Below are 72,089 nucleotides of genomic sequence, written 5' to 3'. Positions count from 1 at the left end.
TTGTTTTGTTCGAGGAATTTGTGTTCTTGACATTTTGCATACGAAATAGGAAAGTGCATTGGAAAGAATTTCTTGACCAAAATACACAAGTATAGCTCCCACGAGCGTGGAGCTCGAGGGCGATTCCGAGTTTAACGGTAAGAAAAGGTTCAAGCAGATGGCGGGAGCAGTGGAATGGGAGCATTTAACTCGTTTAAGCGGACCTTCTTCATGTTTATTGTCGGAGTATCTAAAATAAGGCCACAGAAATCAGACATGGGTGGAGCATTACGTGTAAGAGGCATTTACGGGTCAGAGGTGGCAGAAGACTCGTCTTTCAACGGCATTTGCATCGAAGTGAGCAGATCGGAAGCCCATTTGTTTATCTTTGCTTTTATCTCACACATGATAGAAGCTGCCGACGCCATTTTTCATTTTTTTTGTAATTTTTAATACCAAACATTTCTCTTGGGTTCTAAGAATACATACATTCCGAACTAGTTTGTACAGGAGGTCTGCTGAGAACACCTCTTTCATTGTGCTATAACACCCGTATACTACGCCACAAATTTGCGGAAGACTATAACTTTGTAACTACCTAGGGCAATGCTGATTGCGTGGTGTTCGAGCGCGCCCATTTTTCGTTGTACTAAGGCTGTTTTTTTACGTTAATGGTGGGCTGAGGGAAACGGTAGTAGAGCAATATACTCAGCCTGAGTCTCCTTCCGTAATATTGAGATGATACGTTTCTTGTTTGAGTTGACCGTGTGCTGTGTGCTGAAAAAAAAATTTATTTTTTCGGTGAAGTGCACTGATGTTTGGAGAGTTGGCGGCCTTGTCGCCCCGACTGATATGTGTTCTTGGAACTGCGGCATGTGTTGTGCATTGTGTGTCGTATCTGTAGTCAAGGAATTCTCCTTTGTCGTGACGACAGGCTGTCCTCGGGCACAGCCACCGAATCTCTCTCCACTACTTGACTGCACGTCAACCCGAAATGTGGTCACGATGCCTCTTTTTCCGACAGGTGGTTCAGTGGAAGGACAGACGCTTGGGAACCAAGAGCGTCTGCCGGGGAGGAAGTGGATCTGTTTTTGATGACGTAAATGTGTGTCGTCGGTCAAAGTCTGACCAAACCAACATGTTTTTCTGTCGTCACCACAGAATGTTTTGCGGTGTGACAGGAATTCTTGCAGGCTTAGTTTTGTACTCCGGTGGGTACTTTCCACCGGGAAGCCCCCAACCCACGAAAGGCAAAACCATTCACAAGCAAAGTATATCCCAGCAGTAGCACAAATATTGGCATAAAGGGTGTTCCAACTTAAGAGCCCGCATTCAAAATGCGGCTTTTTTGTCAATAAGCGACTACTGCCCGAAGGAAGGAGTGGACGAGTTGGAGAGCAACGCTTTAAGTACCGAAAATACAGAATATGAAGTCTACGCACTGCCTAGGGTTGTCAATTTGGTAACCTTTACTGATATTGATGCAAATTTGTGTGCATTTCTCAGCGTACCCAATTTTGAAAACCCATTGCTGTGTTGCGCCGTCGTGACACTGATGTCACGACAGATCTCGCGCTGTAGTGGCGAGATATCAGGTGTTTTCGTACGGGAACGATTTCATTGTTGGGGGAGAAATACGTGCGTGATGCTTGCCAGTTTAGCGTTCACATCTGGTCCCAGGAACGCCTTCTCGAGCTGTACACTGCATCGCATCAATTGTCGGTCGCCGCGGCTGCATTGTACCTTGTTGTGAACCTGGTGCAGCATATTTGGTTTTGTCATATTACCGGTAACCATGCATCGGGCTTGTTTATTTGTGTTTTTCTTTTGCCGCCCGGCTGCGCCGGTCTGTGTTATTGGCGTTGTCTGTGTACAAAGGGAGGCGTGTGTTCCGCTTCTTTCTGTGCCGCATGGTTTATCTCTTCTGATAGGGGGAGCGTTCCGAACTGACGTGAACAGCATAGAATAACCTTCGTTGATCTACAGTGTTCTGGATACAATTCGGCTATTCGAGAAACCCTCGCGCCGAGTGATAAATTCCCGCAGACCACATTCCGAGGCATTCGAATCGTCGACGCTCGCCTTCGCACGTCACTTTGTCGACTGCTACTTCACCGCCTGTATTCTTTGAGTTGTTAGGGGATGGCTAAGCCGTTGCGCTGCTGAGCACGAGGGCGCGGGTAATATTCCCGGCCGCGGCGGCCGCTTTTCTGATGGAGGCGAAAAGCAAAAACGCCCATGTGTACGAGATTTCGGCGCAGGAAAAAATCCCCAGGTGGTCAAAATTAATCCGGAGCCCTCCACTACGGCCGCCTCATCGCCTGCGTTGCGTCGGCGCGTTAAACCCTACAATCAATCGAGTTGTTAGGGGAGCACAAGTTCGCTCCAATAAACTTGTTTTCCTTGAAGACAACTGCGTCGTCTTTGGCTTCGTGACAATATGTACTTCTCGAGGCTCCTCTTCGTCCTCGCGCTTAGCTGTGTCGTCCACAGCTCTCTCATTGAAGTAGGCGTCGGATAGCATTCCGGCAACGAGAACATGGGCCTTGTACAGCGTAACTGTGAGGTTCACGACCGTGTTCGACACGTAGTTGGGGCTAAGCGTTAGAACGAAGTCCTGATCAGCTGACTGTATCGCACTTTGCTATGTGTACTCTCCGTGAACTGTGATTTGTGTTCTCTCCGTTCTCCGTGAGATATCCGGGTTCCCCGAAACAACATTTCGAGATAAGGGGGGGGGCAAATAAAGAACGTCGCCGATAAGAGGTACGTGCAAGGCGAGAAAAAGAGTCGGCTGTAACGGTTTTTCTAAATATGCAAGGTTCAGTTAAAAAAACTACTGTATATATATATATATATATATATATATATATATATATATATATATATATATATATATATATATATATATATATATTGTAACGTGGCGGCAGATGACACGAACCATGTAGCAATAAATAGATGTATTTACATGATCGTGAAGAACTAATTACATTAAGAAATAACCGAGCAAGGCCTGGCTGCGCCGCCCACACAGCTCTACTTCGTCGTCATCCTTTTAACGGAAAAAAGAAATATTGTTTGCTGGTCCCCGAGAAGACGGTTCGATCATCCTGTTATTTATCACGGATGGTCAGTGTCGACCATTAGGGGCTTTTTTGTTTCACGCGCCATCAACTTCGCAATTTCTCGCACACTTTTCCTTCCCAGGTGGATCAAAACGCCGGAACACTCTCATCCCGGTCACAGCATGGTCAAACTTTGTTTCTTTATTTATTGTGTGGTTTTAACGCGCCGCCGCACCACAGGTGATGAGGTGCGTCAAATTCCAGGGCTCAGGAGGAATTATGGGCGCGTAATGGGGATCCATTACGCGCCCATTATGGGGATCCATAATGGGCGCGTAATCTCGCACGCACGGCGGTTTTTGTTTTTCCTATCTATCAGTAACGCGGTCTCCGTGGTAGGGAATACAGCCCGCGTCATTCTATTCAGCAGCACAACACCCTAGCCACTGAGCCACCGCGTTGGATGGGATAAACGAAGAAATGTGTAACTGCGAAATTTCGAGTGTCAATTTCAACTCCCAGAGATTGTGTTCTTTCGAATTTAGGTGTCTGCAAAGCGTTGGGTTGGACGTTTGGTTTCGCTGATTTCCACCAGCGGCTTTGGTAATCTCTTTGGTTCGAAATCGAAATGCGTGGGTTCGGTCCCCACTCTGGGTGCGTGTTTGTTTCTCTCTTTCCTACATATAATTAATAAATATTAACCTCACCAACCGCAGTAAAAAAAGAGCCTAACAACACCCATATGCCTTTGGCATTCTAGACTGCCGACCTATCTTCTTTCTATATATATATATATATATATAAGTAAACAGTCGGATACACAGTAAGAACAATAACAAAGAAGGTTTACTTCCATAGCGGCAACGGGACGTGCCTTCATTAGAGTACAGTTACATGATTTTGCTGTCACAAACATTCGGAACCCATTTCTTATATAGATTTGCAGAAAACTGTGAGAAGGATCGGGAGATGTTTCGAAAACGGAGACTATGCATGCAGTCGGGTTAAGCCTGTGCTACAACAACAACAAATAAGAGAGAAAGGAGAGAGGGAGAGAGAGAGGACAGGTATTAGTAAGGTATTAACAAGGCAGCTGTCAAGGTTGCTCCACGACGGGGCAACGTACCTGGCATGGGCTCCAAGTTTAGACAGTGCGGAAGCCTAGACAATCGCGGTTTCAAAAGGGAGGGAAAAGTATACAATAAGGTATTTAGTGGGTGGGGAGACTGGTTCGGACGGATCCACACAGGCATGAACAAAGAATGTGTTTTGGGTATGCCCCCCGCGAATGGACAGAATAGATACATTACTCAAAGGAACATTGCACGAGAGCTAGCAACTCATTAGGTAGTTAGGTAGGGTCCATAGATTACACAGGGTTAAACGCTTCTAAGTGGGGGGGGGGGGGCGGCCTATTTCCCAAGGACAAATCGCATTGTTGAGTCGCATGAGGCTAATAAAGCTGCTGTATTTGGGGGGTTTCTGCTAATTCTGATGGGAAACTCAAGGGTAGGATTAATGAACAATGTCATGACGATTATGAAGTCGTCAATTTTCATCGAGGGATAAGCACGTTAGTTTTCCGTAACTTTCATTAATACCAAGCGTCGCTGAACCTAACTCATAATTAGATAAAATTTCCGAACCCCGCGGTCGTGGTGGCTTTTGAAAGTGGATTCTAAAATTCTTGCTTTAATACGTTCAAATGCATGAACTGGACCGTTCACATGTCTTGACAGGGGCAAATAAGGAAAACTTTTTGCATGAGAGCCGTGATTAATGAATCGTATTAGGAAGGACGTTTCAGTTTGGCCGATATATTGCTGCCTACAAACAGTGCACTCTAGAAGCTATACGACATTAGCGAAGTCACAGTTAAAGTTACCCTTTATATTTACGTAGTAGTCTGAAGCCGTGGTGGTGGCACGCTGTGTAGTGGTCTTGTTCTCAGTCTTGCTCTTGTTCTCAGTCTTGTTCTCAGTCTTTCATTCCTCGCACAGCATATGACTGGAACCACCTTCCCGGACCAATCGCCATCAATAAAAACCATCAACGATTTCGCGTAACTTTAGCTAACCATCTTACTTTAGGAACCACATAGACGTATTATACACTACCTTTGTGATGCGTTGTATGATCTGTTCTTTTGCGTTTGTAACCCACTCCTCTCTGTAATGCCTCTGGCCTTCAAGGTGAAATAAATGAAATGAAATGAAATGAAATGATATGGCTGTACGCATACCCTTCGTTTCCGAAACATCTTCCGTTCCTTTTTACTGTTTTCCGCGAAGGTATAGCAGAAATGTGCTCCAAATGTTGTGTCAGCAAAATGATATAACTGCCCTCTGATGTAGGCAAGTCCCATTGCCAATACGTGAGTAAACCTTTTTTTGTTCTTGCTGTGTATCCCACTATGTACTTATATATAAATAAATACAGTAGAATCTGGATAAACGGAAATCGCTTAAACAGAATTGCGGCTTAAACGGAACAGTTGCCTGGAATTTGGTTGGTTTTGTATTCAGATAACGTAAAAAAACTCTCAGTAATCGGAACAAAAATTTCGTCATCACCGTGTAAACGGAACCAGAAATGGAACTTCTTGTGAAATCCACTGGCACGAGAATCAACTTTTTACGGTTCCGGCTGTTTCGTTCTTGTTTTTTTTTCTTCTTCCATGCTTTTTTAGCCTTGTTGCCCTCGTAAGCCTCGTCTCGTAAGTGGTTAGCCGTGTTAGCGCAACGAAAGCAACATCGCAGTTCTTGTTCCAGTCGTTCGGTCTCGATTCTAGACGCCGAGGCTACAGGGCTCACCTCCTGTCGCCTCGTTCGTGCCATCGTTGTGTATTCGTCCGTCATAACCACGTTGCCGTCTTCTAAATTCGGTGTCTCGTAAGCACTCGCGAAGTTGAGGCCTCTAGCCTCCATGAAGATGCAGTTGCAAGGACTAAAACAAAAATAATAGACGCAGTTTTAGTGCACAGCGACTCACAGTTGCCAAATCAACTTTGTGAATGCTGTGCCTACGCTTCTTGCAGTTTTCTTGCTTTCTGAAAACTATCAGCTACAGTCACTTTCTAGTGGTTAGAGTTCTATGAAATGCCCTTAAGAGTGTGTACGCACATAAATTTGCACCTTAGAACATCTCTCTCAGTAAACGGAACTCCTGTTAAACGAAACTAATTTTTCCGGTCCCTTGAAGTTCCTGTTCTCGAACGTCTACTGCGTATAAGCCTATAACTAAATAAATTATACATACATACATACGTACATACGTACATACATACATACATATATATACATACATAAATAAATACATACATACATACATACATACATACATACATACATACATACATACATACATACATACATACATACATACATACATACATACATACATACATACATACATACATACATACATACCTACATACTTCGTAGTTACTCGATTGTAGTCCTCGCGTCAAGCAGAAACACCACAAAACGCACTGCCGAAGTACACAAGTACAGCGGAAGCATTGAAAAGCACATTTATTTTTTAAATACTGTGACTAGACGCCCACCTGTGACGCCTTGAACTTCGTTCGCGTGATGCCCATCTCCCGAGGGACATCGCTTGCTATGAGCTATATCAGTTCAAAACTAACCACCATTACGAGGTTGCGCTGTTTTGTGAAGCAATCAGCAATACGCCTTCTTAATTCGATGTGGCGGCTGTGGCGAGGTCACGGAAACCGTTTGGGCCAGGTTTCCTTTTTAAGAGGCGCTCCCACTTGAGCCGCCATCCGCAGGTGGTCGATTCATTTATGTCAAATTTCAAAATCGCGTGTCTCTTGAAACGGCTGTCGTACTTAGCGCAACACGTTGTCATTGCAAGGGCAGCCGAACAGGAAGAGAAATACTTGAGGGTGACGAAGCCACTGAAGGCTCCTATACTGCGATGTAAGAACGAAGGACGCATTTCATATGATTTAACTATTTCTGTGCTAAGAGGGGATGTCAAGCACCGGCATAACATTTAAACACGAAAGTTTTTTATGCCCGCCTTCGAGATCTCACTCGCGTCATATTTGTCGCCGAAGTGACGTCACCGGAAAAAGTGCCATTGACGTTGGGGCGCTCAAATTCGAGCCCATTCTCGAGCCCTGGAGGCGCAACGGGAGGTACGTGACACTCTACAGACTGCGTTATGAGCACAGACTTGAGAAACTCCACAAACGCGCATTATGTCCTTACCTATGACTCATTCAGATGGTGCTGCCGCCTAGGAGAGGACATTCGAAGTAGCGAATCATGACGCTAATAAGCACCTACAGTTGGCGTCTTCGTGTATGGGGTAGAGGGGACATGTGTGAATTCAGGCACCCTCTGCTGTGGGGTTGTTCACATGACCGTTGTGTTTCAAGCTGCTGTTTCTGCGCATGTCATTTGTGGTTTTGTTGTTCCGGAATAAACTTATTTTTTGTTTGTTGCGTGTCGGCACCACTTCATCTGGCATGGTCAGGCTCGCGAACCCTTCGCACATGAAAAAGGTTCCTTAAACATTCAACTTACCCTGCGAAGGAAGCTTTCACTTTCGTGTTTTACCGAATTCTATGAAATAGTGATGAGCCACAATGTCTCGCTTTGCTCTTAGTTTACTGACAATATAACAAATTTTCCATCCCATCACCAAGATACGGCACGACGAAATTCTTCACTTTGAAGGATGCTCTCCACGAACTGTTTTGCACTTTTTGTGGCTTTGGGTGAAGGTCAGTGCAAATTTAGCACAGGAGTTTGATGCTTCACAAGATTACCCAAACTGTCGTACTCACGTGTGTCATGTTCGTTTTCAGACAAAAAGCCCCCAGCTCACCCTGCATGGGCTGTTGCGCATCTCGAGGAACTGATGTTTTTTCCTAAAATGAGTGGTACCACCATCCCTTGTGTACATCTTTAAAGCGTATATTGATGCATACTCTCCAAGCAGTGCTTTGATTTTGCCTAACCCTACGCATGCGTGGGCCGAGTGAGGACTGTGGAAGCGAAGAAAGTGGCCACAGTCTATTCTCGACATCGTGACGCACGTGAACACACCTTTTTGCTTCTTATGTCGGTGGTATCCTTTACCTTTGTCAGGAAGTATTTCCGTACAGCAAATGCGAAGGCTCTTACGAGTGCTTGTCGACACTTTGAAGGTCCTTTGAAGCCGAAAGCTGCACATTTCCGTTACCATTGAAATGTCCGAAGTAAAGGAAGTCAGACTTTTAGTTGGATAAAAATTTTTCTTTCGAACAAGTAAGACGAAAGTTTTCAAGATGTACATTTTTAACCTTCCCTGGGAGCCTGAAAAGCGGACACTTGGAAAGACAAAGCTTTTGCAGTTGAAACTTCGGATGAACGAGGTAGAACGCAAACACAGCCGTGACGATGCTGATCACATGTCGAATATTCTCAGTACCAGCAACGTGGTTATGAGCTTGTAATTGAAGCAAAATTATTCTGCGATTATGCAGCGTCAGATTATGCAGCGTCAGGTTATGCAGCGTCAGCAAAAAATTTGAGATTCTGACACAGCTAAGGCAAGGCACAACAAAATAATGTTGAAAGGACAACCTCGCTATGGTAGAAGATACAAGTTCAAAATCCTCCCGATTATTTTAATGGCTTCCGCAACTAACAAGTTCACCAATGGTACTACGACTACTCTGATCAGTTTTCTTTGTATCAGTCGCTTTATTTTTTTAATATGTAAAAACTGCCACAACTATTGGTCTTTTTACAGAGAACTGCTACACAACTGTTGATCTAAAGTAAAAAAATTGGGTTAAATGGAACCTCATTTTTTGAAGTTCCGACAAAAATATAGGAATACACCTTTGGCTTTGCAGAATACTCTGCTATTGAGTGCAATTTTGTGTAAATATCGCAAAAAGGTTTAAACATTGTTTTTAATGACTTCAAAAGTGGCAATTTTCTACAAATTTTCGTTTTTAGAGCGATATTCAGGGTATAAAGGCTTCATTATTTCCTGGTAAACTTGTATAGAAAATTGAGAGCTTAGGTTTTAAGCCCATGACAGAGAGAGAGGGGAAACGTTTATTGAAACAACCGGGCCAGGGTACGAGAGAAAATTAGCATCTCCAAAAAGGAAATCATGATGAGTAGGCGAAGCACTGGCGATAATTCTTACCGTAAATCACCCGTGACAGTGCTTACTGCTGCTAAAACGATTTCCAATCGAATCCAATACAATACAATGCAATTTAATGCAATCCTTTTCAATTCATTTTAATCTAATCCAATCATACAATCTAATGCTCCTCCCGCATGTGCAGCACGGCTCTCCAGGAGCACCCTTTCTCTCCCCCTCTCTCTCTGTTACCTTTTGTGAACGTTTTATTTGGTTCTTGTTAACCTTTTGTGAACTTTTTGTTCACAGATGTTTCGATTTACACGGTGCCGTGCGTCTCTCTCTCTGTCTCTCCCTCCCTCTAACCTTTCGTGAACCTTTTCTTTTGATCTTGTTAACTTTTTGTGAACCTTTTATTTTGTTCTTAACCTTTTGTGAGCTTTTTTCACAGATGTTTCGGTGTACACGGTGCCGTGCGTTTCTCTCTGTCTTTCCCTCTCTCTCTCTCAACTGTTGTGAACCTTTTCTTTTGTTCGTGTTAACCTTTCGTGAACCTTTTATTTTGTTCTTGTTACCTTTTGTTAACCTTTTGTTTACAGATGTTCGGTTTACACGGTGCTGTGCAGTGAGACAGACGCCGGACACCGGAAGGACAAGCCTCGGCCTTAAGGTGTTTCGCCCCTAAAGGAGTTAGGAGCTGTGGGTGGCCATCTTAGGTAGACCGCGTGCCGCCGCTGCCATCCTCACCCAAGAGATCAGGGCCTCCTGGCCTTCGAGCTCGCAGCTAAGCAAGGCGCGCTCCCACATTTCAAGGGTAGGGAATCGCGTGGTCAGGGTTTGGGGTGGATATTCTGACGTAATGAGCTATGGTGTTTGGCTCATCGCATTGGGGCAGTTAAGTGGGTATTTAGAAGGAGAAGTGTGGTGGAGTTGGAGGTTATTGTAATACGTGTTGGGTTGAAGTCGGCCCAAAATTTTGCATCTGAGGTTGAAATGGAAGGGTGAGGAGGGGTATACGTACGTGGGGTTGCTCTATGGTGGTATAGAATATCAGTGCAGCTTTGGGAGAAATGCGCAAGGGAGTTTGCAATACTAGAAGCCGATGAGTAAAAACATTTTTTAAATATGCCATTTCTAAACAAAATTGCTTTGGCTACTTAATTTGAGAAATATTTTCTCTGAAATTATTAATATTACGAATCCAATTTTTCTGGATCCCGCAGCAAAGTGTGCAAATATCTGAATGAAGAATAGAGGAGGTTTGCTAAAAATTTTATTTCGTTTTTACAGATCCCGAAAATTGCTACACCAAGCAATGTGGAATGTAGCCCTGTCCGATCACATTCCAAATATTTTTTTACTAAATCAACTAAAGTGTTTCTCACTAAAATATGGCACGTTACATGGCGAATATGCAGTGTTCTACAAAAATTACTCCCACCTCCCCTCGCCGGAACCCCTATATAGATGCGACGCATAGGGGGTTCCGTTGTTGTTTCCGTTAGGTTGATTCTCCCATCGCGTAAACTGTGCCGTGAACCCCCTGCCGCGGCTATGACGCAACGTCGCGCGGCTATGACGCAACACAATCCAGCACAATCTACTTTAATCCAATCCAATCCAAATACAATCCAAATACAATCCAAATCAATCCAATCCAAGCCAAGCCAAGCCAAGCCAATCGAATCCAGGCCAATGCCCCTCGCGAGAGAGTGTTCGCTATCAGAGAGGAGAGGGGGTGAGCGGCGAAGAGCGCAGGTCGCGTGGCGAGGAGAATGGGTGAGGGGTGTGGACAGACAACGACGCCGTATGGAGGGACATGGCGAGTGAATGAGATGCAGTCACATTTAAAATGTTAAAAGTTCATCTCAAACGAAAATGGGCATGCCACCACTTTGGCTGTCCTTAACTGAACACACCCAACACCAACAACATTCCTGTAGACAATTATGTAAATTTGTTCTATTTTAAACTTTCAGCTCCAAAAAGATTTATTTTTAGGGATTATTCGGAAAGTTCATGCAGTATGAACAAGAAAAAATGTCACCCTTTTTTGTTGATTTTGGCCACAAGAAAAAAAAATCATGAATATGACTAGCAAAGCCAAATTTACGATCAACAGCTATTACTGAAATGCGGCGCCCATGACGACCCGCTGTTGCAACGCCACATTTACCTTGGCTTATATTAGTGTGAAACGCTACTCTCGCACGCAGCGTTCAAAGTCGAAGTTGTATTGGCACGGACGGCCTGGCGGCTGAGCGGAAGGATTACGGCGGTTAAACACTGTTTTCAGCCTCTTCACCCTGCCGTTAACGGTAAGCGAGTTACTAAAAGGGACCTAAAGAATAAACGAACTGTTCAGATGCCTTCATCAGATGCATTTAGGAATTATCCGCGCCGTGCTTATTTTAAGGCGATTTTTTGGCAGCCGTTAATGATTGTAGATTTATTATTCCATCCATAGCTAATTTACGTACAAACGTGCATCGGGCAGTATTGTGTCATACTCTCGAACCCTGAAGTTTAAAATTTCTCCAGAAGCATATCACCTGCAAGCGAGGCATTGCCCTCATGCAGGTGACATCCTCCCCCTACGACACGGCAGGTACGCTGCCGCTTGGTGTCAGTTTGCTGATCTCTGTGATGTTGGCTGTCTCGGTGCGCCCTACTGTCAGCTCATCAAACGATCCCGCTGTAGATTCCTCCTGGGCACCTCCGTTATCGTCGAGGTCTCCCTCCTGAGCGGTTGAGTCCTGCGCATAGTAGGATTTTAATATATCAGGGGATTTAGCCGGTTCTGAAGTCCCTTCAAGATGGAAATTCTTTGCAATGCGACGCTTTATTGGATGTCCAGCTGCAGTTTAAGGCGTACACTTAAGAGCTACAAACGGAAATGAAGTGACCAAGTTGCAGATTTTGTAACCACATTCGTGAGAGTGGTAATAGAACTAACGCGGATATCGCATTTTACGAAGTTAACGTTCAATAAAGTTATTAGGTTGATTGTGTAACAGAATAACGCAAAGATGTAAATACAATGTTTGCCATACTGATCCCGCGGTTTGTTGATACATAAGTTATAGTAGAGGGTTGATAGTATTTTTTACGGAAAGAAAAAAAAAGGAAGTTTATTGGTGCTGTTTAAATGCGAGCAGTATAAACAAGCAGTGGCTACTTCAAATCGACAGAAAATGAAACGCGGGTACCGTTTTGATAGTGCCGGGACTCGATCCGTCACTTCTGGTCTCAGAAGATTTGCGGGCTCCAGGGGTCTTGCTTCCTTTGCTGTCACTGCCGTGGAAAAAGGGGAACACGTAGCTAACCCACCAGCCAATTAAGAACACCACAATCAGCAAGACCAGTAGCAGTGACGCCAGTGTTGCGTAGAGTTGCAGACGTTTCCCAGGATCGTCTCCCTCCATGCGCTTTCCAGGGCTGCCAAGCGTTGTCATCGGCGTCCACGAAAGGAATGAAGTTCTGTGCTTGCGGAGCGCTTCTGGGATCCCAGTGGGCTCGCGTACACTTTTTTCCATCGTTATCTCCATCACAACGTGTCGCGACGTTCCCTTCGTGTTGCTGTCACGCGACTAATACTGCAGCTTGGGTAGTCAGGGGGCGAAGAAAGGTCTCACCGTGAGCCGAAACGGAGCGCTTTGTATTTCACCACTGTCACTAACGATCGTTTTCTTCTTCTTGTTTAGTTAGAGTATAGTGGAATATAAAATTGGCCAGGGGATTGGTTGAATTGGTATTTAAAATGATTTATATTGACTAAGATTTTTAACATAAAAACAGTTTATACTACTAGAGCAATACAACCTTTCTTGAGAGATAAGGCAGCTTCCAAATGAAACCAAGTCCTGGAGGAGTGAACTTAACTGTAGGGGTGGATAGCCGAGACAACTGTCGCAGGAGCACCGATGGCCAGAATAAGCGCTACTTTAGCACGTCAAACGGTTACATACTAGTGAAGCTTTCGTGTTGATACCCAAACTTGGCCACGTAAAAATTAAGACTCGGTTGGCGGAGACAAACCGCACAAGTCAAAAAGAAAGTAACGCAACCATATGGGGCTATGTATTGGATAAACCTGGTATTCGGCCGCGGATGAGTTCCTCTGATTTCGGGCACTGTCTAGGGTGTACAAACTCCTACGACACCGAAGGACTTTATATACTTCATATAATAGATCAGCCATCAGTAAGACTCCATATGCATTTTAATGGAACAATATCACGCCATATTTCAGGCAATAGGATAATAAAATAATTCTTATAGAAAATGATGACTTTGTGTTGACAGACATCGTAGTAGATGCCGTAGTGATGAAGTTGTGTGCACTTTATTCAATCATGACGTGGCATTAATAGAACTTTGCTGTGAATAAAGCACTGATAAAGGCATCACGTTCTCTCAGTAAAAAAGTGATAGTGAATTTTCCCAGAAATCGTGTTCTATTTCTACATCGTTATTTAACGAGCGATATGGCCAATAGCCTTACAGTTATGCCTGCATATCCTTGCATATACCTGCCAAAATATGTCCTCCTCGTCCTCTTCCCCGCGTTCTGAAGGCGTCGCCGTTGACGTGAAAGTTACCGAACCTTTTCTATGTGGTGCTGTTAGCCTGCAAGAATGAAACTAACTTCTTTTTTCACCGATTCAACTAGCTCAACCGCATGAAGATTTCTGTGTTGATTTGTTTTTTTTTTCTTTTGTGTCTTCTGAAAAAGTGGCTCAAAGGCCTTTTAGAGAGACAACTGCCCATTAGAGAATTGACCGCCCATTTCCCACAAATGGAGCCAATGAAGAGCTGACCTTGTGGTTTGTGCAGGGGACGACAGCTTCTGATCCTTCCTAGACATCTTAAACACGGCTTATATTCAAACCCCTCAATTCACCGGCTGACGCTCATGAGTACGTGGAAACCTTCATTCGCGTCACCTAAGAGGCCGTGGAATTCGCAAAAGGATTTCTTGAAAAAGAGACCACTACCACGAATCACTTTCATCGGCCAAGTTGCAAGAACCAGTCATTTTGCCAGCTGTCACTGAGGCTTCCTACCATGACGTGGGTAGCGCAGCGGTCGGACTGGATGACCGGTCCAGCTGCTTTGAAAACAAAAGGAGAATGCTCAAAGGTGGGCACTGCCTGCTTGCATTCAAGACTCCGGCAGAATCGTCATGGATCAACGCTGTAGAAATAGACACAGGGCCTTGACGCTGCGTTTCAGGTGCCATATTACCATTCACATTGAAAGTGACAAAGAATATACGGGGCATGAACACTAGAAAAGTTGTTTAAACTGGAAGTAGCGCCGTGTCCTGTAAGGTCCCGTTTCCTTCTGCCCTCTCGCGACGCATGCAAAAGCTCTTTAAGAACGACGTTTCCTTTCTGATTTCCTTACGTGCAGAATGAGCCATCTATTATCCAGGGAGTGGATTTTTGAAAGGTGATTTCTTTTTTCGCAGCACCTCTTAAGGCAAAACAATATCGGCGAAAATAAAAATTTGAGGCATATAAACCTCGTTGGTGGTTCTGTAGCTCTTTTCCGGCAAAGAAACCTTTTGCTTTTGGAACTTGGCGGGGACTGCGAGGGAGTGGTAGAAGGAATGAGAAACATGAAATAATATCAGGGCAAATAAAATTGTGTTTACATTAACATACAGAAGGGTATTAACAAATAGAGTGCAAGAACTTTGGTGTCCTAGCGGTCGACAAATGCCGGCGTCCCAAAGAACACTACCTCAGTGATTGATTCTGACGTAGTTACGCCCGATGCAGCAAATGTTTTACTTACGGCTTAAATGGAAGCTCGTTGCTTGAATGGCTCTAGCCTAGCCTGGCACTTACCGGATTGCGCGCGAACTTATCGCTGCGTGCCCATTACCCGCAGAGCAATCATTTGATTGCTCAGTGTACTTCTTTCAAAGAATCAAAGGCGGGGTCAAACGCTGTCAAACTACACTTCCTACGATCAACTCCTCTCACAAAAGCAGTGATCGAAGAAAAAAACGAAACACCATCGGATGGCACGTTTTCATAACACGCGAAGCGGGTAGCAGCCGTCGTGGACGCAACTGTCAGAGCTTCTTGCAAGCATAAAGGACAGCAGCAATGACGCTTGGGATGGCGTCGTAGCTATGCGGGAAGGCGACTGAGTAGCAGCCCGTACAGTCTTCGAAATGTCAATACAGCAGTGAATGCAACAATGCAAGGGGGAAGGTTGACCGTGCACACGTAATACCTGGCCGCATGGGTCTTTTAGCTCGCAACTCTGCTGTGCTGGCGGGATAATAGACGTCAGCAGCCTTACACTCGCTATTTGAGAATTCAATTGTTTAGACATAATGCTAAACATCCGGTGGTATAGCACGGAATCGTGTGGTTGGTCTGTCTGCTCCTACGTTTTACCATGCTTGCAGCTTTGTAAGGTCCACCCAGTTGACTTATGATTTTGTTAATAAAGGGGGCGGGGGGGGGGGGGGGGGGGGCCTATATGCTTGTGAGACGAAAACCGAGCGTTGTGAGCAGTAGATGGCCCTTAAACGTCTTGTTTTTTTAACAACTCAAAAACACCAAATACAGTGGCAAGAACGATATAATAACTAAGAGGCGCGCGGTTAGAAGCCTGTTGCTAAGCTACCTACGCTGCACCAACGATAAATTTCCAGGTACACCCATTTGTGCTAGTGTACGTTGGGAGAGAAAGCGGTATACGGCCTCCCGTGATTATATGTTGCTAAATCAGAATTTCATGCAGGTTCCGTGGAGCTGCCAGAATGTAACTTGTAGCATCTCATTCCGAATGGCAATCGTACTCGTCATATAAGGGGATTGGCCCAGAACAATGAGAGCAACGGTCCGTGGCCACAACGAGTATCGAAACCCGGGGCTTGCTTGCACAAGAAAGGGACTAAACCACTGCTGTACTCCTCGATCGAATGCAACATAGCTGCTAAGGCACACTTAAGTTCTCTGAGGTAGTTTGAACGCGCACGAATTACGGCTTCCCGTGGAGACACTTTAGCTTTACGTGGTGTGCGAGACGTATTAGTTCGACCCAGCTACGATAGTATTGAGTCGTAGCTTCTACGGCATTTCCAATGCCGCTTTGGAGGTACGTTTCAAAACTGTGTAAATGGTCGACACCATATCAAAGGGCAGGTATATCAGTGTTAGAGGAACACAAAAACCACTAATATCCCTATAAGAATCTTAATACGGAAGGAGCAGTCAGTTGGAGAAGGATGTAAGCGAGCAACTACCACAAAGTCATTTGCTGCTAGCGATGCAGCCATGCACCTACCCTAGTAACTACCAATATTTCCAGAGCGATATTCAATTTTACTGTGCCCCTCTCCGAATCGGAAGCAGTAACCACCAGAAGAGTACGGAACAGAGGCCACTAAACGAAGTCCTACTAACAAAGTCCAACTAGAGACCCTCCTTAAAACCCGTAAACCCAAGGATCAGACATAATAATTCTTGCATGAAAGGAAGCGAATGATCATATATTTCCGGAAATGGGAAAAGTACCCATATATGGTTGAGGAAAGGCGTCTATATTCAATAGCACCGTTCTGCTACCTCAAGGTAGGCTATGCTATTTGCTCCGGTGCCTGGGAATGGCATTTTGTGCCAGCCGACGCAAAGCAAACAAAACAGAAAGTTCCCAAATTTACTTGAGTTTGCCTTTAATTGCCACGCAATCTAGAACAGACCCTAAACAGTTCAGCGGACCGCGTTGGTGCAATTAAAAAACACTGGTGTTTCAAAACTTTGGGCCAAGCGCACCGTAGCGCATACGTCGTGACCATGCTGCAGATGTCAGTAGAACAGCTTGAAGCAGCAATGAATATGCAGGAAACCCAGAAGCATCAGTTGCCGCAAGAAAACGTAGTGAACAAGCAGATGAACACAAACCAGCAGCCCACGCACGAATGCAAAAGCGCCTCGAAAGGAACGGTGGTTTTTCTTGCCAACAGCCTGCGTTACATGGACCTGGTTCCTCATGCTGATCCCCCTAGGCGTTCCGAGATGAAGCTGCAGCTCTCATGCCAAAATGTGTGAGATTTGAGCCTGCCGTGAACGCCGGTGGTCCCAGACCAGCACCGTTTGGACGTGGGTCACTTCATCGGGGCGTACGGCGGAAGGCTGGAAAGCCCTCAGGACAAGCGATGAGGTAGTGGCTACGCTGTTCAACGAGAAGGCCAACCAGGCATCAACTTACCAGCCGAGCATGCGGTGCGTGCAATTTATGTGTAGCTTTAAGTCCGAATGGACCTCCTATCAAGGTCATGACTCTGAAGTACCTCACGTCTCACACTAACCTTCATGCTAGCTCAGCTGCATGCTGGTTTGGCAGCGGCCAAGTCACCCTGAGGTTTATACACCAAAAAAATCTTCTCTTTTGAAGTTGGAAAGGTACCGCGGACTTTGCAAACAGGTTCCGACGAAAGTGGAAGCCATGGTGCAAGAGACTTCGAAGCCATGGTGCAAGTCTTCGACCTTGCGATAATCTGCGCAGTCGCTGATCGTGGGGATGGATCGATCCGCCCTGACAATGAAAAGGAGGAATCGAGATATTAAAAGCTTCTTGCTTGATCTAAAATGAAATGTAGAATCGTGCGGGTTGTGAACTGCAGAAACAGCAGTTGGGGACAGTGATTCTGTGCTCCAAGGTATCCTTTTCACGCAGCACAAGATGTCACACCACGTGATGCACTCCCTTACTCCAATCGTCAAGAACCGAATATCCAATGTTTTCCTCGAAGTATGTACCCCCAATGCATGATGCCCGCTGGAAGTCGACGTTCAAGCGCTAGACCCTACCCTCAGCGAGCATCCGGCAGTTATCTCACACAGGCGCTCCTCAACATCGAAGGCAGCCGTCCTCATCATCGGCCTTGCTTTGGCAATCATGGTCACGGTCCAAATGCTCCTTTACCATCAATCTTGGTTATTGTCTCCTGTGCTGGCGCCGCGTTCTACGTTGCAAACGTTATCTTTACACATGACGTAAGACAATTGTTTGTCTTTGGGTTTATAGGAATCAATAAATTCTACTTCGAACATTTAAAACCGCACATCAATAAACTATATTTTTTATAGCTCGAAGACACCCACAAAGCACAGATGATCACCTACAACCACAGTGGGTTAATGTCTGGTTGCTTTTGACACAGTAGCCCTTGGATAACAGTGCCCTCTCCTATTTTCCGCTGTTTATAGGCAAGGATACCTCGGCGGCAGTACTCATGGTGGCCTTCCTATAAATTCACTGGAATACAAAAGAAATGACCATGTATGTTTTCCTTCGAGGCGTTTATTACCTGAGAAAAGGGGTGCTAGAATGGTGCGTCGGGTCGTACCATTTATAGTTAAATCTTCTACAAGTGTTTCTTGCATGAAAAGATATTATCCCAGAACAAATTTTGGTCGCGAACGAAAATCCAGGCATTCCAGCCATGAACAGCTGTGCTGTTAAATCGTAGCGTTAACATAAAGGTAGAACCTACCACAAAGCCTGTGAGCTGCAACAAAATTTGACCATCGGAAACGTAGAGATACTGTGGAAGCAAACCAAGTGAGTTTATTGAATCATCGTAAGATTCTTGGGGCAAAGACAAAATGCCCAAAAAAGGATTGACGGGGGCCTGGTCTCTTTACAAGGCAGACAGTCGAAAACGCGGCATGTTAAAAATAACAATACACTCAGTGATTTTAAAATTTGCAGACGCAGGTGCCAGCGGAATAAAATTGTGCACAAAAAATTGTGATATAAATAAGAAACGTAAAAAATTTCAATGTGGGAAACACGAATTATCTGGTGTACACAATATGCGTGAGCTAAAGGACAAACAAAAAAATTGAGAAAAAGGAAAAGAAAAGAAAAAGCGCTTCAACAATGTTCGTTACAACACAACAAAACAAGTATGCGGGAGTACGAAGATGTGCGTGATAAAAAAACACGGGCGCTATTCAAATGACAGAAAGCAGGGCAGTAAAGAATATTTTACGTAAATTCCTGAATGATTTATTTATCACATCTAGGTTATGTTTTTCGTAAAGTTCGTCCGGGATTGACGGCGAGAGAAGCTTCAAAATCTATTTTCCGTATTTTGCGCGGCAAATATTAACATTCCATTTTTTGGGACTTCACGTTCAATACACCGTATGGTGCGTTGTAAGCCTGCTAATTCAGCTGATGAGTTCTTGCGCTCAATTATTTGCGACTTGTAATTACGAATCAGCCTATAGGTGTATAAAGGGTGTGCATGAATAATGTTAAATTTTGGAACCAGTTCTGCTGTGTGAGAATAGCAAGGGGCTGTGGCTACTATGGGGATTAGACGTTTTTTTACACGCGATAGCTCATCAATATTTTCGGCTGGGTTTGCCCAATCTAGATTGCCGTAATTTATGATCGAGGCATGATCGGTCTTCATGGGGCATGCACACACGAGCACGTGGCATTTTCTTTGTTTTTTAACTGCCGGGCCGTCATCGCAGTCTTTGCCGATCTCCTCAAGTGGGCATGCTTGGCTTGGCAAACATGCACCGAGAACGCTGTGCGGTCGCTGCGTGATTACGCATACACGAGCGCTCGGCATTTTCTTGGTTTTTATAGCGGCGCGATCGTGGCGAGGCACGCGCTCACTTGGGCGCGTCATTTTTTGGTATTTTTAACCACGGACACGGAAAATTGCCATTTCTGTTATGAACAGCCCTAGTGTACAAGTATTCTCAGCCTGAATATCGGCGGAGACACCATGAGTCCTGTTTAAAGCCTCAAGATACTAAGGCTGAGGCCCTTCCAGGCTGATGAGGAACACTACCAATATCAACAAGATCGAGCCCATGACACCGCTAGTCTCATACATGCTCAAGCGCGTAACGACAGATTCAAAGTGCAGTGGCAAATTCGATTTCCTCTGCCTCTTACAGGCCCCCGCTATCCCGTGCATTACTTCCGCCAAACTGTATTCCCCTGCCTACGCTCTGTCCTCAACAGCGGAACAAAAGAAAGTGGACGCCATTACAAGAAACACCGGCAAGCCGGCCCTGCGCTTACCAGTCTCACTTTACCACACATGGCTCCGTCTCGGCTTCACAACACCATTGATGAACTGTCGAAGCACATCTCGGCCACCAGAGGCAAAGAGGAAGATTTGATACCATGTAACTTGCAGCCCTTTCTTATCACGCTAGTACAATGGATTTCAATCCAACATCCAACACCCAAAGTTACGGACATCACGCATGATATTATGATATCCCGCATGATACCACTAGCCTCTCCATTCTCCCGCGAGACATTCCACCCCAGGAATCACACCGACTGGAGGAAAGCAAGGGCGCGTTGTTTATCGAAACAGTCCAGTACTCATCCTACCATGTCATGCGCAGTTACGGACCTTAAACCATGAAAGCGGGCTTCAGTAGCCGCAGTAATTGTGCGCCAATAGCAGCGCACCAACGTATCGCTACATTGAGCCTCCCGCTACTCGCTTAGGAAACGGCTGTTGCCATGGCGCTTACCAAACTCAATTTCAAGCACTAGTACCGACTATCGGCAGCTTGTCGCTGCATCTCCTGCGGCCGAGTCCACAAGAATCGTCTTCAAATACTGCAACAGAAACCGCTTGCGGCACCGGTCAATATAATCTGGGTGCCTGAGCATTTTGGCGTCTCTGCGAACCAGATTTTTCATCTCACAGGTTGAGTGTACACCCGCGTTGCACCAGAAGAAGAAGATCTGCGTCTCCTTCCTCCAGTTTTGTAACAAGATATCTTTGCGGACTATAGGATGCAGAGACAAACATACACCCCACCGCATAAAACTTACCAAGTTCCATGAAAATATACTCCGCGCCCAGCTGAATACCACGTACGCCCACCCAAAAACGCTCCCATTACATAGACCCCACCCTCCATCTACCATAGGCCGCGTCTGTAGATAGTGCAGGAACTTTTGATACGGCCGGCGCTTTCCACGAAGACCACCTGGTGAAGACAATCAATTTGACTCTTCGGACCTTGGAAGAGTGCCTTGGTCATCATGACAATGGGCTCCTGGAATGAAAGAGGCCGCCCGACAGACCTTTGCTAGATAAAAGTTTACTCTCTTTTCTAGATGTTTACTCTCTTTCACCACAAAACAAACAGTTCAGGGCCGTGGTTTCCTGGAATGGGATAACCGCTCACCGATGGCTAAGAGGCGAAGATAAAGATTGACGAAAAAATATAACTGCAGCAGGATGGAAAGTTGGGCGAGTTGGTGTTGCGACATGGTGACTAAACAGCGCAGAAGACGAAACACAGAGAAGAGCAAAAACAGGACGAGCGCTGACTATCAACTGGGGTTTATTGGAAAAGAAACATATTTATATACAAGGTCACAAGTAAAAAGCGCGTGCACTCCGTTGGTATCACCTCAGACAATCAGAAAAAGAGTGAACAAGCAGAATCAAAACCTTTATCGGCAATCAAGAAAAGCTACTTCTTTCTCTTGCAAACATACTGATGCATGACTAATGCAGGCGTCACCGAGCTTTTTTATGTGTGAAGCCTCTATTATTTCACGTTTACGCTGATTAGAATGATTAAAAAGAATGACAGTTTTATCAAGTATGGGCTCGCATGAAGGCGTGGGGCAAGACCGACAGTGTTCTGACATGTGGGACGTCGGCGTACCCTTCAACGAATTGAAGTGTTCTCTTAAACGTACATTAATACAACGGCCCGTCTGGCCGACGTATACCCGTCCACATGATAACGGTATTTGGTAAACAACACACATACAACAAGTGACATACTTATTATTGTGTTTAACCGAGCAAACTTTGTAGTTATTGGCGCCGGAACCTTGCTTCTTTCGGTTAACTAAAGCACACACTCTACCGAGTTTATTTGGGGCAGATATGGCCACCTGCACCCCATATCTAGACGCTATCTTCTTCAACCTATGGGTGGTTCGGTGAATATACGGAACAACAGCATACTTTTTTCGTTGATCTGGTTCCCTCTGAGTGGCGGGCTTTTCACACCCTTTTACTACTTTGACCAGTTTATTACACGCTGAGGCCAAGGCACAGTTTGGAAAACCCGCCTCCGTAAGTTTTTTTACCTGTTCCTTAAAACTGGCGCCCATTGAGTGCACACATGATTTAAACAGGGCAGAACGTAGGTTAGAGAACGCTATAGAGTTTTTCACAAGTTTACTATGGCCTGACTTATAGTTTAACAAGGGCTTAACTGATCTGGGGGCGAATTTCCAGCAAACATGTTCTGCGCCGAATTTTAGGGAGAGGTCAAGAAATTGAATGCAATTTTCTTTCATTACTTCAAATGTGTACTTAAGTCCCATACCATTTTCTTTAAATACCTTCAGAATATCCGCAATACTGCGGAGAATGGAACACTTATCAACAAACACGATATAATCGTCGACATACCTGTACACTTTTTTAACCATGCCCGACAATTCTCTCTCTAAGGCACGATCAACCTTACACAAAAAAATGTCACTTAATAATGGAGCCACCTTCGAGCCAATGCACACACCCGACTTCTGTAGAAAAATACCATCATTGAAACCAACAAACGTAGAATTCAAATAAAAAGAGAGCAGTTCTAGAAAGGATTCCACACTTATTCCACTACAGTTTCTGAAGGCCAATTCGTCATTATCGACCTTAATACATTCTTCCACTGCAACCAAAAGGGGGTTCTGAGGCAACGAGTAGTACATGTCTTCAACGTCGATGCTAAAGGCTCCGATATTAGCAAAATGTTCATTTTCTAAATACTCTATTATCGTTTCTGAGTTCTTGACGAGAAAAGGCTGGGCAAGATTCAGAGACATAAGACATTTCTGCAAGTACGCGGACACGTGAATCTGCCAAGTGGCCCTCTCAGACACGACGGCGCGGAAAGGAATGTCGGTTTTATGGGTTTTGGCGGTAAAGAAGACCTCTAGATTTAATTTCGGGGCTTTTTTAACATATTGGGCTACACTCTCGAGGTTCAGATCCTCAAGTAGGGACAAGGCTTGCTGTTTCTTTTCCGCCAGGTTAACGCTCACCTTCTTAAAGTTCTTATCCACGGCAGACATGGCCTTCTCTTGATACATTCCTTCAGGTAAAACAAAGAAAAAGCCTTCCTTATCAGATACAAGGGGGCGAAGATCGTGAGAAACCAAGTACTCTGCTAACGGTTTTACAGGGTTGCGCTTCCGAGGTTCTCCCGACGAGCGGGCAAAAGCTTCCACACACTCATTTACACACCTGCTTCGTTCATCTTCTTCGGCGTGTCTGCAGATTCCTCTGGCCAAGACGACTTTGTCGACGGGCTGAAGCCGAGGTTCAAAGCAGAACTTGGGGCCCAACTCCAGCTCTCGGCGATGGCGGTCAGGCAGTTCAACTTCACCGAGAGTGAGTAGGCGGCCTTACGTGGGGTGCGCCCCACGCAAGGCCGCCCAAGTTCTGCTTTGAACCCCCAAGTTCTGCTTTGAACCTCGGCTTCAGCCCGTCGACAAAGTCGTCTTGGCCAGAGGAATCTGCAGACACGCCGAAGAAGATGAACGAAGCAGGTGTGTAAATGAGTGTGTGGAAGCTTTTGCCCGCTCGTCGGGAGAACCTCGGAAGCGCAACCCTGTAAAACCGTTAGCAGAGTACTTGGTTTCTCACGATCTTCGCCCCCTTGTATCTGATAAGGAAGGCTTTTTCTTTGTTTTACCTGAAGGAATGTATCAAGAGAAGGCCATGTCTGCCGTGGATAAGAACTTTAAGAAGGTGAGCGTTAACCTGGCGGAAAAGAAACAGCAAGCCTTGTCCCTACTTGAGGATCTGAACCTCGAGAGTGTAGCCCAATATGTTAAAAAAGCCCCGAAATTAAATCTAGAGGTCTTCTTTACCGCCAAAACCCATAAAACCGACATTCCTTTCCGCGCCGTCGTGTCTGAGAGGGCCACTTGGCAGATTCACGTGTCCGCGTACTTGCAGAAATGTCTTATGTCTCTGAATCTTGCCCAGCCTTTTCTCGTCAAGAACTCAGAAACGATAATAGAGTATTTAGAAAATGAACATTTTGCTAATATCGGAGCCTTTAGCATCGACGTTGAAGACATGTACTACTCGTTGCCTCAGAACCCCCTTTTGGTTGCAGTGGAAGAATGTATTAAGGTCGATAATGACGAATTGGCCTTCAGAAACTGTAGTGGAATAAGTGTGGAATCCTTTCTAGAACTGCTCTCTTTTTATTTGAATTCTACGTTTGTTGGTTTCAATGATGGTATTTTTCTACAGAAGTCGGGTGTGTGCATTGGCTCGAAGGTGGCTCCATTATTAAGTGACATTTTTTTGTGTAAGGTTGATCGTGCCTTAGAGAGAGAATTGTCGGGCATGGTTAAAAAAGTGTACAGGTATGTCGACGATTATATCGTGTTTGTTGATAAGTGTTCCATTCTCCGCAGTATTGCGGATATTCTGAAGGTATTTAAAGAAAATGGTATGGGACTTAAGTACACATTTGAAGTAATGAAAGAAAATTGCATTCAATTTCTTGACCTCTCCCTAAAATTCGGCGAAGAACATGTTTGCTGGAAATTCGCCCCCAGATCAGTTAAGCCCTTGTTAAACTATAAGTCAGGCCATAGTAAACTTGTGAAAAACTCTATAGCGTTCTCTAACCTACGTTCTGCCCTGTTTAAATCATGTGTGCACTCAATGGGCGCCAGTTTTAAGGAACAGGTAAAAAAACTTACGGAGGCGGGTTTTCCAAACTGTGCCTTGGCCTCAGCGTGTAATAAACTGGTCAAAGTAGTAAAAGGGTGTGAAAAGCCCGCCACTCAGAGGGAACCAGATCAACGAAAAAAGTATGCTGTTGTTCCGTATATTCACCGAACCACCCATAGGTTGAAGAAGATAGCGTCTAGATATGGGGTGCAGGTGGCCATATCTGCCCCAAATAAACTCGGTAGAGTGTGTGCTTTAGTTAACCGAAAGAAGCAAGGTTCCGGCGCCAATAACTACAAAGTTTGCTCGGTTAAACACAATAATAAGTATGTCACTTGTTGTATGTGTGTTGTTTACCAAATACCGTTATCATGTGGACGGGTATACGTCGGCCAGACGGGCCGTTGTATTAATGTACGTTTAAGAGAACACTTCAATTCGTTGAAGGGTACGCCGACGTCCCACATGTCAGAACACTGTCGGTCTTGCCCCACGCCTTCATGCGAGCCCATACTTGATAAAACTGTCATTCTTTTTAATCATTCTAATCAGCGTAAACGTGAAATAATAGAGGCTTCACACATAAAAAAGCTCGGTGACGCCTGCATTAGTCATGCATCAGTATGTTTGCAAGAGAAAGAAGTAGCTTTTCTTGATTGCCGATAAAGGTTTTGATTCTGCTTGTTCACTCTTTTTCTGATTGTCTGAGGTGATACCAACGGAGTGCACGCGCTTTTTACTTGTGACCTTGTATATAAATATGTTTCTTTTCCAATAAACCCCAGTTGATAGTCAGCGCTCGTCCTGTTTTTGCTCTTCTCTGTGTTTCGTCTTCTGCGCTGTTTAGTCACCATGTCGCAACACCAACTCGCCCAACTTTCCATCCTGCTGCAGTTCATTTCTTTTTCAACGGGCTCTTTTCAGTGTTTAACTTTCGATCCCTCTAATCCAGCGAACCTAGCTTCGCTCATTGCCGCGTGCAATGTAAAAGCGCGCATCGCCTCTTGGCATTTAAGGATTGGGTCCTGTCCAGAAGACGTCCAGCGAGTGTGCGGTTGGCTGCAACCCACTCCTGCTCGCTCCAGGCGTTACTGCAGAATGTTCTCGGAGGAGTGGCGTAGGCAAGCCCGATTCTTTCGGGATTGCCTTAGGACTCACTGCGGCGGGCGATCCCGTGACCGTGAATATAGGGGTTGGTGCACAACGATCGACCAGACAACCGAGTTCTTGTGGCAAGCGGTGCGTCCCACCCTACCGAAAAAGGAAAAAGCGCACCCCACGCAAGGCCGCCTACTCACTCTCGGTGAAGTTGAACTGCCTGACCGCCATCGCCGAGAGCTGGAGTTGGGCCCCAAGTTCTGCTTTGAACCTCGGCTTCAGCCCGTCGACAAAGTCGTCTTGGCCAGAGGAATCTGCAGACACGCCGAAGAAGATGAACGAAGCAGGTGTGTAAATGAGTGTGTGGAAGCTTTTGCCCGCTCGTCGGGAGAACCTCGGAAGCGCAACCCTGTAAAACCGTTAGCAGAGTACTTGGTTTCTCACGATCTTCGCCCCCTTGTATCTGATAAGGAAGGCTTTTTCTTTGTTTTACCTGAAGGAATGTATCAAGAGAAGGCCATGTCTGCCGTGGATAAGAACTTTAAGAAGGTGAGCGTTAACCTGGCGGAAAAGAAACAGCAAGCCTTGTCCCTACTTGAGGATCTGAACCTCGAGAGTGTAGCCCAATATGTTAAAAAAGCCCCGAAATTAAATCTAGAGGTCTTCTTTACCGCCAAAACCCATAAAACCGACATTCCTTTCCGCGCCGTCGTGTCTGAGAGGGCCACTTGGCAGATTCACGTGTCCGCGTACTTGCAGAAATGTCTTATGTCTCTGAATCTTGCCCAGCCTTTTCTCGTCAAGAACTCAGAAACGATAATAGAGTATTTAGAAAATGAACATTTTGCTAATATCGGAGCCTTTAGCATCGACGTTGAAGACATGTACTACTCGTTGCCTCAGAACCCCCTTTTGGTTGCAGTGGAAGAATGTATTAAGGTCGATAATGACGAATTGGCCTTCAGAAACTGTAGTGGAATAAGTGTGGAATCCTTTCTAGAACTGCTCTCTTTTTATTTGAATTCTACGTTTGTTGGTTTCAATGATGGTATTTTTCTACAGAAGTCGGGTGTGTGCATTGGCTCGAAGGTGGCTCCATTATTAAGTGACATTTTTTTGTGTAAGGTTGATCGTGCCTTAGAGAGAGAATTGTCGGGCATGGTTAAAAAAGTGTACAGGTATGTCGACGATTATATCGTGTTTGTTGATAAGTGTTTCATTCTCCGCAGTATTGCGGATATTCTGAAGGTATTTAAAGAAAATGGTATGGGACTTAAGTACACATTTGAAGTAATGAAAGAAAATTGCATTCAATTTCTTGACCTCTCCCTAAAATTCGGCGAAGAACATGTTTGCTGGAAATTCGCCCCCAGATCAGTTAAGCCCTTGTTAAACTATAAGTCAGGCCATAGTAAACTTGTGAAAAACTCTATAGCGTTCTCTAACCTACGTTCTGCCCTGTTTAAATCATGTGTGCACTCAATGGGCGCCAGTTTTAAGGAACAGGTAAAAAAACTTACGGAGGCGGGTTTTCCAAACTGTGCCTTGGCCTCAGCGTGTAATAAACTGGTCAAAGTAGTAAAAGGGTGTGAAAAGCCCGCCACTCAGAGGGAACCAGATCAACGAAAAAAGTATGCTGTTGTTCCGTATATTCACCGAACCACCCATAGGTTGAAGAAGATAGCGTCTAGATATGGGGTGCAGGTGGCCATATCTGCCCCAAATAAACTCGGTAGAGTGTGTGCTTTAGTTAACCGAAAGAAGCAAGGTTCCGGCGCCAATAACTACAAAGTTTGCTCGGTTAAACACAATAATAAGTATGTCACTTGTTGTATGTGTGTTGTTTACCAAATACCGTTATCATGTGGACGGGTATACGTCGGCCAGACGGGCCGTTGTATTAATGTACGTTTAAGAGAACACTTCAATTCGTTGAAGGGTACGCCGACGTCCCACATGTCAGAACACTGTCGGTCTTGCCCCACGCCTTCATGCGAGCCCATACTTGATAAAACTGTCATTCTTTTTAATCATTCTAATCAGCGTAAACGTGAAATAATAGAGGCTTCACACATAAAAAAGCTCGGTGACGCCTGCATTAGTCATGCATCAGTATGTTTGCAAGAGAAAGAAGTAGCTTTTCTTGATTGCCGATAAAGGTTTTGATTCTGCTTGTTCACTCTTTTTCTGATTGTCTGAGGTGATACCAACGGAGTGCACGCGCTTTTTACTTGTGACCTTGTATATAAATATGTTTCTTTTCCAATAAACCCCAGTTGATAGTCAGCGCTCGTCCTGTTTTTGCTCTTCTCTGTGTTTCGTCTTCTGCGCTGTTTAGTCACCATGAAAAAATATAATGCTATTGATCAAACAGAATATCAGTAGGACTGCAATATCTCTCACACCAACACTCGGGAACGGCAATGAAATGTGTAAACTCATTGTCGAACGACACCAAAGCCGCCTGCAAATTACGTATCTCTGAGGGACACCGCCGCTGTAACAAAGCCTGGCAAGTCAGACGCGGTTCAATAGAAACTCTAGGGGCAGCAAGTTCGGCTGCTCATAGCAGACGCGGTGCGTGCCGGCAAACGTACCGCTAGGCCACTGTTCAAATCGTGCCCTTCCGCAAAACCACGCTGCTGAGAAGCCACACTGTTGGGCGATCCCTGGCCAAGAAGGGAGCGCGCTCGAGACCTAGTAATTTGGGGACGGCAGGAAAGACAAGAGAGACGCACATTGACTAACATCCTCTTGCAACGCCACCCCAACTTCCTAAGACAGGTACCACCGCGCACTCTATCCCCATATTTTTGTTCAGTGCTATCTGTCAGTGGATCTGTAACAGAAAGGCATGGCTACATTCACTCCAACACATTACGTATTTCGCACCAGAAGCGAACGTTTACTTCTCCTTCCGCAAGAGTGCAATCGTCGCTTACTTCAGTACTTGACCTAGAGTATTCTATTTCCCAGAAAACTAAATCGGAAAACTACTATTAACGACGTAATTCGTACCCCTTACAAGAATACATCTCTGCCGAATTCTTACTGAATGCTTTGGAATTCTTTCGGCAAAGCATTCCACAGCACTGTGGAATACTTCCCTCCATGGCCAACCCTATGCTATTCTCGCTACACAAGAGTATGGTGACTCTAAACTTATATGAAAACCCTTGTCTTTTTTGCCTCTCACTGGCATCCGCAACTGTCGATCTTGCTACGAGTGAAGAGCTTATCCGCTAATATTCTTGTGTACCGACTTAAACAGTTGCTTAAACACAAGCCATTGCCGATTTGCTGATGTTGCAATCTCAATTAACTGACCATTTTACCATCTGCCTTCACAGTCAAGGAGCCCTGCGACAATTTGCAACAACCTCCTTACCTGCGCACATACATCACTAGCTGACATGCTACATGACAGCCCACAGTCACTTCTACGATTTTCTGAAATGGATCCCCGGACACCAGGGTACGGTAGGGAACGAAAGGGCTCATTCCCTCACTCATGTGAATCAGAACCCGAGCGATTCTCGATCATAACCCCAAATTGCAGCCCTAAGAAAGAACGCTCCGCTCATCGCAAGGCCCGGATGCCGCAACTGAAGCACCTTCGCAGTTTCCGCCGCAACCTTCATCCTCCCACTCTGATATTACGCCCCGCGAAAGCCTCTACATCTGCCACGCGGAGGCTCGCTTTCTCCCTTGCGACCTTATTCTGCATCATCGTATGACCCACTGTCAGGCATGCGTTGCCTATCCTGACTAGAACACACCTAATAGACTTGTTCTCCCGCCAGACGATCACACCACTTTTTTCATTTACACCTTTTACCACCCCAGATTCCATACGGATGAGAGAGCTTGGCCGCTCCTACAGAGAGTCACCGCACAACGCGTGTGCCGCCCCACATTGCTGATGTGCGGGGCCCTGCTCATGCGGAGGACGTGTTTAAGCGCATTTCCGGCCTACCAGGACGCCGTTGTCTGCAGCCTGTACACGGGTCGCTTCTAAGAAACTTTTATCCCTGTCTCCCTCTCTTTCCCTCACTGCCCTGATATATTGCCTTCCGGATTCAGGCTCACATTTCAGCATGTTTCAATTTGAGTCAATATTGAGTCAATTTGCCTGACGTGCAAGCATTCTGAGTACCCAAAAATCTACTTATATGAATGTCGCGGGTTCTGTTAACAAATAACCCGTTATCACACTGGTCCATTTGAAAGCGTTGGTCTTACAGTAGAACGGAAAATTGGGCTAGTTGGTAGCTGTTCATCTTGAAGGTGGAAGCGCTCACAAAACAGGGACGAAAGTAGGAGGTAGCGACGTGTCGTCTATGTTTCTTCTACTTTCGTCTCTGTTTTGTGAGCGCTTCCACCTTCAAGATGAACAGCGTTGGTCTTAACCTAAATATTACCGGCCTTCTTCGAATTGGTGCAAGCAGCATTTGGTGCCGCAATGGAAAACAGTCTCTCCTTCATGAAGTTATCATGCTCACGCGAATCATCATTTGTTGACATGTACTCATTTAATCACGTCACTCCGTAGAGCCGCCTGGCTATGTCCAAAGAGCCAGCTCTAAATCAACACAGAACGGCAGAGTGGAGACAGCGCGGAGAGAGATCGGCCACCGAGAACGTTGACCGCTGCCTTCGGAACAATTCCGACACTGCCATGCTAACATAGAGTTGAAGCACTGCGTGACTGCTTCTGGACTGTTTAGACAGGTCCTGTGACGATTGCTCCCGCTTCAAAATCGCTTATAACGGAGTGGGAAACAAGGACAAGGCGGTTAAAAGGACAGCAGGAGCAAGGCGTGCGGATAGAAGCGAGCCTTAAGGTCGCGAGGGAGAGAGGTGAGCGTTGCATCATTCTTGTAGATTTAGCAATGGACCTACTATTAATTTTGTTCTCCCATTGATACAGAGTGTATGATTTTTCTGTCACTTTTTTTAATTATATCCTGCACGCTTTCAACTCTAGTTCTAAGTATAAAACGGGCTATCCCCCCACCGAAGAGAAGAAGACGACGACAAAAAAAGAAAAGGCAGAAAAGAACGCAAAGCTGCAAAGCATACGGTGTTGAGGAATAAGCCAGGAGCGGCTCACACTTCGCATATCAGGCCCACCGCCAAGTAGAGTATACGTCGAGCCCCTGCTGCGGACTTCCCACGGCAGAGGCTCAAGAAGAAGAAAGGTGCAGAAAAGCCCGCAGAAGCAGCACTGACAGCGGAATGTCGGGAACAAGATAACGGAGGAAGGCCCGCATTCCAGGAGCAACGGCGAATCCTACCCAAACGGTAGGGTGCCTCCGGTTGTTAACAGCTTGAGGTCCGTCAACGTTCCACCGGATACTGATCCTCCTCTCCTATGCCTTGGCGAGGGATGCCGCCGCTCTCGTCTGTAGTCTCAGGCCTGTACCTCTTGGACGTGGACCCTCGCGAGAAGTGAGGACGACGTGGCCACGCCGTTCAAGGAGCAGGCCAAAGAAGTGGCCATGAAAAGCTTATCACGTGGTCCCTGCTGATGCTGGCCACGTTTCAATCTTACTTTGAACCCACCCCCGCCCCCCCCATGAGTTTCATGCTCAAGGACCTCGAGGTGTAGGTGTATGAGCAGGTGAAGAGCCTCTTAACAAGCGTCCAAGACGAAGCGGACTTCGTAACGGAGTTCTGAAAAGGCCAAGGACGTTCCACAGAAAACGTTCCACTGTCCGGGCGCAGGAACAATCCGGGGTGTCACCATAAAGGCCAACCTCTATGCAGCAAAATTTCACGGTGAAGTTCTGTGGGCGTCCGCCGAGAATGAACGCGCACTGCAGTTGTGGAACCCAAACCCACGCAACATGAAGCGGCGAACGTCGCCGACCAGCAAACTGCTCGTATCAAGGTTGCCAAATGTCCAATACAGAAGAAGATGCGCGTAAATATACCCCTGATAATTTCAATTGTCGTCAATCAAAAGTAGCTGTTGACTAATATAACATGATGTACGTATTCTAAATAATGTGTTTTTGTTTATTGCGAGAGCGGTGTTTTTTAGCAACAGTCGTCATAGCTAGCTCATAAATATTGCCAAATAGGAACGATGAGTGAAACGTTTCGTTATGTTGGTTTGCTTGGTAGAGCTTGTGCTCTCAAGGTGGCTACAATGACCACACCTTGTTCCGTTACGGCTGCACCTTTACCCACCGTGCTACTGTGGCACGTTTCTGGCTGTTTTCTGGACGTTCACGAGAAAAGAGCTATACACGAAAAGGACGGAGCGAAAGGAGTGTGTGTTTTTTGACTGTTGAGTGCGCAGGCGCTCTCTGCAGACAGGAAGTAGAAAGCTGTGATTCGCTGGAGCTTAAAATACACTTTGGCGCCACCAGTCGCGTTTGCCGCCGCGGGACAGCCATTTAGCTCACGCAGGTCGCCCGCGAACAGCCGTTTTCACGACACCGGCGGCGCAGCGGCGGGCGCCGGCGTGGTTCGCCGCATCTTGGCCGACATTTCGCCGCATGAAAGTCTGCGTTACGTCTGGCTTCCAGTGGTGCGCTTGGCTACGCAGCCGCCCACTGACTAGGCAGTTTAGCCGTTCTAAGAAGTGTAAGTGGATACAGGGATTTACCCACAACTTGCTCGGGTTCAACTTGTAACCCGTTTTCCAGGTCCTACACTGTAGATATACACCTGAGCGGTGGACAGTGATATGTCCTAGTTGTCTATGTGCCGTGCACACAGCAAATGATGTAAATGCATTAGTTTGGTCCGCCAAGATATACTTTCAAATATTCACTGTAACTCCAAGGAAGATAAGATGGATTAAAAGCCAGTTAGCGCCCCAACATTACCTTCTTTTGCATAACTAGTCGCCTGGCATTTTTCATTGACTGGTTGTACACGGAATGTATTCACTGACTTTTAACAGATATGCTTATGTTTAAGCGGGAGGTGGTCTCTGAGCCGCTAACCAAGCGTCCTGGCTAATTCCTGTGCTAGTGCCATATTCTCACCTGGTGAGCCTGGGGAAACATTATTGCGTTGTTATTGCCATAGCAACGCCGCCGCCACGTTGGCCTTGAAGGCGGCATAGTTCTCATGGCAACATTGCGAGGGGGCACTGCTGCACGAGAGGCAATACTCTCGCGCTCCCATGCCGGTTTGATTCTGCCACTCTCTGTTGTCCCACGACTCCCACGCGGCAACCGCCGCTCCACTGCCTCCAACTGGCCAGCTCCGCTGCGACAAACGGCGCTGCCGCCAGTACAGCTACCTGTACGGCGCACGCGCGTGAATCGAGGTGCCCTAATTGTTGCTAGGGTACCTGTATATAGCTTGCCTGGTGGAGCAGAGTTGCGCATCCATCCGCCATCTTGAGTTCTAAAGTCGTGCGGGCAAGCCACCCGTCACGCACGCGTGCAGGAGCCGCCGCCAGGCAGGCGCGCCATTGGCCGCAGCGTGGAGGAGTCGGCGCAAGCAGGTTCGGTACAGTGAGAGAGAGAGAGAGAGAGCGAGCGAGACAAAACGTTTATTGATACAACAGGGACGGGGTAGGGGAGAAAACGAGTTATGTGCGGTGGGTGGCCATCCTAGTCCAGTAGGCGCCATGCCGCAGCTGCCGTCCTCGCCCGAGAGATCAGGGCCTCCTGGTCTTCGAGCTGGCAGCTCTGCAACGTGCACTCCCACTGCTCAAGGGTGGGGGATCTGGGTGGTGGAGGTTTGGTGGAGCGCGTCCAGACGAGATGAACTGTCGTGTTAGGCTCCTCGCATTGGGAGCAGTTAAGCGTACAATTAGTAGGAGAGATGTGGTGTAGTTGGATGTGATTGTATTACGTCTTGCTTTAAAGTCGGCGCCAAATGTGGTCGTTTGCGGTAGAAAGGGAAAGGTAGGGAGGGTATAGGTGCGTCGGGTTGCTCTCTAGTTGTAAGGGATGTCAGTGTAGGTTTGGGAAAGGAGCGTAAGGGAGTTTGAGATCCTGGCTGCATTGTTGGCCTCTTGTAGGAGTGCCCGGTGAAGGAGCGCTTCGGTGGTGGCGTGTGCCACCTTGTTCCCAGGGAGGGCAGTGTGGCTGAGTTTCCACACTATGCAGGCATGAGGGAAGGTGGGGCATTCAGAAAAGATGGCCAGGGTAAGTGCCGAGACTTCTCCGAGAGACTTCTCCGTGGGCTATTACATGTCTTTCTCTTACCGAGCAAGTTTTGCCAAGATTACGGCGGATGCTGGAGTCTGTCTCGTTTTAAGTGAGGGTTGCCACGATTACGGCGAATGCTGGAGTTTTTTAGCAAATGTTTGCCAATCTCCCTATGTGGATATGCTTGGCTTGACAAGCGTGCGACGGAGACGCTTAGCGGTCGCTGCGAGGCACACACACATGGCATTTTGTTGGTTTTTTAACAGCCGGGCGATCGCCGCAATCTTGGCTAATCTCACTAAAGGAGTATGCTTGCGTGCACAAGCTTGTGCCGAGGACACCGGGTGGTCGTAACAGGGCACGCACACATGAACGCTCGGCGTTTGGTTGGTATTTTTTACTTTCGGACGGTCACCGCGAGGCACCAGCCCACGCGCAGACGGCATTTCCTTGGTATTTTTAACTGCGGACACGCAAAATACCGATTTGTAAAACAGATTCGCCGTTAAAAACAGTCAGGAACAAGCGCCTATTGGATAATTACTCACCTTCTGTTACGCTGATTGTCACGGGTTGACGATTTGAGATAATATATGTGCCATATTTAGATATATGTTATATTGTCTCTGCAAATTTGTGTTCCCGGCAATAAATTTGTGTTTAGTGGTAAAGTTGGCTTTAAGGAGATTGGTGTAAGCTCGGTTTTTGTAAGCCAGCTTTCCATCATTTTCTTGCTAGATGTGCCTACGCACCACCGCAGCAGAAGCTCCCCCGAGAGGAGGCTGTAGCCTGGCAGCAACTACAGACAAACACATACCCCCACCTTACCTTCTTGCACATCATACAGCCACAATGTATCCACCAACATGCCCACACTGCAGCCAACATCCAACACTGTACCACACCACGTGGGCTTGCCAAAACACACCAGCAGCCCCCATTATTCGCACCCCCACCCTCGAGCAGTGGGAGGCCGCGCTGTGCAGTTCGGACCCTGAGGACCAGCGACAGTTGGTGGACCGGGCATGGAGGACCGCAGCCGCCGCGGGGGCGCTGGACTGAAGGCTTCTCCCGCTTTCAAGCGAGAACCTCTTTCGCTTGAATAAATGTTTCTCCTCCACCACTGCCACCATTTTCTGGTGCCCAGTGAAGCATGCCCATCTACGAAGAGAGTAAGGTCACAGTTTCACTTTTTACTCCTTCTTACCAGCCCGGCCTCTTTCCCGAGACGTGTATACTGCTTGTGACGCGTGGCGTCTGTATCCCCTTGCCATATTCATGCCGACATTTCGAGGGAGGGGGCGGGGCGTGCCAGCGCAAGCAGGCTTCAAGTGCCCATCATTGACATGCCGCTTCTCCTCGGGGAAGGTTTCAACGTGGCCGTCTCACGGCTCGTAATTCCGGCGTCAAACGTACTTGCCGTTCCGGCAAAAAGTATAAAGGTATGCGTTTAGGTGTACGTCTGCTATTACGTCAACATCAGTTACATTCCACAACCATCGCTAGCACAAGCGAGGATGAGCAAGGTCGGGAGAGAGCACAAACCCTAACTGAATACGCTGCTTGCATAACTAACATCCCCTAGGAAATGAAATACTCTCTGAAGGCCGAGGGCCACAAAAACTGTATAAAATGCAAATATCACCATGGTTAGGGAATAAACAGGTATTTAATTTTGCCGTTTTGTGGTCATTGTAGTAAATACGGCTCTGCGATTGCTTAAAAGCTTGGATGACTGGAGTTTTATCATAGAGCGCAGCATAGGGGCCGCCGATGCCCTTTCTGTACCTTCAGGTACTAACAATACACGACATTTATACAGGGTGTCCCAGCTATCATGCACCAAGATTTAAAAAAAGTGTAATGGCGAACTCGAAGAAAACCTAGTGCATAATGTTTTCAGTACCTTGGAGAAGCGGGCAGAATTTTTTCATTAATGAGACTTACCCGCCGCGGTGGCTCAGTAGCTAAGGCGTTGCGCTGCTGAGCACGAGGTCGCGGGTTCGATTCCCGGCCGCGGCGGCCGCTTTTCTGATGGAGGCGAAAAGCAAAAACGCCCGTGTGTACGAGATTTCGGCGCACGATAAAGATCCCCAGGTGGTCAAAATTAATCCGGAGCCCTCCACTACGGCGCGCCTCATCGCCTGCGTTGCGTCGGCGCGTTAAACCCGACAATCAATCAATCAATCAATTAATGAGACTTAACTAATTAATTGTAATTAATTATCTAATTAGAGAAGTACTGGCCTAATCACTAAAGTGTCAATGAGGCACTTGTAGGTACCCACGACGGGTATCTAACTGCGGTATTTTCAGCCACGAACTAATTGCGTACTCATTTATTCTGACTGATAAAGAAAACCCGCGAAATATGAAAAATACCACGTGACGGCACCTCCGCGCTCTTTTGCGCACATCGTAAAGCAATGCCCTCAAACAGGCTGCCTGTGAGTTACCCTGAATGAAATAAACAAAAGAAAGAAAGATAAAATCGCGACCGAGTTTGTGCCTTATCTGCACACACGCCCCGCGAATCTTGCTGTTGCTGCTCCTTCGATGCATGCCTTTATCAAGGTGATGCATTGTCTCTTCGGGCGGGTGACAGGCGAAGCAGTTGTTTTCAGTCAGCTGGTTTGGCGACGCTGCTTTACAATGCGCGCGGAAGCGCCGTCACGTGGTATTTTTCATATTTCGCGGGTTTTCTTATCATTCAGAATAAATGAGTACGCAATTAGTTCTACGCTGAAAATACCGCAGTTAGATGCCCCTCATGGGTACCTACAAGTGCTTAATTGACACTTCAGTGATTAGGACAGTAATTCTCGAGTTAGATAATTAATTACAAATAATTAGTTAAATATCATTAACGAAAAAAATTTTCTGCGCTTCTCCACAGTACTGCAAACATTGCGCACTAGGTTTTCTTTGAGTAACGCCATCGCTCTTTTTTTATTTCCTGGTGCATGATAGCTGGGACACGCTGTATAATGTTTACACATTCACTGGCAAATAAATTCGACATGTAAATGTCCATTGGTCCAAATGACAGAGTCGTCCTAGAGGTCAATTGCTAAATACTTTTTTGCTGGAAAATTTGGATAAAACAAGGGGTACAGCCATGTTTTGCTGGGCATTCGTGATAACATTGGCTTTGCCACAAGGCTATTTCGAAAACGGCACACAAAAAGGCGTGAAATGTTGCCCGTATACAGTTTCACTCTAATTCGCACGCTGTGCATCTGCCGGCAGCAGCACGTGTAAAAGACTGCCAATCTAAACCACCGCTACTGCGGGTCTTCGATACTCATTTTAAAGTTGGTTTAACTCCAGAAACAGGCCTCCGCATATACATCTGGTACTACGGCTGCACGACTGAAGCCGTCAAATAATTGACCCTGTTCACTTTTAAGCAAGTGGTCATCAAAGCGAAGCCGCTTGATGACCACTTGCTTAAAAGGGGTCATCAAGTGGTCACCACCTGACGTTCACCTCGCGCTTGCACCGTATGGCGTGAAAGAAATTGAGCTTGCCGAAAACACCTATGAAGTTCAACCATATAATTAGCTCTCGGAACAGTACGCGGCTCTTCATGGATTGGATCGGCACTCGACAAATGAAGAACTTCTGTCTTAGTTGTCCTCTATGGAGGGGGAAATTCTATGGGTCTAGCTTGCTGACCGACAGAGCATCGGCCGTCCTCCCCTTCGTGTCGCTGGCGTGCCATAGCACGTGCGAGCTTGCTCCACAATTGCTCCACAATTGCTCCACAATTGTTGCTGTTTGGATACAAGGCAGCTTTGCAGCTTGCGGGAAGTTGCGCTGTCCACGGGATGTTGCCTGAAATTGTCTACCTGCTAAGCAAAGGACGCCCGAGACATCCGCGTCTGCAATATTCATTGGGAGCTGCGGCCAGGGGTTTCCCCAGGCATCGAATCAAGGGGGGGTGTCTCAATGGCTCTGGGGGGGGTTCATAAACCAGAAAAGCTGTCTTTTTATCCCACTAGTTAAATAATAGACGTCTGTTAAGCAAACGCTCATCCCCGTGACGTACGTTTTTCATTTTCTATATATATATATATATATATATATATATATATATATATATATATATATATATATATATATATATATATATATATATATATATATATATATATATATATATATATATATACATATATATATATATATATATATATATATATATATATATATATATATATATATATATATATATATATATATATATATATATATATATATATATATATATATATATATATATATATACACCTGAGAGGCGGTGCTTTCTATTCAATCTAAGAAAAAAACAAATTTAGAGAAATTCATTTTTTACCATGAAAGGTCCGTATTCAGTTTTTTTTTAATTTCTCGCCATTTTTCAACGTATAAGGACATTTTCGAACTTGTTACCAGGGCCAGTGACGAAATTTGAGTTCTTGAAACAATGTTTGGGTAGTACACTAATTATGCAGCACTTATAAATCAGGCACCGATTGTACGCTCCCGGTTTATTAACACGCCAGGATTAGCTTCCGTAGCGCTTCGCCTCGCCAAATTGCCCATTTTAAATGTACATGCTGAAAGAGCTTCTGCAAAGATTACGGTTGTAAACAAAGAACGGCATCGAATCAATGAAGAAAGTAAGTTATATGTGTGTTTATGTGCGGGAGGAAAAGGTCCATACAAGGACTGACAAGAGTGAAATTTGGGGATTCAAGGGGGTGTGTCCAGAAAAACTAGGGGGGGTCTACACACCCCCTAGGGGGGGTGTAGGGAAATCACTGGCTGCGGCCTTCCGCATGTAGCAACAAGGAAAGAAGGTCGCTGTCGCGTTAGTCCGCGCACCATCAATAAGCGATGGCGAAGTACCGTAACGAGGAGAGGTTCGTACCAACGCCTCCTCCTGCTGGCGTTGCTACAAAACAAGTCACGACTTCAAAGGTAGCTGAGCCATTGTGTCCGGACAACAGACCTCTTCCGGATATCGGAGACTTAACGCAACGTAATTGAACGTCTCGTTTATATATGTTTTTGGAAAGCGTTTATAAAGTTTAGGCTGTGGTCGAAGCGACGGTAGTCCGCCTGCCGTGACAAATAACCGCGAAACTTAACTAGCGATGTTAACGCGGTCATTCCAACCTCTCTTTGCACGTGGAAAGTATTGTTACTTTGAAGACCACAGCGGCAACCCATAAAAAACCGTAAGTGACTCCCCCCTCTTCTTTCCCTGTCCACCATGCCAGCAGTCTCCCTCCGTTAACCAGTTAACAATGTCTTTGTAGTCCTCTCCTTACCGAGTGCTCTGCGGGGGGAAGTTGAACTATCGCTCCTAATGCAACAGACACGTGTCGTGCAGGCAGGGTATCTTTGAGCCGTTCCCTGCATAAATTCGCCTTTAAACCAGGCTCCCTCCGTAATCACATCAAGGGCACTCCTTTTTATCAACCTCTCGCCGCTATATTGGTTCACAAATTCTACACGGTGCCACGACTCAATATACCCAGTAACTGGAAGCATACCTCTGTCAAAATTATTTCTCGAAGAAAACTAACACCTACTTGTTTCTTCAAAACATCAATATTCTTCCATTATATTGTGTGCCCCACTTTATACGGCAAAGCAATCACGAACGTTTACGGTCTGGTAGGCCTGTGTTAGTTTAAAGCACTGCTCATAGCGAAGTTAATAGGTTTGCAAGGTATTTTAATCACTATATTTTGTTTTACCCGAGGTACCTGCGCACAAGCCCTTGGCGAGGCCCCACGAGCACGGGATGTGTATGTTTACCTATTAATTTCACTTATGGTTGGGGTGTCTTCGGCTATCACCTCGAGTGCATGAGTATTTCACGTTTTGATATCAGTAATTGTGGCATGGACAGGAGTGTGTGTCCTAGGAAGCCTTCCTGTCCGTGAACCTGGCTTGAACAAGGGGCCGGAGGACGTGAGTGGTAAGTAGTGATCGCTCCCTAGAGTGCCATTTATGCCTGTGAAGTTGGTCGGGTTTATGCTATACGTGCGTATTAGGTCGGGGGATATTCACTGTGGCCACGGCTTACTCTACAATCCCTAGTTGCAGTCATCCACACAATAAAAAACTGCGGAGTACCCTACTCGAAGTTTTTCAGCTCCTGTGCCGTATGGCTTATCCCCTCTGAATAAAGCCAGTTTTTGATACCATATTGCAGCCTACATCGTGAGGAGCATAACATAATGTCCTCCATATACTGAGCCAAAGAACAGTAGTGACATAAACTATACATTTTATTAAGCAAATTTACCAAATAGCAGCAGGGCTCTCTCTCTCCGCTTATATGGGCAGTGCACATCGGAATACATAACAGATGGAACGAATTGAAAGAGCCGCATCACACAAAGCAAATTGAAATGGTAATACTCATAGATACGGGTGGCTACTTCCTAAACAACTAGGCTAATATTTTACAGAGGACTGCGCACCGGCAAACGCATTCCTATTGCCGTGTGATCCCATGTGACCATGAAAACCTTCCTGAAAATATGTGCTTCATCTACAATCCAGGGCATCGCTTGGCACTCATTCGACCCTTTCCGAAGCTTTAACCCCCAAAACCGAGACGTCTGCGTACGAACGCAGCAGGCATACTTCGCAGGAGTAAACGACTACCAGGGAAATGAACATGCTTCCGACATTTTCCTGTCCCAGGGAATGCCCCCATAGCCGTGGAGACCACAGTCGCTCTCTCCACAGCGACTGTATGAGTACCCAACACCCAGGAGTCATGCCTTCGTCATCCTCATTGGCGTATCTTATTTTCCACCTTCCACATTGTTTAAACCGCTCCAGAACCACTGCCGAAAATATACCTCGTCGAAAACACGGAACCCGCGTTCTTGGAGGGAAATAAAGCGCGTCGTGCCACCACCCGCACCCACGCTTTCAGGCGGTCCCAGCTACCAGCTCACCACCACCTCATTTCTTGAGAAAGACTATCAGGTCTTTCTCCGGGCATTTTGGGATGTCTTTTGGTATGATCGTCTGTCTGGTCGCAACCATCCACCTCTAGAAAATAGGTTAACGTCTACCAAAGACTAGACTGCCAGCTACAGACTTTACAAGCCAACATGTTCCCCTACCGCCCCGTACTTAATGCCATCCACCATACTTGATATTTCTCCAATTGTAGCTATTCTCCTTCACACTGCAAACTTCACCATAGGTTTACGAATGCGTTATGTCCCCACCCTTCCTCCTGTCCTGTTCCCCTTGCCTGCGCAGGCGGCCTGCATGCTCGCCAGAGAGGACTTGGCCGAGCTGGTTGATTTGGCATGTACCGTCTACCTGGTGGCCGCAGGCGAGGGATTCCTGAACAAGGCAGCCCTCTGTCTTCTGAGTAAATATGACAATTTTGCGTTAGTATTCACCGCAGTTAAGCTAATTCCCAATCTTTCTTTGCACCACAGTCTTATGGTGCTTCACTCACGTCGGAGCGACCTATGTGGATGTTTGTAACTTTTTAAAGTCAGGTATACTGTACAACATTCTTAAAGTCGCTGCAATACTGTCTGCTGTAAAACCGACAGCGTTCGGAGTGGTCACCATATTCTTAGGGAGGCTTGGAAGAACTGTTGCATCTTCTCATTAGGAGGAAAAAGAGGAAACAACTACAGCCGTACCTGAGCAATCCATCTTTCCCTGCTACTTCCGCCGTTAATGAAAAGTGGTGCAGGCACCCATCAAACACCCTATTTATTCCCATTTAATGTACACTTGTGGTTAACCTGCCAAGCTCTCTGTTTTCTTATGTCCCGATAGGTAACGCAAAACAAAGGCACCGAAGCCACAATGTTCACAGCCCCGAAGACGCGATAAAAGTTGTCGTATGACCCAAGAGTGTCCCTGAAGAAACCTGCAAAGGGAGAAAAAACCAACTATGTAAGTGTTAGACAACAGATATTCAATGTGCATGACAGAAGGTGAGAGTCGGTAGGGCAGGCGCCATGTTTAACTGCCTTTACTGATTTTACTTCATGAACATTTCTTACTTTGGATCTCGCTTCGAGCATAGGTATTCAGAAGTAGTCTTGCACTTCTAGATATATTCCAACATGTTGTATTTTTCGATTTTTTGAGCTGCATCTGCTACCCTCGTGTGCCACATTTGGATTTGCTTTGAGAGATTGGGGGAAAAATGGGAAAATTAATGACTCAAACTGTACATTACGCCGACAGTACGAAATCTTTCTGTGGTGAATATTCCTACAGGCGTCAGAAAATAACTAATTAGGCAGTTGTGTTTAAAATATAATAAGCAGAATGGCATCGCCAATTTAGATGCAGCAAAAACCTATCTTCGGACCTCCACTGTGGGGACCAAACATTTGAGGGAGTTGTGTTTAAAATATAGTCAGTAGAATGACATCACCAATTTAAATGATGCAAAAACGAATCTTCGGACCTCCACTGCGGGTAGAAAACATTTAACGCTTATTCTTTATTTGAGCTTCCTTTGTTACGATGGCGTTAACCGTATTGCTCTCTCTTCCGGAGGCACATTGTATTTGGCAACTTTAAACAATAACTGTTCTCAGGCGTAAACGGCATATATTTTGCGAACTTGGCTTATGTTATTTATTTCATCGGTTATGTGAGTGTACGGAAACAAAGGGGGTCAGTTTGGAACGTGCCTTCTTTGCGGAGACAAGGACAACAGTACCCTGAAAACCTTCAATAACCGTAAGGTTAAAATTTATAAATTACAAGTTAGCGAGCTGAACAAGTGGTGCCGCCTTCAAGAGTCGTCAAGCGCCTGTGTTCACTGTGGTGTTAGGGCAAGCAGAAAATATACCCCCGATTCAGGGAACAGTGCATTTATTATTGCATGAAGATTTGTTGGGAAGCAGCCGGGCATCTGAGCTTACATTCAAAGTAAGGATAAAGGGCGAGTGTTTCTATGACCGTGAAATCTCGTGTTCTGTTTTGCTTTGTGATTTCAGGAATGCAGGACAAAAGTAACGAAGTTGCATGCGCCGGTTTCTAAGAATGCCTCAGCGTTATATCCCTTCCACTCGCGAACTCGAGCCTCACCCGGATGCGGCCGCTTTGCCCTGGCATTAAAACCCGCAAGAGGACATTTCTTGCACGCCCCTCGCATCGAAGGACAATAGAAAACCGCAGTTAATGGAGCGGTACCAATATCGCTACCGTGGTCCGTGTTGTCGTTCTACAACTCAAATACGCCATGGCTCAAGTTTTCAATTGCCACGTACAGATTCCTGTGTTAACGTGTTTTTTTGCTGTATTCACATCGTTTCGTCGATAGGACTAACACATCCCTTTGTGGCCATCTCGTTCGTTGTGTCATCAACGAGGCCAAATCACCCTGTTAGTTTAACAGAAAGGCGATCGATGCGTTAGGCAGTTGTCAGAGGGCCCGAGTTTATGCATTTAGGCCTAACATCATGACAAAACTTTCTGGTGCACTTAAGTCTTCCTAACTGCCTTGAAGGTGCAAGCACTTTGGTTCCCTCCGGTTTTGTAGACCTTTCTCCGTGTTTGCATTGTTGGTGTACTCGCGATGTTGACCGTGCTTGTCTGCCGCAGAAACGTGCGGTGCGCCCGACATTTAATTACTGTATACCCAGGCCAATGTTGCTTTTTCTAGTCTCAGTTCCATTATTGCGCTTCTAGAGGTAGTGGCGCTGGGGAAACACTCCTCCTGTCGTTTTCTTTTCATGGAGGAAAGAATACTCAGGAGAGGCCCCTAGCATCCCAATGCATTGTCAAAAGTGTGGAGGAAGTTACGTCGTTTTTCTTGAGCCCATGGACAATGTTGCTTACTTGTTTACAACTGCGGCGGCCAAATTTGGGCAAATAGAACGGACAAATTTTTAAGGCGCTTGGTATGTCGCTGCCTCACTACGCTAGCAAACCAGCGCAGTCGCTAGGACAAATGTTTTAGATTAGGCCAGTTTGGAAACTCCGCCGTCGGAGGCGGCCTTAACTCGTACCCCGGCCGCAGCGGCGCTTACGTCGCGTCGAGATCGGCGGAGCGAGCCGCTGCCGCCGCCGGCGACCTGCCGGAAAAATCCCCTTCGCTCAGCGTTGGCGAGAGCCACAGTTCGTTCTTTGCTCACTTTGTGTTTCTTCGTTTTGAAGTGAAGTGAAATTTATCGCTACTGAGACGTAGAGCGCAAAGACCGCAGTGATGTACGACCCCAAACAATGCTCCCGTCGTCCGCGTTCGCCATCCCGCGAGCCTGTTGCTATGACGACGATAAACGCTACTTTGCCAGCCTTAAGAGCTGAAAAATCGTCCTTCTATCTCAAAAACGACGGCCGTTTTTCGATTGAAACTTTGGGTGAGGGTTAGAATGGGCAAATTGAAGGCGAAATCAACAGCTTAGAACATGATATCGCACCGAGGAATTAGCGACGAAGCTGTTTTCGCTTCGAAGCGGGAGAGCAGGGCGACGCCATGTTAGTCAAATCAAACCGGAGACAGCAAAGGATGATGGGATAGAGGGCTGGGCTTCGTGGGCTCAAGTCATGGCGTACTCGGCTTCACAAATGTGACGTCAGGGCCTCTCCTAACGTTTTCTTTCCTCCATGTTTTCTTTTCTGTCCGCTTCTCTCCGGCGCAACTTGCGGCGCGCATGCACGAAAACGGTGACAGGCTCAGCTGCTGCTACCGCCCGGCGAGGCGGGGAGGCCGACGCGTGTGTGATGTAGAGGCAGATTTCTCGTGTGTGCTCTCTAAGACATTGTGATGCTGAAAAGGGACGCCAAGAACCCCAGGATGAATCGTAGCGCGAAATCTCTTTGAGTGCTGTTAGCAAAAGGTGAGAACATCGTTCGTATGCCGTGAAGCTGAGCTAAAGTATAGGAATATTGTCGTGTTTTACTATGCTTGATGTCAGGCAGCCTTGTCTGTGTTGTATTGGGCATCAGTGTTTCTCGCCGCACGAGGCGTTCACGCAGGTAACACCAATAAAGTGTTCAAGTGATATTCAAGCTGGCGTCGTTGCTGCGCAAGCGGAGTAGGCCGGGCAGCCTAGCTTTGGTGGCTGCGCGCAGGTCTCAGCGGAGCTAGGCAGCCGAGCGGCAGTTGCTGGGTGGGATTCGGGAAGCGAGGAGGGCGGCGGCAGAACCAACCGGCATGAGAGGGTAGAGCATCACCTGTCCCTCACGCGAGCTGCACCCTTCGCATTGTTGCCATGACAACTATAACGCCTTCAAGGCCAACATGGTGATGGCGTTGCTATGCCAATATGGACGCAAGAACATTTCACCAGGCTCATCAGGGGATCATATGTCGGTAGTACCAAAATTACCCCGGATGCTGGGTTGAAGGCTAAAAGACCGCCTCCTGCTATTGGCCCCGAGGACATTCTATGGCGCCACCTTCGAGTGACGTCACTTGTAAGACGCCGGGTTATAGTGTTGTCTGCTAGAACACATTTCCTGTTCTTATGCGACCACACGTTTTTTGTTGTGGCCATCGTGTGCCTCCTCCTCGCGGTTTTGATGCAAATTACAGAAGAAAGCTGTCTACAGACCAAATATTCCTGCCAAGCAAACAACGGCTCCCTTGTTCCCGAGGGCACCGCCGCGGCTGGGTAGTTGCTACCATCGCCACCGACAGCTCGTACGCATCCAGCTAACGCCAAGGACGATACAATTGGTGCCGAGAAAAATAAGCTGTTAATTCATTATAAAATACTTCCGACGTGACATGTACGCTACTGTGTGTGCAAGAAACTAGACCTTGCAACAGCGACAGAAACGTGCCGGTTAGTTGTGATCTCGCCACGCGTACTGCACGCATTGCCTGGTAAATGAATGACTACGTGAGACGGGTGAGCGGAATGCTTCGCCGCATAGGCTTAGAAGTGCTGTTAACATCTGCACTTTCGTTTAAGCAGTACCGATTTCCCCTCCAATGTTTTGTTGGATATTTATGCCCTGATTTGATTAACGATCACTAGTAATCTGTACTGCTGATACGTTTACTTTTGGCGACAACTTTTCTGCAATGTACGAAGGGTATTAACGCGAGTTTTTAACGCCTTCGAGCGGGCTTAGACGTGGCTATGTTTATTCTTAATTAAGACCTCTGAAACATGGGCTATTGCCTGTTTACAATGAGCCTGCGCCTTTCTCTAGCATCAAGATCGAGAACTCACGATTTCTGACAGAAGGCGCGGTTGCGTACGAGGCGAAACATGTCGCGGGGTAATTGGGAGTTTAAGAATAATAATACCAAGCGTTGGAGGCCCCCAAGAATGTCGGGGAACCCAAAGAAACACGCTTGCACGCGGCGAGTTTTAGAAGAGGGTCTTCTCCAACAGCTAGCTCAGCGCCGGTTTCGGATGCGCGGAGTCCGATGTTGGGAACTTCAGGCTTAGCGTCGCGGCAGATATTTTATCGCCGCTATCGTTACAGTGGCGAATGACACTCACTAACACAAGTTTTCACCACTCGGTCACCCCCTTCCTCGTATGTGGAAGTTTGTATTCGTAGTGACTGCCAGAAAGCGATCGATGATCAAGATAACTGCCGCGGCCACGGCCGAGTTTTGCGCGGAGGCAACGCCACCCTTCGGCCGCTCGCCGCACCGTGCGCGAACGGGGAGGCGGCGCGGGGCCCGACACCTGCGGCCGATCGGCCTATATCGCGCAATATATTTGAGCATCGACTTGAAAATCGCAGCTGATGACACTACGTAGCACAATTTTTCACCACACTAACATCCACTTTCGCGAATGTGGATCTCCTTTTCTGCGATCAGTGTGATTTGAAAAAGCGCCAAGAAGGTGTCGCTGTCGCGACCTACGTCGGTTCGAGCCTCCGGCGGGCAGGCACGGCGGAAGTGCGTGCGGAGCGTTTAGCGAGCAGTAAACACTTCATGATTTCCTGCTCCACCTATGTCTTGAGACCGAGAACCGAAATCTAGAAATTTAGCTAGGTGATCGTAACTGAGCTAAATGTTTATCAGGGAAAGGAGCCGCAGCTTACGCTTACAGTAGTTTCGGTCGCATACGTCCGCATACACCACCGCGCTCAAGTCGTTTGCGGGCAGCCTGCCAAGGTTATAAAGTCCCCATGAGGTCCAACTACGTTTCACGCACTGATAATGAACTTCAAACACCGAAAATTAGCACGAAAATGCACTTAGAAAGAGCGTTCTAAACGAAATGTCACGTGCAGCAAGCCAACTACGCAGCAAGGTAGGAACGGGGATCCTACAAGTGACGTCAAAACGATCGCAGCGCCGGCCTCTCCAGTGGTGGCCCTGGCGGCCAATACCGGAGCAAGATATGGTTCCGTCCAACAACCCAATGAACGCTCTGCTAACTGGCAACTTCCTTTAGGCCGCTATGACGCAACTATTGGCGCACACTCGGGGAGCCACAGGATGCTCGCCCTGAGTAAAAGGCTCATATTGGCGGAGCCGAACGCCAGGCCGACTGAAAGCTTCCCTTGGTGCGCAGTGGAGTCCAGAGTCACTTGTGACAGTGAAGAACAGAGATCGTTGAGCTAACTGTGGGCTTTTTAAAGGGACACTGAAGTGATATGTGAACATTGCGGGATTACTAGCGCAAATTGTAGTCCGGAGTCCCCAGGCCATGTTTCGACCACTCTGGGCGCGTTAACGCGATTTTATTTAGTAGAAAAATTAATTAGAAAATGCCGTCCTCCTCTCTTTACGCTCGCCCATTTTCTGTGGCGTTTTCGTGTGACGTCGGGAGGAGCCGAGCTCGCAACTGGCTGCGCTACTGCATGGCTCCCCGGCCTTCAGAGTGAGTCGGCCCAGCGTTTCGTCCGCCGGCCGCCGACGGGTCGTCGCTATTCGCTCGCTCAATTGAAACCAAGCCACAACACCTTTGTGAATGAAAGAATGTGCCTTTCCTAACTTTGTTAGTTTGTACACTGTGTCAAACTCAGAGTCCGGGTCGCTCCACACAAGCGCTGCACAAGTGCACATGCGACGCTTCGCTGACTTTACGCTAGGAGGAAAATCTAAGGCCAATTGAAGGCGGGAGAAGAGTCAGCGAAGTCAATATAGGTACTAAGAAAATAAAATCACCTGAAACTTTTACCGTACAGCGCAAAACTAGGGAGCAGGAAGCACTTTTTGCGCTGGGTAAACAAGCACAGCGGTCAGCAGCACGACCGCACATCTGCGAACGATATTCCGTCAAAGAAATGCAATTGCTAGACGTGAGATATTGTGGAAGTTTGGGGGACACTTACTGCAGGAGTGATATACAACAAATAGTCACATAAAGTACCTAAAATGCTTAAAATAAATAAAAGTGTAAACTGGTCATACATTATAAACCTTATATATCCAAGCCGGCCAGCGCCGGCTCGTAGCCTAGCGGTCTGAGGCGCTGGAATTTGTTTTGAAAGGATATACAACAAATAGTCACATAAGGTACTTAAAATGCTTAAAATAAATAAAAGTGTAAACTGGCCATACATTATAAACCTTATATATCCAAGCCGGCCAGCGCCGGCTCGTAGCCTAGCGGTCTGAGGCGCTGGAATTTGTTTTGAAAGTCGCAAGTACGAATCCCCGAGGGTGCATGTATTTTTTTTGTAGGTTGATTTTTTCGTATGCGGCCAATGTTTTTTGAACTGAGTTCACCATTTTTCGGCCGTAACGTTCACTGCTCCACGAGCGAGATCGCAGAACGCGCGCATACTGACAATGACGCGCTAGCGAGTTCTCGGTGGCGTGCTGTTGCCACAAGCACCGACTGCTTGCGGGCAGTGGGCCCAGGCCTGAGTCAGCACACCCTTGGCCTGGTGCGAACTAGCTTTTTACGAACAGACATGAGTGAGGCAAGTTCCGATAATGCGGGAAAAGCGCATGGCATTTGAGAGTCTGCGGTGACGCGGAGGGCGTTCATCCACTGCGTAGGCCCGAGTGATTTCTACGATTCCAAGCCGCCGTGGGAGGTTTATCTTAGACATTTGACAGCCGACAACATGGCAGAAGCGCGGTAAGGCGATAATTGAGAAATCGATTATGCCCATCCAACAACGCCATCAGATGTCAAGCATGTTGTTTTACAGAACCGAAACCGAAACCGAAACTTTTGATTGCTAACCTTGGGCATCGTCCAATCACGGTGCCCCCCCCTCCTGACGTCACAGCTTTTAGTTGGTGCGGCCGCCGCAAACCGCGCATAGTAGTTTTTCTTCTTTCGCGCTTTGTAAAATAATTACCGATTTGTCAACAGGATAAACGATGAATAGTGTCAATTTGAGCCAGTCTACACAGTGCAAGCAAAAACGGGAGCTTGACAAATTCACTTCAGTGTCCCTTTAAATGCACTCGAAAGGCCCTGATGTACTGGTCCAAGCTGCCGTTCGCTAAAAACAATCAAAGCCCATTTCTCAAGAGAAAAATAGTTAAAACGCGAAACCTTCTCCCATGCGATCAGCGTGAAAGTCGCAGTTAAAATACAAGCTGTTTCCACCGTGCCCCAAAGGCGCTATCAGAGAAACGTCGGCTTCATACCGCGAGGGACCCAGATGTGATTCCAACCACGGGATAGGTTTCTTTTTCTTTTGAGGTGCTTCATGTGGCTTTGTGAAAACCCGCCATCATCACGTGCACTCCCATTCTGTAAAGATGAATTCCATGCACTGCTTTTTTGCGTATGTTTGCCATCAGTGAGCAACGCTTTAAAATGTCTGGTACCACTGTCCTTTAAATGTCCCTTAAAATTTCTTTTGGTGCACTTCGAAATTTTTGAAGTGACCATAATGACCGGGAGACTGCCGGAGCTGCAACATGTCGCCGTGTAGTTGAGCCAGATTACGTATTTGCACTATATGGCCCTGATGCTGTACGTGTCTGCCGAGTGCAATGTGATTTCGTCGTCAGTATAACAAAGTGACATTACGTTCAATATTTCATAAGCCCCGTCATAGAAAGGTACGTTGATGTACCTTTTCTTGCTGTTGTTTATCCGCCTTGGCCAACCGGGACTGCCAAGTGAAAATACGGCAACTAACTGCCTGTTTGCCCGTACTACATTTGTGCGTTCGTTGTGACCGGCCTCAGCATCCCATTATTTTCCGTTCTGCTGGACCTCCGCTCCTTGAGGGGGAGGGAGTGGGTGCGGGAGCGTTTGTAGATGACAGTGAATACAGAAGCGAGACTGCCTGAGCAAGAAGAGGGAACAGAGCTTACGCATAAGCTTGAGTTTCGCGCTGACCAGTACAGCCATAGGGTGACGTTCTGTCTACGACACGGCTTCCCATGTCTGTCTACCACCGCCCTCCCGTGCGTACCTGGTTGTTTTCCGGCTGCTGACACGCTCGCATTGTGCGAGCACAAAACCTACTTCTGCAGTGTACGTCGTCTTTCAGGAGATTCAGAGAGAACCGCATAGGCGCACACGCGTGCATCTGGCGACGTTTTTGCCGCGTTTTATCAATTTGATCGATTCTAAACACTCACGCAGTGCTACCAGAATTGTTCTTAGAGTAATGTCATTGTTACAACAGATACAGTGCGCCAAACATCCTACCACCTTAACAGCGTAGATCGCCCCCACAATTTCTCTGATGCAACATGCAGTCTACCACATTGTTTTGAGAAAGGTTCACCTTGACAATGTTACCGGGTGCTGGACAACGGAAAGTGAAAAATGTGCTCACCCAAAATAGTCGGGTTTCCAAGTGATATGGGGATTAGGGAGAGGCCCACGAAGCCGGTGAACAGTGGTAACCGGGGGAGGCCGAGGTAATCAGCGATGAGGACGGGCCGAGCGGACATCACGTATCCCTGGCACACTCCTAACACCGCGTTCAGAGTTGCGAAGCACGCGAACGATTCGTTGAAAGTCATTCCGAAGAGTGCTAAAGAAGACCCAACCAGTCCCGCTGCCGCAAATAAGCAGTGGCCGAAGGGAACCCTATCTGAAAGAAATGGAACCACAGTTCGGCCCAGAATTTCACCAGCGGCACCATACGTCTGGAGGTAGTTTGCACTGTCCAGCGGAGCTCCTTTGTCGCGTCCGTAGTCGACGACCGTAGTGGCATGACTCGTGGTGACCCAATCGTTGACAAAGTATACTATCACGAGGACATAAAATTCAGGGATTACTAGCAGTTCCGCGGCGCTTTTCCAAGAAATACTAACTATACCATCGGCTGGCCGAAGCCGGCGGGCGGCTGACACCGGCTGGTGTAACGTCTGCTGGAACTGCGGTTTTTCAATGCCACTGACCGGCTGTAGCTGTTCCGCTTGCCCTGGACTGCTTGAATCGTGCGCTGTGTCAGTGGGGTGGCAGCAAAACCGAAAAGGACGAGGATGCTTTATCAGCATTACGAGCGGTACCGCATGCATTACGCAAGCTCCGCATAAAAGAAGCGACCCCTGCAGGCCATAACGATTGACGAGGAGAGGCACAAAGGCAGGTGTTGCAAGTCCCGCAACCGACAAGGCCGCAAACTTGAATCCCGTCGCTGTCGCCTTGTACTTGTCGAAGTAGAGTAGGGTGTACAGGCCGAAACTGGTCAGGGTGGCACCATACCCTGCGCCTGGGGTGAGGAAGATAAACACAAAAAGCGTTCACTCCAGTTGTGTGAAACTTCCCCTCGTTAGCTAGTTAAACGTGCAAAACTCTAAACAATTGCTTAATATCAATTTGTGTATTATGGTTCGTAACGTATTTCTGGAAATGTGTACGGTACAGTAGCCCCGTATACAGATTTGCACTGCACTTGTCTTGTGTATTGTAACTGTATTGTTCCACAAACATATGCTGTACCAAGCCTATAGCTAAAGGAAAAGGTGTACTTTATTTTCAACCGGAAACATTATTCGCCAGAGCTGTTTGGGTACTTGTGCACATAAGGGTTATTAATCACGAAATTTGAAAATATTACAGTTAAATTCGCATAATTTCCTAGATAATGCGTTATGTGATATCCTGTGTAATGAGCATCGTTACGGTTCAGTGTGAGCACGGGGGCTATACGCAAAGCTTTCGGGGAATTCGTTGCTTCTGTAGTGAAAAAGGAATTACTTGTCATTTTTTCCATAAAACGACGGTAGTTTTACAGCCTCGGCCGCCTTCACAAATTTTCCTTTATAAGATGTCAGCCCAATTAGTAGTTTTTTTTCGCACGTTATGAGGTCTAGGTAATGGATTAACTGCATACAAACGTTGATGCAATAAAATTTATTTAGACATCACATGACACAAACATCCGCCAGCTAAGTTAGTGAAACTTTTGGGTTGGTGAAACCACGAGAAGTCACCTAGTTCCACCAATGCCGTAAAATGGACGAGGCGTATTGGATTTTTACTGCTCAAGAAACGAAATCATGAAAATCTTTACGAGATCCTCTACACACATACTCGGGGTTGATTTTTACGGCAGAAATGCTGTGTCGCCATATCTTCCAACTTCATTGCATTCACAAACAATTCAGGCACAATGAACTAAACAGGCGAAAGGAATGGCATCTCTTTATTGCTAACATTTTTTTGCAAGAAATGGGATTCAGTGAAGCCAAAGCTCTTGCAACAGAATGACGTAGGCGTATTCTCTGTGGTATTACGAGACCTCTGCAACGTGAGACGCTGTAGCTTCTATTCGCTATAACTATAAATTGGGGGCATGAGTATGGGGCAAGACAAAATAAAAATAAAACTTTATGCACACGGCCTTACGTAAAGGACGCCGATGCGACAGCAATTGTAAACAAGATGCACAAAAAAAGAAAACCATCAGGAAACATCGGGGAGGGGGGGGGGGGAAACTTCAACGGGATGTTGTGCGTATTTCTACAGCATCCGCCCAGACAATTGTAGCAAGCATACAGCAAATAGCGCAAAAGTTTAATTTTTAATAGTATAAATATTCCTTACATTTTTGTGGACTGTCATGCTAGCGCGGGAAAGGGGTGCTGCCGCCACCATCATCACCATTGCTTGGTGAGCACGGTTGTGGCGATGATAGACTAGTGTGTGAGTGGGCGTCTCAACGCCAAGAAAGGGAATGGCGAACCTAGCCGATGCCACTTCAGTAAAAAAAGTGTATCCGGAGCATTTACGCTGCGCCTGCCGCCATTTCTTCTTCCGATTTCCTTACTGAGCACGCTACCTGGCAGAGGATAAGCTGAATATGAAACGGGTTAGTCAATGGTTCTAACTGGGGTTACGTCGATTTCAATAACCCTTAAGTACGCGTGCTTGAGGCTAATCTTCGCAGCGCCCAAGTTGGCATCTTTATTCACGCGGATGGCAAAAAGCCTCCGGGATTCTCACCAATGTAGACGCGACCTCCACTTTTACAACGAAGCCGTTGAGATGTACGCTTATATGCACCATCCCTCATGCTTTCGTCGGCGCGGTAGGGCGAACAACGCCTAGGAGTGTCCGCGAAAAGAAATTGGGGCGGAGAGACCGGTAAACCCTGCCACCAGCCGAGGTACGGGCGTCGGTAGAGAGAGTGTAGCGTCAGTGCCACGCGTTGCCTTACATTGACGCAGAGGGGAAAAGAAGGCGCACGCAGCAGCAGCGGAAATACGGAGGAAGGGAGAGACTGAGGCGTTGAATGTGACGCAGCCGCTCCATCCACCAATCACCTGGACATGGCCGGACGGCAGGTTACCGAACTTTTATGCATTTCAATCCAGTGTACCTAGTCGCTTTTTTCTTTCGTAGATGTGTCCGACCCGTGGAAGCGAACCGAATACTTTGTGCTATGGTTAAGCAGGACAGTTCTAACAGCCGCGCATTTCAAAGGCGAGTTTTGACGTCTTTCAAACGGGGTCACGCAGGGGCAGGTAGTGCACGTGCGAGCGGGTGAAAATAACATAACAAACTTTGCCGAGTACCTCCGCAGTCAGGACTGTGTAACGCCCAGAATTTCCAGAAAAATTCGTATTTGGTAAAAGTAGCACCTTCAATCGTTATAATAGCGTAAATAGAGATAATTGGTGGAATAGAATATTGAACAATCAAAAAATGGCAAAAAAGAAAAGAGATTACAAAAATCATCTGAAAAAATCACAAATATGCATCTTACACATCTGCCGCAACCCAAGAATAAACAAAAAAATGCGTACAACGATGTTCAAAGTACGAATAAAAATGGTGAAAATAGCAATAAACTGTGTAAAGCCCCGCACTTCCACAAAAATACAGGCTTGGCCAGAAAACGCCTGTAATCACTATGATAGCGTTAATAAATATAATTTTTCCCACAGAATTAAATGAAACCAAACAATAAGAAATACAGAAAAAATAACAATTGAATAAGAAATGATCTTACAAAATTAGAAATTTGAGTCCTATGCATCTGCCCGAAAAACCCACGATTAAACAAAAAATTTACGCAGTAAGACGTCCGAAATACTAAAAAAAAAGCAATGGCGAAATTGGCGACAAACCATGTAACGCCCTTAATTTTGGAAGAAAATGCAAATTTAGCGAGAAAGAACACCTGCAATCATTGTATTTGAGAAAAAGGAGATAATTGGTCACACAACATTAAAAACAAAAACAAATAAAAAAATTGGAAAAATTATTTTCACAAAATGCATGTATGTATGTATTTATTGCACAAAAGAAAGAAAGGAAGGTCCACCAACAGGCGTAAATTGTCTCGCCTAGGGGCGGACACCGGAACGCCTGCTGGTGTAGGAGAGGTGGGATAGGGAGGAAAGAGTACATAGGAATAGGGGGATAGGGTAGAGGGCTAACATAAATATATGACACATGGGCAAGAATAACACATATACATCTGACAAAACAAAAAAATTTGCGTGTTATACACACCCCTCCCCTTCAAACCCAAGAACAAACAAGAGAAGTCTCTCAGAATGACGTTTGAAATACGTATCAAAATATTGTAATTAAGGCCAACTGCGTAGGCGGCGCGAAGTGCGTCACAAGAAGCAACCGCGAACTGCGTCTTAGAAAGTGAACGCACACCCGCCGCGGTGGCTCAGTGGCTAAGGCGTTCTGCTGCTGAGCACGAGGACGCGGGTTCAATTCACGACCGCGGCGGCCGCTTTTCTGACGGGGGAGAGAAGCTAAAACGCCGTCTGCACGAGATTTTGGCGCACGTTAAACATCCCCAGGTTGTCAAATATAATCCTGGGCCCTCCCCTACGGCGTGCCTCGCCGCCTCGTTGCGTCGGCCCGTTAAACCCTACAATCAGTCAATCAAGAAAGTGAACGCCCATCATCGTCGCTCGCACGCCTCCCCCTTACCTTTGCGCCAAGTTTCGCACACACCAGCGTCTCGTGCGGGAGTAGGATACTACCCTCTCCCGAATACTTTGATTGATTGCAGGGTTTAACGCGCCGACGCAACGCAGGCGATGAGGCGAGCTGCAGTGGAGGGCTCCGGATTAATTTTGACCACCTGGGGATCTTTAACGTGCGCCGAAACCTCGTACACACGGGCGTTTTTGCTCTCCGCCTCCATCAGAAAAGCGGCCGCCGCGGCCGGGAATCGGACCCGCGACCTCGTGCTCAGCAGAGCAACGGCTTCGCCACTGAGCCACCGCGGCGGGTGTCCCCAAACACTTTCAACAAAATTTCCTGCGGAGTTTTCTTTCTGTTGTCGCTCGCTCAGTTACAACGCCATCGCCATGCCGGTGCCAGTGGCCATCGCCATTGCTGCCGCAAAATTGCGGTAGCGGTGGCCAAACTGCTGCTCACTAAAATGAATGTATACTGCATCTTTCGCTACTAAGAGCCATACCAGGCTATAAGGAACCCACGCTAGGCACACGCGGCGTAACTATTCCACGAATTAGCGGACAATTGCCGCAGAATTGCTGCAGATGTTTTCCTTTATTCTGAACCAGGATAACATTGCAAAAACAAATAAACAGCGCTCTTCCGACAAAAATGTGATATGATACGGCCGATCTGCAGTGAGGGAAGGGCTTTCAGAAATCAATTCGCCGACGTGAAATCGTGCGCAGATTTGAGAGCGATATTTCAGATTTTCAGAGATTTTCAGGACTTTGCTCGGTCCAGAACTTACACTCTGGACAACCGGCGTAACAATTCTACGCTACAAAAGACAATCTTCTGAATTGATGCAGATTTGCTCCTTTTTTGCCAACCAGGATAAAATTAAAACAACAAGCAAACACTGCTTCTCTGGGGAAATTTGTTGTGATATGACCCATCAGCAGTGAGGGAAGCGCTTTGTGAAATCAATGCGGTGCCGTTATATCGGGCGCACATTTTGATTGCGGTACTTCTGCTCGGGCTTTTGTGATGCACCGTTCAAGAATTATATTATTTTCAGACTTAACGGAAAACTTCATCGGACAATTAAGTCTCTCTTAAGTGATTTCAACGCGAAATCCACCAATTATCGATAAGTTCTTCACTGCTGCATCGTGTTTCGAGGCCGTCACGTTGAGCCGTTATTTTGCCCACATCCCGATAATTCTTGTTCCATCCTGGCAGGATACCGGGTTATCGCTATAGTTACCACACTTGACTGCGGCTGTTCTGACCCTGGTTCAAAACTCATTCAAACTCAAATACGTTTCTATGTGTATTTTGTTTACTAATCTTTCTTTTTAAGCGGCAGTAATCTGGTTTCATTCGTGTAGTCGCCAGCAACAATGGTACCTTTTCGCGTACGATGAGACAAGTAATGCTTTCGTCTTACGAGGTATGCAGAGTTTTTTATAGATCTGCTCAGAATGGTCTTTCTCAATATTTCACATTCGTCTCTACAACTTGAAACGAACCTCTTTTTTTCGTTCCCCTCAAACTTTTATGGAAACTTACATCTCTAGCAGATTCCAGTACCCACCAACCGATGTCGCCCCAGTCGCACCGGGATGGGAGCGGACCAATCAGAGTGTGAGCCGGGAAAGAACAGGGTATATTGCCGGCGCGCCTCCTTACGCCTCATGCACTGCGTACTGCGCGAGTTCGAGCGGGAGTTTTCTAGAGAACAGCAGTGTCGACGCCGCGTTCAACTCGGGTTTCGAAACCGGGGAACCAAAACCAAGCGTTAAAATCCAGTTTTACCGAAAAAACTGAAAATTGTCTCAGCGACAGCTTTCTTGTCAATGTTCTGTACATCTGAACCTAATGTATGTATCTCGAAACAAAAATGAAATAACCCGGTAGGACGACTCTATTATCCCACCGAGTTTCTACTACGCGTTTGTTTCCCGAACTTCTCTGCCTGCGCACAGCTTCGCTGGTCATCCTTCTTCAGAAAGTGTAAAGGCACTGAAGTTTTTATTTTAATCAGAGTATGCACTAGTATTTTTACAGACTCAGGATGCTCTAGTTCACGGCTGCAACAAAGTTGAGCTGTTGCTCGCTCGGTACTTCTTTTTCGGGTATTTGTTCCTCTTAGGCGGTTTCAGAAGCTTGCTGATTTTTCACTTACGGCATTTCAACCAGACTCGCTCTAAAAAGGTGACGCAGCAATTGCGTCAGCTGTTTCAGATCACGGCACAAAAAAGACAAAGTACTGGGACATCTTTGTGAAATTGCAGCACAATATAGAGTTTTTTGTTGTTTTTCCTGCGGACCTTAGTAAGTACTTTAATTAGTAACGATGGGCTGCTAGGGTTTGACAGCGGCTCACTGCAGGGGTTTTGCACAAGTGTTGCACTGACTCCTTGCCGTTCGTGACGTGTGCTGCCCTAATCGTAGGTTAAGCGTAGAGCTCCCCCACAAAAGTGGTGTATGCTCGTGTGCGCTGTATTTGCAATGTGGCAGGGGTCATTTATACAACAAAATATCAACAAGCAATGTGTTTGATATCACATTATGCAGTGCTACCGATGGTACAGTCTGTAACTCTCACCGTAGACACCTCCGATTGCGACGCTCATGCACGTCATGTTTGGGCAGAAGGCGCCGCCTACAATGCCTGCGCAAACCATAGCCACGGAGAGCATCGTGAGCCAGAATACAGAAACCTTGGTCTGGATCAGAGCCTGTCCGAACCCTGCAAAGAAAAAGCGGACGCAAAAGAAATTGAGGCGGCGCCCCAGCCCGTACAGTCGTCTACTGCCGCACGGACCATGTATCACCAAAAGCGATAGTTCTAGGGCAGAGCCACCAGCGCTGTCTGCTGGCCAGAGGAGCCAGTGCGATGCCAGCAACGTATGGAAAATAGACATGATTGATTAATTGAAATGGTTGTGTGTATAGAGTTTCTTAGTAAGTATACTAGAGAGAAAACTGCACCTGGAAATTTATGTCGTCGTGAGGGGTTATGGGAATGCCGCCTTGGCATGACAATTCAATTTTTAAGCGGTTTTTGGGATTTGCTTTTTTCAGTATGCATTAACACGTCTACGAGCTACGAGGGAGCAGAAATGCTCCCTTTTCTGTGGTAGCCGTGAGCCGTGGCAATCGTAGTTAACGTTGGTCATGCCGGAGTCGAAGAAACGTATGACTGGGCGGGTGATATGCAGTGCGAAAGTCGCAGCTAACGAAAAAAAACCAAACGTAGCTTCGACGAAGACAAGATACGACAGGTAGGGTCGCCTGTATCCGTCCTATCTCATCTTCGTTCCCAGCTGTGTAACGCCACGTTTTCTTTTAACAAAAAAGTATTGTATTCCCGGATACACAAATATTTTAATGATGTCATATTCTGCACAAAAATGATGCCAGGACAACGAACACAGGAGAAATGCGGATGGTGCTGTCGTCTGGAAGAGTTGAAGCGAACTAGTGCATCATGACGCTAACGAGCGCCGACAGATGGTATAATGGCGGTCCATGACGACACAGGCGGGCTTGATATGAGCTGCACTGATGCTGGCGTGGTTTAGCGTGCGTAAGCTACAAATGTGCCATGAGTCCTGCAGTAGTGGAGGGCTCCGGATGAATTTTGACCACCTGAGTATCTTGAACATGCTCGGAAATTCGACACACGGGCGGTTTTGCTTTTCGCCTCTATGTGAAAAGCGACCTCTGGGGCCGGGAATTGAACCCGCGTCCTTGGGCAATGGAGCAGAACACCTTAGCCAATGAGCCTCCGCGGTGACGGTAGTACAAAAGGGGACCGCGGTTTCTGTTCACGGTGTGGTACCGTTCGGACGTGTCCTGGCTCACCTTTTATTCGTAATTGCGACAAAACATTTGCTACCGCTATGTGCGTTCTAAACTCCCCACGTGATCTGTAAGTTGGAAGCAGCGTTTTTTGCTGCAGGCGTAGGAATTTGAGCTTCTTTTATGTCTGTGGGACTTTCACGTTTATTTTTAAATTTCTTACGATGGTATCGAATACTTCTTGCAAAATAAACCTGATGCTGTGATTGTATAGATTGGCCGATATTATTCGCTCTTCTGGGTTGGGAGGGGGTAATTTTCAAGGGGTAATTCTCAGGGGGTAATTCTCAGGTTTATGCAACCGTAGCGTGCACGAGCACACAGCACGACTGCTGAAAGGGAGAGGTATTACTGGGTGTCTCTGTTTAGTCGGAAGCCTCTATGGTTAAGTTATGATTACCGGGATTTATATGCTTGTCAAGTACACTTTTCTCCAGCAGCTATCGTACAACTGCTCCTCTTTTTAAACTTTGTTTGACAGAAGTGCGGCCATGCAGTTTACTTTGTAAGTGGAGGCAAATAAACAAACACCGCTTTTAAACGTTCTCCTAAAGCGTGTCACATTTACTCCTCGGGCTTTCACCTTTTGACGTATATCCTAGAAGATACTACACAGCCCGCGTCCTGCAATTTAACTTTATTGAACCAAGCTCGCACAAGCGGTCTCTCATGTCTGTCTTCTAATTTGTGTCTGTCTAATTCGATGCACCCGGAGTATTCGCCCCATACCGGGCGACATGAAAAACGACCTTAGGAGAATGCGTCAAGGCCACCCGTGCTGCTTTTGGAATTGTTTTGCGGCACCGCCAGAAATAATAGGTCAGCGAAGTGCGGCGACAGCCAACCAGAAGAACTGGGTGGAATGTATTACGTCCATGATACAAGTGAGGCTCTTTTTGGCGCTCTGCGCAACGATGATGGGCCCCTGGGTGACCTGCCATTCGGAGTAGCTGTGATACAAGCTCAGTAGTAAAAAGATAATCGTATAAACAAAAATGTTTAACAGTAGTTTTTGAGAATCCCCCTTCGTTTCCAACTCTATATATATAGGGGAAAGGCTGCTTCAGAAAGCTGCTAAAACGGTGGTCCTACGAAGTGAAAACTAATAAAGTGGCATCCCATGCTGTCGCCGACCATGCACAACTGCTGAGCCTCTAGGAAGAGTGGGGAATAGAACGCTTTATTCTGGCATCAATCTGGCCGCGACGACAAGATTGGAATCACTAGGAATACCAACCACGTAAGGCGCCCTTATTGGCAACACTGAAATTGTGCACACCATTAGTAAAAATGGGCATGTTACTTTTCCCCTGAAGCACAGCGGCGGTCAGGAGCCCAATCGTCGAGACTCCCGATCATTTGGAATAAAACTCATTAGGGTGCCGAAGATTGGCGTTCTCGAAGATGACGGACGGAGCGACAAATTCGAGACGTGGTTAATACTATAAGGAGTAATGACTTTGTACGCCTAAGACGCCGAGTCTACCCCTCCCATGCTCCATGGGTACACAAATCTTTTGAGCGACAACGACAAGCCGCAATATCCTTGATGTAGCCCTCTACACAACCGTAGCCATAACTTTCGAAGCGATTTCGAAAGTCTGATTAGCATTTGATTCTGCAGATATTTCAACTTCGACACTAACTACACCAGTTTGAACAAATTGCAACACCGAACAACGCAATGGACGCTCATTGGCCCAGAGGAATTGCCACGCCTAAAATAATGAGAGAACGGACACCTGCAAATAAATTATTTTGTCTTTTATATGTTAGGTCCCGGTGCCATAAAAAAGTCCACCACTGATGTGAGTGCGTAACCAGCCATGCGACGATTTTGCTTCCCCAAGCATTATCCTCATCTTTCGTGCACCGACAACAGCTGCAACGTGGTGGAACCACTGAATCTTGAACCAAGGCAAACAATTTCCAAAGAAATTGAATGACAAACATTTCACTAAAACCTAGAACTTTTTTTTTTCATCAACCGTAATTGATGATGACTAAATGGAAATATTGCATTTTATAAATTTATTTGAGAGAGAGGAAGCCCTTTTACCAGCGTAAAATAAACGTTTCTTCACCCTCTCTTTCTTTTTATTAGAAGAAAGCAGAGAAGTCTGCTGGGATATATTCGCCTGCATGCCGCTCTGCAGGGATGCGGCGAAGGGAATAAAAGCCCAAAGAAAGCAGGGAGAAAGAGGAGAAAAAAGGAAGAGGGTAAAAATAAGGTACATGGACTGTTCCCTGGGTTATGTACAAGTCCAGCTGGTCTCACAGGATGAGAATAAAGTTCTAGATTGCCTCTGCGACGCTGATGTCGTGTAAATAATAAAACGCTGAAAATGACACTTTTCGCGGGGATGATGGAGATAGCCACGGTTCAAGAAGCGATTTCAATAATATAGGTCCGTTGTTGAGGCACTCGGTCAGAAATTGTTGCTGCGACTGCTTGCATTTGCCCAACTTGTGTTGTCGGTGGCGCGACGCCTTTGGAGACTACACGAAATATTCGGAAAACATTAGGAGGGTTTGGAACTGTAGGGAAAAACATATTCATGGGAAAGCAATATTTTTTAGGTAGCCGGAACAACCGGGGTTATTGGCAGAGAAAATGGCCGATGGATGGTACAGAAAAATTCTGGATGGTTGGTGCATGAGAGATGGCACAGGCTGACATATGGCACGAAAACTTCTTGGCTGATCAAAGGACCAAAAAACGAGTGGTGTAATGCTCGAAATAACAGACGTTTCTGAGGCAACTGTCTACAAAGAAAATGAGTCAAGAAGAAAATTTCGCTAATTCGGCTGTGTGTGGGTGTTGAACCAGGACTGCGATACGACCATGGAAACCCCTAAACCCCGGTTTTCACTGATTATACCTGAGAAAACGTGAACAGTTCGAATGGGTTTCGGCCTTAGAAATAAAAACGTGCCTCCGGGGCATGCACTGCGGAATACAGGAGTGATTTCGGCGGGCTAATTACGCAAGTTCAAATTAACCGACTAGCAAAAATAGGGTTCTCTAAAAGCCCTATCAAGGGCGGTAGACCCAGCCGGTCACCAATTTAAAAAGAAAAAAAACTGCACACAGAAAAGAACGATGTTTCTTAATCAAAATTCACGGCTGCACCACTGGACCCGCGTCGTCTCCGTCGATGCAAAGAAAGTTGGTACACTGTAGGCAACCCCTGATGACTGTGCTGAACTTGAGCACGACACCTTCCATGCTATACTCGGTTCTTCGACTCCCAATCGCCTATATTAACAGCACCTATGCAACGCGGCTGCCCTCGGCAATGTTGCGCTTAAAAGTGACGGGAGAGGCAAAACGTAGCAAAATAACTGAACCAACAGCCAGCCAAGAATCAGAGGGCGCAAAATCACGCACCACAGAAAAAAATGAAAGAGGAACAACGTGAACAGCAGGAAAGGGGAACGAGGGGGCGGAGCAGCGAACAAACTGGAGCAACTGCAATAGACTTCGAGGCATCCAGCTCAACCAGAGCTGTGAAAGAAATGTGATTTTATCAGGCCCTTCCAACAGATGGTGCAGAAGCAAAACAAAGACGGAACGTCATCATCCCCCATACAATACGGTGGTACACACAATACTGGCACATCTGTCCTACAGTTCAAGCTTACCGCTTTCGCATTCATGACATCGTAAAGAGCGCTGATGTGACCTCCAGTGTTATCTGACATTTTTACACTTGAGCTTTTTCTTAGCCCTTTTGGTAGTGAGGTAACTTCGTAGAACTTGCCCGTTTTTTCCGTTTTTCTTTGACGTAGCCGCTGTTATTAGCCTAAGAAGGGCTGCCGACGCACATACAGGAACATATAAAATTGTACTGGCACTCGCACGTTAGCAGTGCTCACACTCCAACTACCCACTGTCGTACTGTCGCCATGGAAGATTTATTTCCTTTGGAACCAGGAAGTTTTGCGTGTGGCTACCTGCGTGTTAAAGGGGAGTACTTCTCAAGAATGTATCAGTTTAAAAACAGTCTCGAAACATTTGTTGTATTTAAAATTTTTATCCGTCTGCAGAATACATGGGAATTAAAAAAGAGATTTCTACAGTTGAATGGCGTCTAGTATCCACCATATTAGGAGACCCAAGGTTAGGAGTGGGGGATAACCCTGCCGCGCAGCACTCGAGGGATTAGAAGAGTTTCTAATACTCAAGTAGTATTTTTTGTACCATTGCACTGTTACTCACGCCATGAATGTTTGCGCCATTTCTCGCAATGTGGATGGTCAACAGTTGTTTGGAGGATAACAACAGTTCCTTCCATGTCCTCTAAAAAACTCCCCATAAAGCAAAGCAGCACTTACCTACGAGCGAAGAGGAGACGAGGAAAGTGCTGTCAACCCACGACGCAGTTTCACGGTCGACGACGAAGTGGTCCATGTAAAGAACGTACAGATATCCTTTACTGGAACTGATAATGGCGACCAGAAACATCACAGTCGCCGCTACGACTGGTATCAGCCAACAACGGTCTTGCAGGTGGGCTGGCGGCTGGAAGCTTGATGTCTTTCTCGTCTCAGATGGCACGTTCATGTTTTCGTAGGGACCATAGAGGTAGAAATAATAGTGTTGGCGATGCTTTAAAACATGCGAAATTTTGTTGCCACTGGATTTCACTATTTGGGTGATGATAAGGGTACAATGCACGAAGCCAACAGAAACTACCAGCACAGAAACAAGTTACGTAACGGTTTCTTCTGACTACGTTTACTGGCTTGTTGCATGAGTTGAGACAAATAAACTTGCTACGTTCTTAAACGCTTCGCCTAAAGTGGGACAGAACATGCTGAGGCTCTCTCTGTGTAAGCAGGAGACCTTGATTTTTGAGTGCGGCTATTTCAACAAAGCACGTGTACGGCAAATGCGGTGAAGAAACTACAAAAACATTCGCCAGCTGCTTCTGCACCTGTACTCGTTCGTGGCTAGAGTACCGGAAAACGGGCTGTGTCAGGACCCAAACTCTGTACTAGCGCATGTGGAACGCTTGAGGTACAGGAACGCCTTTCGACGCAGCGGAAAGCAATAAAAGGAGGGAAATTTAAAGTTATTAAAAGAATACCAGCAAGTTGTTTGTTTCACAAAAACACCACCAGAGCAAGGAATGTTGCAACAACAACGAGAAGTGTTTTTCTATACATACTTGTGGCGTTTGTTTTTCGAAAAGAGCCAGATCCACCTAACGTGAATTTGAGAAAAAAGTAGAAGCTTGTTACTGGACCTAAATGGAACACTGTCAAAGCTATTACATGATATATTTTACGCGTTAACTAGGTTAAGTTTATAGGCACAAGTAATTCAACTGTGAAACTGCGCTTTAAACGAGGACAGCGAGAGAAGAAGACGCAGACACTAGTGCTGACTATCAACGGAGCAATATTTCTTTGCATAGCAGGTGCGCATGTATTTTGTTTGTGTTTCTTTTTCTTTTTCACACAAGGGTGTGACGTCATGGTATTTTTCCTTTATATTTCCGCAAGCAATAAAATATTGCACAGTTGATAGTCAGCGCTAGTGTCTGTGTCTTCTCTCGCTGTCCTCGTTTAAAGCGCTGTTTCACAGTTTAATTATGGACCAGCTAGCCCAAACCCAAACTTTAGTCACAAATAATTCAAAAGTATGCCGGGGATTTCAGCAATATTGGGGTGATAACTTTGGATTTGGCTCATATTGCATTAAAACACTCAAGTTTATGCGGCATTCTTATGAAAAATTCATTTAAATGCACTTTCAAGCATTGTGCTATTGAGTTTTGGTGGGAAAGGCATTAAAAATATCCCAAAGGGCTTGAACAACAGTAGAACTATACATGTAGAGAAGGTAAGTTTTCTTGGCCCCATCGGCAGCTCTGTTCAAATTATTCCATAAGATAATTTGTTTGGTCACGCCTGAAGGCACGCACGAAGCAAGCAAGCTCTTCATTCCTTTGCCATGGATTTCCAAAATGCTTCACCAGACCACCGTTCAATCTGTTTCTTCACTCTAATGAAGTGTATCGTACTCTCAGAGAAGGAAACGGTAAGCGATATTTGCCAGGGCTTGTAAGCGGCGGCTATTTAGTTGAGTAATAAAATGGTAAATGTGGCAGTAAAAATAAATATAACCATAGTCATTTTGTTGGGACGGGAGAGATGAAATGAAATCATTGTATGACATCTGTCAGTTTTATTGTGTTCACTCTTCCGTTCACTTCGTCGTTGGCACCTGGGGACAGATCTCTCGCCTATCACCTAATTGCCGTCCGAATTCATAATAAGGCAGCTCCGAAAAGCAAAAAAGAAACGCTTTCCGAAAACTCCAACTAAACAGAGTGAACATTCAAGCCAAGCCAAAAGCGAGCCCCCATTGGGCAAATGGAGACCACCAATTATGATCTGGGAAATAGCTGATCTGGCTCATTTTTGATACGAACTATGATTTGCGTACACGTTTTTGGGGCGTTATGTCAACCCCTTTTCACCACCTCTTTTTTGGTGAAGTTGCAGAGTTGCTCTTGACGCTGCAGTTTTTTCTGACTTAGTTTCGGTTTCTGGAACGGGATCATTTAAGAAAAAAGCCTCACTTGTATTTGTGTGTATAGTGGAAGAATTTAAGCAAGCCCAGCTCCTGTTTTACGAAACGTCTACTAGGTCGCTCATTACTTTCTAACGTGTGATGATGTTGCAAATGATTTTTTTGGCAAAAGCAGCAGCCAAATAATGATTTGGTACTGTAAACATGAGAGATTTATGGCCTGGCAAGGGATTTATTCTTGAACTTTTGCAACCCTTCTTATGATATAATAAATTTACCGCTACTTCAGAGTGGACGTAGAAACGAAAACCCCGAAATATAGATTTGGATTGGCTCCTAATATTCGTGCATCGCCATCCTCTAGAGTGGTGGTGAAAAAAAATTCAATTGAATTTGCGATATGGTAATGACAAGGCGTATTCGCGGCATTGTAAAAGTATAGCTGTAATGTGCACAATCACTGGGTGGGTTAGATACATAGGCTAAAAGGCACCCTTACTGTTCCAGACATGCCGCTGAAGATTAACGGTTTGTCCAAACACAGCTGTCAGCGTATGATCACAGCGCCAAACTTCGCCTTTCGTCTGTTAGTTATACTACTACATCGAACACGAGTGTAACGAAATGAATGAATCCCTTCCAAGAGCGGACTGGCTCACTTCTTTTTTCGCTTACTTCGTGTCATCTTCCAAATGAACGTCGAGTGCAGATTTTTATAAATTGTTACGGAAGCAGATATGTCCCACTATTAGAGCACCAATGTGTAAAGAGAACTGAATGGAGGAACCATGTATTTACTGAAACTTAACACCTCTCATGCGCCTTCAACCACGGTTCCACAATGAACGATGCTTATGTTGCTACAAAAAGTTAGTTTATGGGAATTCAGTGCCCGCTACTTTACTGTAATTTTAGTCCAGCGACTCGTTTCTAGTCCCTTTTGGGAGAGATTCATTGATACAAAATTACTGGCATTGCCGTCGTGTGCACCGGGCCCTTGTACAACCGAACCGTTCGGTGTAATGGCTAGGTTTCAAGATTAAAGGTAATTGATCTATCTTTTACACCTATCCCTATTTTACGTGAAATATATTGAATTGCTAACATCTATACTTTAAAGCTACCACACGGCTCCCATTCGAAGTAATCGAAACAGCGTTTTTTGGCATACGGCCAACCAGAAGAAAAGCGGTGCTAAAATGATACTGCTCTCTTAAAATACCATTTTGGAGGCCAATCCCGTAACCTAATTCCACTTCGGAGCTGGGCGAGTTTGATGAATACCGAAATAAAATGTAATTTTGACCAGAATCCCGTAGCTATCCTGTCCCTATATGCAGCGCATCGAACCTGGTATTGACAAAAACAATGACAACTTCTAACACCGAATGCGCTCAAGAACGCTGAGAGCTTGTTGGCTTTGTGTGATTTCATCATGACAGCTTTGAACCCGATTTGTGGGGATTTAAGAACATCATCCCACTAGCCTCTCCTAATTCTCATCACTATTGATTTCTTCTAGTGAAGCGTAGTTTTTATATTTACCTCAGCTTGAATACCACGCGCGTGTTGAGCGTCCAGGTGTGCTACACTCCTCGCCCTCAAATAGATTATAAGTGTCACGAGAAAGTAAAGTTAGTGCCGCATATAGCCACCGAAGGATCGTGCGGACTGATCGAAAAAGCCCACTTTCTTGATGTTGCGCAGAGAAAGCTTCGCCTTGCAACGATATTTCTGGTTAGATCAGGTTGCTCTCGTAATACATGTGTATAGATGCAGGGTACCATGAATTGCTTCTGATATATTTATTGCCTGTGTTCCCTTTCGTACTCGTGCCATTCCTATATTTTGTATAAGCCCTACCTGCTTGTGTCGAAGTTTTGACCTGCAGTATCTGTAAATAAAAAACAAAAAAAAAACAAAGGGGCTTTGATTTTTTCCGAAAACCTTCACAAATTCACCTTCTTTCTCCATAATGGGGATGACCATCGACTTCAGCTTGACAGGGACACACATGATGGGGTTATTTCTGAACCTTCGGGGTGGGCTGGACGTTTATGTATTCTGGACCTTATCAAACCACGCTAGACATAGCTCAGTGGTTTTCCAAACAAGTGTTGTCTCTCGCAATACTCGAGTTATGGTCGTCCTCCTAGCCCGTGTTTTCTAGCTGGGTAAACTGGGAAAGTAGGCCTTGTGCGCCATCACGAAGAAACTTCTTAAGCTTACAAGGGGTGCAGCGTAAAGCTCTCCTTGCAGAGTAATGGTGAACAATTTATTCCGAAATGTAGGTCACAGCGCCAGCGCAAGTTCCGGGTAGAAGGGGCTTCCTACTATTAATAGCATAACGGAAAGCATGGAGCTCAGTCTATACAAAACACGCGGTCTAGTCGCGGCGTTTCGAAGGGAAGGTGTGGAGAGGATGCACACCAAAATTTCGCCGTGGTTTCTAGCACCACCTGCGCCGAATGCTAAGAGCCCGAGACGCTTGAGCACCTACTGTGCTCTTGCCACCAGCATGACACCGTGAGAGAGGAACTCCGGGCCGCCCTCCAGTGACTCGGTGCACCAAGCCACAAGCTGGAAGGCTTCCTGTTCCCAACGAGTCCGGACGCCTTCCGACGGGAAGTCTTCCAGCACCTCCTCAACTTCCTGGTTATGACAGTACTAGTGCATCGTTTCTAGCCGTTGAGCCTCGGACGAGACGAACGCTACATAGACTCTACCCCGTCCACCACCTTCTTCCCTCTCTTTCTGTCTTCCTATCGTTTGAAACCCCGCTTTCCCTTCCCTGGACTGGGATGTATGAGGGTGAACTCCCCGTTGAGTTCAACAATGTCACCTGTTCTTTTCTGTTCTCTGCTTTCTTTATACATCATCACCTCCACCACCACCACCACCACCACCACAGTACTGTATACTACCCTTTTTATATGTTCCTACAGAATGACGCTGCCATATATAGGAAGTAATGATGAATGCTACTAAAACCTGTATCCAAATCCTGTAGAGGCACGTCGTGTTAAGTACTGTGGGTGTAAATAATCGCCCAATTGTGATCCACCGATCATCAATCCCAAATTCAAGTTACCTGCAAGTCAGCTATATAGTGGTATTTTTCATTGCGATGCCTTTATTTGGTGTCACTGCATTCTTAGATAGTGATGCCATTTGCGGTTTCCTTTGCGATGTGAAATCTACAATGAGAAGGTTCATGCCGCACCCAACAAGCTCGGTGGTACGGGGTCATACCAAAATTTTCTAGATGTGGTCACTTGAAATGACCTTTTTGGGGTTTAAATGAGACTTTGATTACCACTTGCAAGGGCTGTTGGTCTATTTTCTTGCAAATACACAGTCAATAAACATTATTATGCACGGGCAGGCGGGTCAACAATGTCTCATTTTAACATAGCCTAGCTGTGTGAACATCTGCTTGTTGAGTTTTTATTTTTGAAAGGCAAGAGAAGAAAAGCTGACACAAAATATGTCATGCAAATTATGGGCTTCTCTGCAGCTGATAGTTATCGCTCAGCTTCTTGCTCTGTGCCGTTGGCTGATGCCGGCATCAGCGCAGGATTCCAGCTGCCATTTTCGTAGCATTTGTTTCTGTAACTGAGCTGTTCTGTTCTGCCCTCTTCATTCTGTAAACGGGGCAGTAAAGACAGGCAGATTGAATCGGCTCCGTTCTACAAATGGCCTTCTTGACTTTCGAAGGTTGGTGTGTTTCTTTTTCCTTTTAAAGAAGTACTCTTAATGGGATTTCTGGCGTCTCTGCTGCCTCCGTAGTGCTCCTACCAAATTTGTCTATGTCTGGAACTAAAACAAGGAATGGGCCACTTGAATACTGTCTGTCTTGTAGCAAACCGCTCCCAGCTTATGTCAACTTGTTGTATTGCTCTGAATATCAATTCTCTTCTCACGTCAAAGGTTGTTCTGGAGTTACTAGCAAGGCGTCCAAGAACATGCCTCGCTAGACGAAAGCCGCGTGGAGGGGCTCGACCTGTGTGAGCTTTGATAGTGATGCGTCATCTGAAAATACTGAGTGTAAAAGGCGAAGTAATGCTGAACTGTCCAACATCAGTGAAAAACTAGAGCTACTACCTCCTGTCACCTTAAAAGTACATGCCCTCCTTGGCATGAAGGCAACAGTTGATGCCACTGAAAAGTCGGTAGAAATGCTTGCAAACAAGTATGATGAGTTTCTTGCTAAGTTAAACAATCAGGAGAAAGCCATGCCGCCCTTGAAGGACTGCTCGGAAAGGTAGAGGTGGCCAACTCTGCTAACGAAATTAAACATCTGAGGCATGAGTTGAATCAATTGGAACGATATGAAAGACGGTTGAATTTAGAAATTCATGAAATTCCTGCGAAACACAATGATGACGTGCTAGCTCTAGTGAATGAGGTTTGGACGTCACTGCAGGTTGACGATAACAGACGGGGAGACTGAGGGCATCAATCGGCTGCCAGTACATTCTGGTAAGGTACCTACAGTGATTGTTCGGTTCACGTCCAAATCAACGAAAGACCGATGGAAGGCTAAAGTGAAGAAACTGGGGGACGGGGAGTCACCTGCGCAATTTTTTGAGAACCTGACACCTTACAACAAAAGGCTCCTGTGGCTCACGCGTACAAGAGCTGGTGAAATAAACCACCAGTTTGCTTGGGAAACAAATATTCTGGTCAAGGAGCAGTTCGGCGCCCCAAATATCACAATTCTTTCTGGAGATGATCTAAAAAAAACGAAATGATTCATGTGGGTTAACGGAAATAAGAACACAGCAGCGCTTGCGTGATGCTCAACCGCTTTCTGCTTTTTCCGCACTTTTTTGCCTGCTGTGTCGTTCCCGTGCCCGGCCCGTCCCGCTATCTTCGCTGCGATGACAATGTGTTCGTCAGCCGTTCTCCGACAATGCTTCTGCACGTGGACAATTCGGCTTGCACGGGCCTGGACGACCCTATCTACTTCACTGTAGATAGTCCAGGCCTGTTCATCGCCCCGTCCGCTGATGGTCTGCGCGCCCCTATCTTCCGTGACGTCACTCTGGCCCCTCCAATCATCGCTGACTTCGGCATGGTTACTGCCCCAGCAGAGCTTATAAAAGCGTCCTCGACGGCTGCCTTCTTCAGTGGGCAAGAACACAGCAGCGCTTGCGTGATGCTCAACCGCTTTCTGCTTTTTGCGCAGGTAGGTTACCTGAACAATGCGAAATGCATTCGCTCCGATAATCGTTTTCTGCTGCTGTTTTCTTGCCCACACGATTGCACCTGTTGTCATGATTGTGTGAATTTTTGCTGTGCCCTAATTTACTGCGTCAGGAGCCTTCTTTTGTGTGGCGATGTTGAACTTAACCCTGGGCCCAATAAGCAACACAAGGGAAAGCATGTTCCGGCCTCTGATACTCGTTTGCGAAACTTTTCTACGGCTGAGGAAACCGTGGCCCCAGAAGCCAATGCTGTTGACCTGTCGGCCGTACCTCAAATGCTTGCGTAATTAATTAAGGGGCATTAACGCATATCGCAGGAAATAACAGAAATCAAGAACTTTAATCAAATGATCAACTCCCGGTGTGACGCCCTAGAGGCACGCGTCTCCGCACTGGAGTCGGTTCCTGCCGCCCTTCCATCTGCCACGCACAACGGCAATGTGGAAAGTAAGCTTCATCAACTAAAAATCAAAATCGACCAACTCTCTTTGAGCAATGATGAGTTAGAAAATCGTTCCCGCCGTAATAACTTGCCGTTGCACGGCTTTTCTGAGGCGCCTGATGAAATCCATGACATTCTGCTGTCTAACATTTCCGCGTGGTTCGGGAAAGAGCTTGAAATCGATTGTCGGAGTATTGAAAGGTGCCACGGGATTGGCGGGAAGCATGCTGATCGCCCGCGCCCGGTTATAATGAAACTTCTTGACTACCGCGAAAAAACAAACGTCCTCAAAAATGGCCACAAGCTTAATGATTCTGACTTTCGCATTTCAGAAGACTTTTCTAAACGCATACGTTCAATCCGGAAAAAAATATATGGGAGGCAGCTAAGCCCTTCCGTGATAATGGATCGATGGTTCACTTAAGCTTCGACCACGCGTTTATTGATAAAGTTCGGTACAACTGGGACGATAATACTAACACCCTCGTCAGGGTTCCTTCTCGCCCTCCAAAAGCCGCGTCCAACGCTGCTACTGTAACCCCCCTGACGCCCAAGTAACATACAAGAGCCATTGCGCGTCCTTAATGTTAATGCCCGAAGCTTAGTTATTAAATTCTCAAATTTTCTTTCACTGGTCACTATCCATTCACCCCATATTGTTGGCGT

At 46.3% G+C, this 72,089-nt stretch overlaps 1 protein-coding gene and 1 pseudogene across 2 annotated transcripts; one reads left to right on the top strand and one right to left on the bottom strand.

Moving 5' to 3' along the window:
- Positions 1-39,844: 39,844 nt before the first annotated feature.
- LOC144147209 (monocarboxylate transporter 12-like) lies at positions 39,845-64,102 on the bottom strand. 2 transcript variants are annotated; one of them, XM_077679280.1, is made up of 4 exons: positions 63,566-64,102; positions 57,969-58,112; positions 50,808-51,692; positions 39,846-42,036 (listed from the first exon to the last, which is right to left on the bottom strand). In XM_077679280.1, the coding sequence occupies exons 1-4, from the start codon at positions 63,792-63,794 to the stop codon at positions 41,873-41,875; spliced, it is 1,422 nt and encodes a 473-aa protein (XP_077535406.1). In that variant the 5' UTR covers positions 63,795-64,102; the 3' UTR covers positions 39,846-41,872. The 2 variants fall into 2 exon arrangements, with proteins under 2 accessions (XP_077535407.1, XP_077535406.1); XM_077679281.1 differs by lacking the exon at positions 57,969-58,112 and having other exon boundaries at positions 39,845-42,036.
- Positions 64,103-70,686: 6,584 nt separating this feature from the next.
- On the top strand, positions 70,687-72,059 carry LOC144146651 (uncharacterized; annotated as a pseudogene).
- Positions 72,060-72,089: the final 30 nt, after the last annotated feature.

The sequence above is a fragment of the Haemaphysalis longicornis genome, unplaced genomic scaffold (genome assembly GCF_048455015.1).
Source record: "Haemaphysalis longicornis isolate Haplotype H1 unplaced genomic scaffold, Haemaphysalis longicornis Haplotype H1 scaffold_7, whole genome shotgun sequence".
NCBI lineage: Eukaryota > Metazoa > Arthropoda > Arachnida > Ixodida > Ixodidae > Haemaphysalis > Haemaphysalis longicornis.
The sequence above is the reverse complement of the archived record's forward strand: the minus strand, read 5'-3'. Positions and strand labels throughout refer to the sequence as shown.

Coding starts and splice junctions, on each gene's coding strand:
- LOC144147209 (XM_077679280.1), bottom strand. CDS start 63,794: ATGAACGTGCCATCTGAGACGAGAAAGACATCAAGCTTCCAGCCGCCA. Junction 58,113..63,565: donor CGTCTCCTCTTCGCTCGTAG/GTAAGTGCTGCT, acceptor TTTTCTTTGCAG/GGTTCGGACAGGCTCTGATC. Junction 51,693..57,968: donor CGCAATCGGAGGTGTCTACG/GTGAGAGTTACA, acceptor TCCTCACCCCAG/GCGCAGGGTATGGTGCCACC.